Consider the following 72,089-nt stretch of genomic DNA (forward strand, 5'->3'; position numbering starts at 1 on the left):
TGGGCCAAAGACCTGAACAGACACTTCTCAGAGGAGGACATACAATCAATCAACAAGTACATGCTTATTTATAAATTCAGTTCAAATGCATCTTCTGTGCATTTGGAGCATAAAACAACAGAGAAGGGAAGATGTCTGAGAGAGAGAGAGAGAGAATTTCCTGCAGCAGAGGATGAAATGTAGGAAGAAAAAAACAAATAAAAAAGCAGAAGAAATGGGGGGGGGGGGGAAATACTTCAACCAAAGAAAACAAAGTGTATTAATTGAGTGTTATGTTAGCACTTAGAGTCTAGCAGTTTGCTGAACTGGTGGGGGTATCTCCCCTGCAATGTGTCCTTCCTTGTGTTGATACACAGGGGATTCAGGGTGGGACTGGAAGACAGGCCTTCTGCTCAGGGATTCCAGAGGGCATGAGTATATTACAGTGGTTTATATTATCTAATTGGTTGGGTTTTTCCTATGTTATGATGCTTTCACATTAAAACAAAACAAAACAAAACCCTCCTGGGGATAGCCAGTAGAGCTACCCAGCTCAGCTCATTCCTGTCACATGGCAATTGACCAATCCATGATCAAACTCCCTTTTTCTGACCCCAGCTTTGTGCTTTTGGACCATCCTGAGGCTTTCCTATATGACCCTGTGTGGCCTGCAATGCCTCCTGTCGCTAGGTCCTGTGAGCACAATGAACTTTGTTTCCCTGAGCCTGTCCTATGTCCCTTCTGGTGGCCTTACTCTGCTCTGCCTGGCCTGTTATATTAACTTTGAGTTTCATTAAAAAAGGAATCAGAACTGTATTTCACAGTACAGTTTTCATGAGTCACCATGAGGCTCTGACACATATAATGATGTGTTGTTGTCACAGGGCTCCACAGACCATGATCCCCCAGGTAGTGAGGGCGATCTTTGGCTCAGAACAGCAGAATGGCGCGTGCATTTGATGGATTAATGTGCCACTTTTACGACATAGCTGAAGCAGCTGAAACTAATTGAGTACACTGAGAGAGGATATGAAGTTTCCCTGCTGTAAAAGTGGGGACCTAGAATTATTACATATCAATATGGTCTCTTTTGTACCTACTTTTGTGAAGGTTAAGGGTTCAAATATTCCTTATATAATTGTCAATTTCTAAAAGAACTAGAGACGTGCATAAAATACAGTCCTGTCTTTTTTGATTTTGCATCCATGATGTTTTGGATTTCCAAAACTTAGACTTCTGATTTTCCTCTTTAAACTGTCATTTAATCTTCCCTCTTGATGTTTTTTTTTTTTTTTTTTTTGGTGGTGGGGATTGCAAGGCAAGCACTCTACCAACTGAGCCATATCCCCAGACCCTTTCTCTCTTGATTTTAAAATGTCAATTTCAACCTCTAAGTTGCTCAGATAAAACACCTTGTAGTCATTTTTGTCTCTCCTTCCTTTATGATGACTGTAATATATGAAGAGTCTGTTAACCTCCCAGTAGACCAGAGTTATCTAGTAAAAATATACTGCAAGTTATACATACACTATAAAATTTGGGGGACACCACATTAAAAAAAGAGGAAAGAGGCCCAATTAATTTTAATAATGTATTTTATTTAACTCAAAGTACACAAAATAGCATTTAACCTGTACTCAATTTTGAAAATTATGTGCATATATGCATATGCCACAATGAATCCCCACTACTCTAAATAAACATAATGCACTAATAAAATTGGAAATGATTGTTTTCTTCCATTTAAGGTTTTGGATTAGTGCATTTTAATTATACAGAGAAATGGGTTTCACTGTGGCATATCCAAACATGTATATATATATAACATATTTTGATCATATCCACATTTCCACATTAAAAAATTTTGATGAGCTGTTTTATCCTTTCTTTGTACTGTCTTTAAAAACTGGTGTGACTTTTGCACACAGAGTCTGTCTCAGTTTAGACTTGCCATGTTTCATTGGTCAGTAGCAACATGTGGCTAGGAGCTCCCAAACTAGATAGCATAGCTACATACAATAATTTTCTAAGGTCCTGTTTTATCATTGCTTCTTATAGTATTCTTAATAACACTAGGAAGAATCTTGTAAAATTTTTAAATTATGTAAAACAGAGACTTATAAAACCTGGCCGTGTTCTGAGACTCCTCTGCTCAAAACCCAACAATTATCTCTGATCTCACCCAGAGCAGGATAGGAAGTGCTGGCTGATCCTCATTGACTGGCCACCACTGATTCTTTGCTGAGATCTCCTGGTTGCTCCACCCTCCTTGCTCTGCTCCAGGCACATCCTTCTCCTCACTCTTCTTCCAACACACTCACAATGTCCACGGTCAGCTTTTGTACTCTTGCCTTTTCTTCTGCCAGCAAAGCCATTTCCCTGGGTTTCAGGTATCCACATGAGCTCTCATTTCCTCCCAGGCTGTTCTCCAATTTCCTATTTTCTGTGATCCTCAGATTCTTCTGGACCATTATCTATTAATTTTAATCTACCTATATTGCCCCTGTATTCACTACTATTATAACTTCTTTTTTTTTTGGGCGGGGGGTACTGGAGATTGAACCCAGGGGGACTTAACCACTGAGCCACATCCTCAGCGCCTTTTACTTTTTATTTTGAGACAGAGTCTTGCTAAGTTGCTTAGGGCCTTGCTAAATTGCTGAGGCTGGCTCTGAAATTTTGATTCTCCTGCCTTAGGCATCAGAGCCATTGGGATTACAGGCATACACCACTGCACCCAGAAAATGTCCTCAATTCATTAGATATGCCTTGTCTTTCAAGACTTGCAACAATAAATTAAAAAAAAATTGGCAGGCTTTGTATGGAGAATAGAATTATATATTTTAATATAATATATTTTAAAATAATGCAATCAGAATTAATAAAATAATCACAAACATCATTTGTAATATATATATATATATATATATATATATATATATATATATATATAGAATATATACATACATATATATTCAATAGATATATTGAAACACAGATAACAAAAGGTGAGACTCTTTACTGAGCCTAGACCAGTGGGAGAGGCTCCACTGTCTGATGGCTACCAAGCCTCTCCTTGGACAATAACAGGACTTTTCCTTGTTTTCCTGTTTGCAAAGGTATGGCCTTTGGGCTCTGCCTCAGACCTCTGGGCATGTGATGTGGCATAGGAGAAGTTCAGTGGGAGTCTTGGAATCAACATCATCATTTTACATTTTTAGTAACATTTGATGGAACTATTTGTCCATGTACTTGATGTGTTCAGAGCCAAAAGCTTGGGATTCTTTGTTAAGGTCCTTCCTGCCACTCAATCTTTCTCTCTCAAACTTTCCTTATGGTTCTCCTTGCCTCTGCATGGACCCTGTAAATGGCCTTGTCTCCTCTTCATCTTGGGGAGCAGTGGAGGGGCAGTCCTGGCTTCGACAATCTTGCCCTGGCATTGGGGATTGAACACCCCTCATTTTTTTTTTTTTTTTGGCCTAAACCTACATTTTCAGAGTTTTCTTTCTGTCACTCTCATATTTCTTTAATAAACTCCTCAACTTTAAAAATAAATAAATATGTAATTTCTTATTTGTTACAAGTCACTCTTGAGCATTAATACAGTTATATTACCATTTCTCAAAAAAGTTTATTTATGTTTTATTTTCATTGTTAATATATTTCATCACTTTTAAGGGTCAAAACTCCAAACAACACATAAAACAAGGGAAAAAACATTTCATTGCAATAAAATGATTTAAATGAAGAGAAAATTAATTGCCAGTCCTGTTGTATTTCCTGATATTTCTTTCACACTGACCTGTTTCAATGTAGCCACGATTTCTACTCTATAACATTAAATGGAAATATTTTAATCCACAAGAAGGAAAATCTTTCCCAAAGAGATTTTCATGCTCTGTGAGAGATAAGAAATGCAAATAAGTGAGCTAAAATTAGTAAAAATAAAATATAGTAAGTCAAGATAATCTACAAACATGTATCTTTCATTAAAATTTGACTTCAAAATGAACAAGAGGCAGAGGATGACCTTACTTTTCTGATTGCATTATTTTAAAATAAATTATATTAAAAATGTGTAGGAAAAAGGATAAAATATACAGACTCTTCTTACCATCACTTGTTATATTAGAAACTAAAAATGAAATTATATCAGCACTGACAACCAAATTATATCAGCATTTACTCAAGGAAATATAATTTTAAAATTACATTTCTTCAAATTCTGATCTTTCAAAATAACCAAAATTATTGGTGAAACATGTCAAATGACAACTGAGAACAATCTGCTTTGTGGTTAGATACATTAAATGTAAAGCTTATTCTCATCAAAATACATTTTCAAACATTACTAAATTAATATTTTACTTGAATCAGTAACTTTCTTAGAGATTATCTAAAAGAACCATTTTTAATAAAACCACAACACAAACTCAGTTATACTCATCAGGTAGACATTTGGGAGGAGGAACTATTAGTCTTTTTCAGTGAGCGACTGTTGTCTTCCTAAAAGTGTCTTCTTTGATTACTGAAAGTAGAGATGAATCAGAAAGATGGAGTGATTAGAGTGTAATGAGAACTCATTTTTATGTTCTTGATGACCAGGACAAGCATAATAGAGAGAAGTATCCGGCAAAACCAAAACCAGCGGATCTCATTTATGACCATGTGTCCTATCATTACCAAAAAAGAATTGTCCAGATGAAAAATTTTATGAAATGATTTTCTCTGGAATTCACCACTATCACTGAGTAGTGATTTAAGAGGAAAAGAAAATGAGTTGACTTTCATATAAATGGAAACATTAATCAGAATTTTGATTCCTTTCTGCAAAATCATTCATCATTCTAAGCTGTGCTACAATAAATCTTGCATATTTTTTAAAAAGAAATTTAAATAGTTTTAAATGTTCAAGGTGTGTTAACTCCATATTAATCTTATGCTTATAGCAATAATTATAAATTTAAATGTTATCTTTTAATTTCTTTTTGAGAATTTTTTAATGATATCCATAAGTTCTTCATATACCTCAAAATTGTTCATTACGGTTACACAAGTCACCATCAATCTACTCTCAATATTTGAATCTATCTGTATATTTTGTATTTCCTAGGGATCTACCTCCTGAATCTTCTGCTCTAGTCCAGAATATTCTAAATGGGCTAAGGAAATGGATAAACACTTCATAGAAGAAGATACACAATCAATCAATAAATGTATGGAAAAATGTTCAACTTCACTAGTAATTAAAGAAATACAAATCAAAACTATTCTAAGACTCCATCTCATTCCTGTCACAATGGAAATTATCAAGAATATAAGCAACAATAAGTGTTGACAAGGATGTGAGATAAAGGTATACTCGTACATTGCTGGTGGCACTGAAAATTGGTGCAACCACTCTGGAAAGCAGTATGGAGAATCCTTAAAAAACATGGAATGGAACCATCCTTTGACCCAGCTATCCCACTCTTTAATCTATACCCAAAGGACTTAAAATCAGCATACTATAGTGACACATCCACATCAATATTCATAGTAGGTCAATTCACAATAGCTAAACTATGGAACCAACTTAAGTGCCCTTCAACAGATGAATAGATAAAGAAACTGTGGCATATATATACACAATGAAATATCATTGAACTTTAAAAATAATAAAATTATGGCATTTGCAGGTAAATAGATGGAGTGGGAGAATATCATGCTAAGCAAAGTAAGTCAATTCTGAAAAACCAAAGGCTGAGTGTTCTCTCTGATAAGTGGATGCTGATCCATAATCAGGAGAGAAGGGCATGGGAGGAACTTAGGGCAAAGGGGAGGGAGAGGGATGGAGGGAACATGAGGGTAGGAAACATGGTGGAATGGACAGACATCATTACCCTAGGTACATGTATTACTGCACATATGGTGCATCTCTACATGGTACACTACCAGAGAAATAAAAAGCTTTGCTCTATTTGTGTACAATGAACCAAAATGCATTCTGCTGTCATGTATAACTAATTAGAACAACAACAACAACAACAAATACAACAGGGGAAGTTTAAGAGGAAAAATTGGAGAAAATAAAATGCAAAATTATTCTAAACGTTCTATCTCTACACAACATTATTGAGTACAGCATCCCTAAGTCTTATTAAAATAAACTATAGTTATGATGAAACAAACCAGAATAATCTACTCTAACCATGCATATTCTGTTGGACTTTTTTCTTTCCTCTAATCTCCTTGTCTTAATAATTGCTATAAAGCATAGCCTATAATAAAAGGAACTATATTATTGTAGCCCTAGGATATCTGAAAATATTTTTCCTTATATTACACCTAAATGATAAGGTAGGTAGATATGGAATTCTAGATTGAAAAGAGTTTCCCCTAGAGATTTAACACTGATCTATTTCAGTTTCTAGAATTCACTTATGCTGGTGGGATATCTGGTTGTTATTCTGTTTCTCATTCTTTCACATAGGCCTCCAACCCTCCCAGCCCTTGCAAAATGTAGGATTTTAAATTTATCATAAATAATTCAAAAACTTCATAATTTTCTCATAAACTGGTCATTTAAAAATTATTATTATGGAAACTCGGTACCCTTTCAAAGTGAAGAATTTTGATTAGTGGGAAAAGGTAGTTGTGCAATGTTTAATAATATTTACATAAAACTCCTCTTCTTTGTATCAGGCAAAAACAGCATGGCATTGGCAACAAAACAGACTAGTAGACCAATTTTATTGAATAGAGGACACAGAGACTAACCCACAAAACTACAATTATCTTATATTAGACAAAGGTGCCAAGAACATGCATTGGAGAAAATATAGCCTCTTCAAAAAATGGTGCTGGCAAAACTGGAAATTCAAGTGCAACAAAATGAGATTTTCCCCCTCAACATGCACAAAACTCAATTCAAAATGGATCAAGGACTTAGGAATACAACCAGAGTCCCTGCATCTAATAGAAGAAAAAGTAGGCCTGAATCTCCATCATGTGGGATTAGGCCCCAACTTCCTTGATAAGACTCCTGTGGCACAAGAATTAAAATCAAGAACCAATAAGTGGGATGGACTCAAACTGAAAAGCTTCTTTTCAGCAAAAGAAATAATCTGTGAGGTGAATAGAGAGCCTACATCTTGGAAGCAAATCTTTACCCTTCACACATCAGATAGAGCACTAATCACTAGGGTATATAAACAACTCAAAAAGCTAAACACCAAAAAAAAACCAAAACAAAACAAAAAAAAAACTATTCAATAAATGGGCCAAAGGACCTGAAGAAACACTTCTCAGAAGATGATATACAATCAATCAACAAATACATGAAAAAATGTTCATCATCACTAGCAATTAGAGAAATGCAAATCAAAACCACTCTAAGATTTCATTTTACTCCAGTCAGAATGGCAGCTATTATGCATACAAACAACTATAAGTGTTAGTGAAGATGTGGAGAAAAAGGTACATGCATACACTTCTGGTGGGACTGCAAATTGGTGCAGCCAATATGGAAAGCAGTTTGGAGATTTGTTGGAAAATTGGGAATGGGGGAACCACCATTTGACCAAGCTGTCCCTCTCCTTGGTCTACACCCAAAGGACTTAAAAACAGCATAGTACAGGGACACAGCCACAACAATGTTTATAGCATCACAATTCACAATAGCTAAACTGTGGAGCCAACCTAGATGCCCTTCAATAGACGAAGGGATAAAAAAATGTGGCATTTATACACAGTGAAATATTAGTCAGTAATAAAAGAGAATAAAATCATGGCATTTGCAGGTATATGGATGGAATTAGAGAAGATAATGCTAAGTAACGTTAGCCAATCCCAAAAAACCAAATGCTGGAATTTTTTCTTTGATATAAGGAGGCTGATTCATTGTGGAGTAGGGACGGGGAGGATGGGAGGAATAGACAAACTCTACATAGAGCAGAGGAGTTGAAGGGGAAGGGATGCAGCATGGGGTCATTAATGATGGTGGAATGTGATGATCATTATTATCCGAAGTACATGTATGAAGACATAAATTGGTGTGAATATACTATGTATACAATCAGAGATATGAAAAATTGTGTTCTATATATGTAATATGAATTGTAATTCATTCTGCTGTCATATATAAATTTAAAATTTAAATAAAAATAAATAAATAATTTTTAAAATAAAATGAAAATTTAAAAAATCAATCAATCAAAAACAACAACAAAAAGCATATACTGTGCAGTTTCAGGTTTCTAATGATAAACCTTATCTTGATACATTCAATATCATAAACTCAAGGTTCTGCTGAATAAATTGCATGGACCCCATAGAGTTGAGTACTTTGCATTTATTCAGTAGAATTTTTATCATGAAAGAAATTTGGGGTGAAAAAAGATATATACTTATTGTTTTCTCTTCTTATATGAAAATAGAACCTTGCTGTAGAATGGGGAAAAAAAGAATATCTTGGATACTGATTTTTTAAAATACAAGTCACTATATCACTACAATTTCCTTTTAAAACATTTTCCCCCTCTCTCCCATTTTCTGATCTTTCTATTCTTTGTTTTGTGTTTTCTTTATCGTCCCTCTAGTTTCATTTGTCTGTCTTTGTATTTACTAATTTGCACTGTCCCAGTTGCCTGTAAATAAGCATCCAAGAAGTTCTGCAGAGTGACCCAGGTTTATCTCTTCTTAGTATATATATATCCAAAGGAGTGTAAATCAGCGTACTTCAGTAATGCAACCACATCAATATTTATTGCAGATCAATTCACAATAGCTAAACTATGGAACTCTTCAACAGATGAATAGATTAAAAATTTGATATGTATACCAAATATTAGTGATAAAAAAGAATGATTTTATGACATTTGCTAGTAAATGGATGGCTCTGGAGACTATCATGCTAAGTGAAATAAGCTAATTCCAAATACCAAAGGTTGAATGTCCTCTCTGATATGTGGATGCTATCACACAACAAGGGGGAAGGGAGGGGAAGAATTTATGTTCACTTGATTAGACAAAGGGAAATTAAGGGTGGGGGATGGGAATAGGCAAGACAATGGAATGAATCTGATATAACTTTCCTATGTACATCTATGAATACACCACAGTCAATCTCCACATCATATTTATCTACAAGAGTGGAATATTAATTAGAATAAGATATATTCCATGTTTGTGTAAATATGTCAAAATTTGATCTACTTTCATGTATAACTGAAAAGAATAAATTTAAAAATGAAAAAAGTAAAAAAAAAAATCCTCTCAAGGCACATTATAATTAAAATGCCTAGTATATATAACAAAGCTAGAATTTTAAAGACAGTTATAAAAATGGGAGTTCACACAGATAAGCTAATTTTACTTTCTACTGATTCCTCAATCCAGCCAGACCCCAAAAGCAAAGATTACTTGGAAATGTATATATAAATAATTAATAATACCTGATCTCTAATTATACCATAGGGGTCAAGTTAAAAAAATACAACAACAACAACAAAAACAGCCTGATATCACCATAAAAACAGACACGAAGATCAATAGAATAGACTAGAGAGCACAGAGACAATCCCACACAAATAAAGTCATCTCATACTTGACAAAAGTGACAAAACCATGTTGGAAAAATAGCCTTTTTAGTAAATGGTGTTTTGAAAACTGGATATCAACATGTAAAAGCAGAAAAGTAGGTCCCTGTCTTTCACTCTAAAATCCCATCATCATTCCTTATAGAAAAAAGAAAAAGCAATCAGGAAATTCATTTGAAAAAATAAGAGACCCAAAATAGCCAAAGCAATCCTTAGCAAGAAGAGTGAAGCAGGTGGCATCACAGTTCCTGACTTTATACTACTATAGTAACAAAAATGGCAATGTATTGGCATCAAAATAGACATGTAGACCAATGGTACAGAATAGAAGACACAGAGACAAACCCACATAAGGTGCCAAAAACATACATTGGAGAAAAGATAGCCTCTTCAACAAATGGTGCTGGGAGAACTGGAAATACATATGCAGTAAAATGAAAATAAGCCCTTCTATCTCTCACCATGCACAGAACTCAACTTAAAATGGACCAAGAACCTAGGAATCAGTCCAGAGACCCTGTGCCTAATAGAGGAAAAAGTAGGCCCAAATCTTCATCACATTGGATTAGGCCCTGACTTCCTTAACAAGACCCTAAAGCCCAAGAAATAAAATCAAGAATTAATAAATGAGATGGACTCAAATTAACAAACTTCTTCTCAGTAAAAGAAACAATCAATGAGGTGAAGAGAGTCTACATTTTGGAAGCAAATTTTTGCCACCTGCACATCAGATAAAGCACTAATCTCCAGGATATAAAAGAACTCAAAAAACTTAACACCAAAAAACCAAACAACCCAATTAATAAATGGGCTAAGGAGCTGAACAGACATTTCTCAGAAGAGGATGTACAGTCAATCACCAAATATATGAAAAAATGTTCTACATCTCTAGTAATTAGAGAAATACAAATCAAAACTATTCTAAGATTTCATCTCATGCCTTCACAAAGTCAACTCAAGGTGGATCAAAGACCTAGACATTATACCAGAAACTTTGTAAATGTTAGAAGAAAAGATGGAATCAACACTCCAACATATTGGCACAGATACTGGCTTCCTTAACAAGACCCCTAAAGCTCAAGAAATAAAACTAAGAATCAATAAGAAGGACAGCATTGAATTAAAAACTTCTTCAACATACAGAGGCAACATAACACATTTGTTAAATTTGACTATATCTACAAAATTCCAAAAATATTATTGTCATGATTACGATTGAGTCCTAATAATTTTTTAGGCAAGTATAGACATCATCACCCAGGATGTTATATCTTTAAGAAGTTTCTTGGGACTCAGGTGCCCTCTAGCTCAGCACTCTGTTTTCTCTAGATATCTTTCATGGTCATGCGTCAAGCTCCAGCAGTTAAATTCAGATTACTTAGATATGTGAATGGTGCACACCAGCTCTATTTCTTAGAAGATTTCCACAAACAAATGGTCCTGATACAAATATTTGGTAGTTAAAGTTTTGTTTACTTTCTTTATGCCTTTTGAAAAGCTACTCATTTCTCCAGATCTTGGCACCAGAAAAGGATTGAATAGACAACAGCATGAATAAATGTTGAAAGTTGGGCAATGTCCTCTATGAGACAACAGTGAATTTTGAAAGTGAGATCAAATTTTTATCTGTTTGCTTTGCTATTTTACACGTGAGATGAGATATAGATATGTGAATAAACTTTAAAGAAATCAAAGCTTTGTAAAATATTAGCTAATATGAAATTATTTTTGTTGAAGTTCATAAACTTCACAGAGTGAGACAAATATCCTTAAACCATTTATTTTAACAAGCATCCGGTGTAGCAATTCTGTACCCTAACATGATATTCCAAATTAAACTTTTGCATCTCAAGTGACCTTTATAGCAGTTTTACAGTTCATAAATTTTGTACAATGTTGCTCAGTGGAGTAGTTTTAATAAATCTTGATTGTGCTGTAAACGTTAGTGCACACACTTGAAATGGCATTTCTAGTACTAACACCACCAATGCAGACGAGATTCTCCTCTGCCATATGGAGTATTTGCCATAGAGTTCATGAAATATTAGGCATAATGTCGGTAATTAGGGAAAAAAAGCACAACAAATTATTACCTTTGCTGTAGGGAAAACAACTGTGATGCTTATTATTCACATATATTTGAAACAGGTTTAAGAGTCACAAAGAAGATTTGCCTCCCATGGACAAATACTAATTTGTTAATGCTGTGAGAGTGTAAGATTACATGATGGGGAAAAAAATTTTTTTGGTTAAGATGTGAAAATCTTCACTCCTTATGGCATGCAAGCTTCCCACATTCAGCACGTTTCAGCAAAGCTCAACACTTTGTTTACTTTGGGTAATGGGATCTCAGTCATTCTGTTGTTTCCATGGATGGCTTAATCCACCTAGAATTTCACATTTTTGATGACATTTGAAGAAAATTTATGAAAACTTCTATGTTGGCTGAATAACAAATTCTTCCTCCTTAACTTTAGTTGTACCATGTTCATAGAAAGCAAATGAAAATGCTGAAGTTTATTTAAATGTTAGCTCTACCATCGTGTTCATCAGGCACATGACTATTAAAAAGTCAGGAAAACGAAGAAATATTATATGAACATTTCAAATTATGCTAAAATTGTTAATACCGAATGTGAGAAAAGGGAAAAATAAAGACTTGGGCTGTGTTTCCTTCTATTCTTTCTTTTATTCTTGTCTTCCTCCTTCTTTTCTATTTTCCTTTCCAAAACTTCAGTTTGAGATTGACAGACATTTAGATACAGTTTTTATATCTCTAAACATTGCTTACATGTGATGTCTCTTTCACTATTTGCCTGATATTCTGAGAAAATTTCTATATTTAATCATTTTAGTTGACTAAATTTCTCTCTAGATTGTCCATTCTGCTATTCACTCTTCTACTGAGAGTTTTTTTTTTTTTAAGAGAGAGAGAGAAGACAGAGAGAGAGAGAGAGAATTTTTTAATATTTGTTTTTCAGTTTTTGGCAGACACAACATCTTTGTTTGTATGTGGTGCTGAGGATGGAAACCGGGCCACACACATGCCAGGCGAGCGCGCTACTGCTTGAGCCACATCCGCAGCCCTACTGACAGTTTTTTTAAAATGAAAATTTTAATTTCCAAAGCAGTTTTTATTAAATCTTTATTAGGAAGTAAATTATACATTTATATATCTCTAAAGATTTGTGACATCTTTTATTTCACATCTCTTTTGGCTTTACTTCATTGGGGATTAGTTCTTCTGTTCCAATTAATAATTCTGTTCTTGGTATTGATTTTCTTCCAATGCTAAGGTCTTGGGGTTGTCTTATTATATTTATATGTGATAATTTATCTCCCTATTATGTTTACTTAAGTCTAAATGGGTAACTGAAAGATAGGCAGTGGCTTCCCATGTGTGAGAGTCGTCTCCCCTAAGGGACCAGCAATCAATCGTCTGGGGATTCCTGGATTTCTGGTCAGCTCCTGAACTTGCATTATAACCTGAGGGTGATCACACCACTATTTACTGTATGAATGCTCCTATAAGGGATGACTTGTATAATTTACACACTGACAAATTTTCCAGGGTTCTTCCCACTTACTGCTTCCATACTTCAAAGTAGAGAAGGAGTTTTAAGTTTCTCATTTGATTTAAAAATCCAAATTAAGGAGAGAGAAATTACTGTTGGAATAAGAATATACTTATGGCCATAAACTAAAGTAGAATCAAGGTTATTAAAGGGCAGTGCCAGTTACTATTTGGTTACATGAGCTGTCCCTCAAAAGCTCCTCTTATTGCAGCAATATTCAGAGTTCGAAGTATTAGATTACCTGAGATGAGACGTACTCAATCCGTACTAGTTTGAATGGACTAACGAGGTGGTAACTGCAGGCAGGTGGGGCATGGCTGGTAGATGTGAGTCCCTGGGGCTGTGCCCTGGAAGGACATCTTCCCTGCATCCCTTTTCCCTCTTTCTTTTTCCTGGCTACCATGAGCAGAGCAGCTTTCCTCCACCTCGCCCTCTCACCATGATGTTCTGCCTCTTTGTGGGCGTAGAGCAGTGAAATCAGTGACTATGGACTGAAACTTTCAAAGCCATGAGCCAAAATAAACTTTTCCTCCTCTAAATTTTTTTTTTTTTTTTGTCAGGTATTTTGGTCACAGTGAGGAAAAACTAACATAGCACCTTAGACAACTAAGGAGACTTCATCTGAAAGTCCATGGAGGGTCAAAAAATGTCATGGTCACTGAATATTATTTAAAAGTATATTTCTAAACACAGCTGGAAAAAATAATCAAACTTAAACCAATAGGTTTTAAATTATAAAATGATTACTTAACTGCTGCGAGCTGCTGCCCCAAGGAAAGGTAGCAAAGCTATCTGTGAGTACAGTTTCAAACTGCAACAGAAAAAGCAGTAGACTTGGAGCCCAAATGATTGTAGTGTAGATACTGCTTAAAGTAGAGGTTCCCAAACTTGGTTTAGGAGTCTGAAATAATCTGAGACTCTTTAAATTTGCTAACTCCTGGAACATGTTCCTCAAATTCTGATTACTTTGGCATACGACATGATCTCAGCTTTAATATTTTGAGAAGCTCTTTGGATTATTATAATGTACACCAAATGCTGGAGACTACTGGCCTAAGCCACTATATAACATGTGGATTTTCAGTTTTCTACTTTCTTATTGGTAAAAGAATTACTGACAAATGCATGCCTTGAAGAGATGGTAAGGATGATTAAACGGAGTATGAATGCATTTCGAAAGGAGTGAAGTGATATTGGAAGATAAAGAATTGATTATTATTTTTTTAAGAAATGAAAAATATTATTATAATTTTGTAGGTTTGCAACTATGACTAGATGTTGATAAATTTGAATTCTTAAAAAAATGCCTCCAAATCTGTATTTTGTTCTCATATTCTGATATCAAGTTATATCTTTATGACTTATGCAGCAGGATATTTTAGGACACATACTAGTTGATTGTCAGAATTTGGCTGGATCTTTTTTAATGACTTTGACAATTTAGGCAAATCAGTGAACATTTTTATGCTAAATTCATCTATAAAATACAGAGAGTAATAAATGCACTAACTATCTCCTAATATCTGGAGGGAATCGAATGTGCTAATAGATGAAACTTCAACATTAAACTTTTACAAAAACAAGAATCAGCAATAATTCCAAACTGTAAGACAAGTAATAAGTATGGAGAAAGAATATTGATCTAGAAAATCAGTATTCCTTTTCTCTCTCTTTTCTTCTTAAGGACAGATGTGAAACAAACGTAAAAAATTCTTATAAATTTGTTAAAACCTTAGTAATTTGTATATATCTGGTTTTAATATTATTTTCTGTATTATTAAATACAAAGGATATTAAAATTTCAAAAGTTAAATTAAAAATTATAACATTATAATTGTTTGGACTTTGACAAGTCACAAAGTCTTTCAGGTCTTTTGATTGTCTTCTATACATTGTAGTCATTTCTAAATTTTTATGCAGACTCAGTGACTAACTGATAATCTGATATTGAATAAAAATGATTAAACATTTATGTTGATTATAATAACAATATTTGTGTTTTGAAAAAAAAATAGAATTCCTATCATGCAAGACAATTGATAAACAAATTCAAAGATTCAGTTATCTCAGAAGAAATAGCCACATATCAGTGGTGACACCATCTGAGTAAAGAAATAAGAGTAATGACAAGAGGCATTGCATTTGGACAAAATTTATATATATATATATATATATATATATATATATATATATATATATATATGATTAAAGTTAATGTTCCTGGAAAAGCCAATGATTTTGTTGGCAATCTTAGAATCTTAGTTTATACAACCCTCCCAAAACACTGGAGAGCATGAGTTACAAAACAGGTCAGTGAACTTCTAGTTCTCTGTGAGTGGGTGTGTACATATAAAGGCAAAATGTATCTTTTGAAGTCTATATGAATATGTGTATAGGGTGTAATATGAATATAAAAATCATTAAAATAGTCAGTCTCACTGAATTCAGTAACAATACACATTTAGACCAGTCTAAAGCCATATCATCTCACAGGATGTCTATTTGTTAACTTTTATGAATATTTTCTTAAATTCCTTCTCTAGGTTTACTTATCTAGGTTCAACCTTTTCAATGTTTTGCTGTCTTCTATTGTGTTTTTAATGTACTGAACATCAAATCCTTCAACTAAGGATTTCTGATTTTCAGCAATATTAAAATTATTTTCCAAAAACCAACACACATGTTCATGTTCCAGTCCTTACCGTAATATTGAAATATTCATAGAGTTATGTTTAAACAGTTTGTTGTTAATGAAAAAACTGTGTTGTTACCTCATGCTAAAACAGATGTCCACTATTTTTCATATTTTAGTGGCTTAAAACAACAAGCATTTCATTGTCGCAATTTTGTGAGCAAGAATTTGGGGACAGCTAAGCAAAACTATTCTTGTCACATGATGTTGATAGTGATCACCTGGGAATATTTATCTGGAGCATGGACTCTTCTGAAGGGTCCATAATAACACTGTTCATCGGTCAGAAGCCGTGGCAGGGAAGATAGGAGGCTGGGCCCAGGTGGGGCTATTAGCTAAAACACCTTCATGTGGCCCATCAAATGACATTCTAGTAGTTAAACTTTTTTACATCGTATATCAGGGTTACTAGGAAGAATATTTTGAGAGTTTTTGTTTTGAGTTTTTATTTTTGTGTTTTAACCAAAAATTTTTATACTTTATTACTTTCATGATATATTATTTTGCATTTTAATTTTCTTTAGCAACTGGTCTTAAGCTTTAGAATCAAATCTTCCAGATCCCTAAAATTATATTTTTTTCCTTGACTTTCTACTTCTTTAACTTCAAACCTATACTAAAGAGAAATGTTTTTGAAATAAGTTTGGATTGTTCCTGAAATTTCCAATTAAGTATGTGTTTCTTGAAATGGGTTCATAAGCATCTATGTCCTTTTATGATTGTCTTATTTGCATTCAATGCTGAAAGGAGGCCACATTCAGCAGACATTTTTAGGGCTCACCATAATTGCTTGCATAATTGGTTGTGCAGTAAGGGGAATTCAAAAGTGATTACACAAATGGTCCCTATAATTTTGCAGTTTTTAATCTATTGCACAAAGTCAGATGAATATGCAAAAAAAAAGTAATAGAAGACATTTCCAGTGATAAAGGAAAAATATATAATCTATGCATCAGTGCTATAAAACACAAAACCAAATGATTAACTTGAATAGTAGGAGGGCAGGCAGGAATTATTCTTGGGGTGGAGGACCCTGAGCTAGTTATTGAAGTAATGATAGCTGTGAGTTAACAGAGAAGAGGTTGTGGACATCCAGCAAGATGGTGACAGGGAAAGAGGGTGTCTGGTTTATGGCCAGAAATAGAACAAATAATAGTGATAAGAATAATGTATTTTTTTTAGGTATAGTTGGACACAATGTCTTTATTTTATTTATTTATTTTTATGTGGTGCTGAGGATCGAACCCAGGGCCTCCCATGTGCTCTACTGCTGAGCTACATCCCCAGCCTTAATGTTAGATTTTAAAAAGTAATTTGATGGAATGTAGGAGTAAAATTTAGGAGAGCGCAATATTTTACTAATATGACAAAAACACAGGATGGTTATTTTTTACCCATCTTTATAATTGTCTTTTCTAATATTTACTGTAGAAACAGATATCTCTGACACCTATGTTGTTTTCTACCTAAAAGCTATATTGAAGTATTTGAAAAATGGAATGTGTTTCATGAGATTGTTTTTATGATTCTATAACTATACTTTCTGTTTTTATGAACATGCTTATTTCTGCTTTCTTTGGCACTTTTTTGTTTACTTCCTTACAGAGTACCCAATCTTACCACCTTTTAAATTTAGGAAATAGAATTTGATTTTTAGCAAAGGTGACATATTTATGACTTGTTTATTTGTTTTCTACCCAAGTTGCATTTTTCAAAGTTCTAAAATAATCACTTAGACTTTAAGAGCTAAATGGAAGCACTCTTTTAAGCACTTCTTAGAATTAAACCTCTCTTGTAAATGGCTATTAAATGAGCTGTTTGCCTAAAATTCTTATCATCTTTGCATCTCACAGCAACTTTTATCTGCAAACCTTCTAGGGGTTTAGAAATCATTATTTCATTACCGCCTGTCCCCAGATCTCTTCTGAAGTGTTAGGCAAGTGTTTCTCTCCTAAATCTTTCTTCATTTCTCTAGTGAAAAAGTTAAGACACAAAAATAAGAAGTGACTTGCCTGGACCAATTCTTGTTTTCTGCGGAGCAGATTATTACAAAAGGATGGCGGCCCAGTTTATTTATTCATGGGAGAAAGCAAAATGCGTATATAGTGATTGTGTGTTTTCTAACCAGCAACAACAATCATGAGAAATTTGGAGGTTAAGAACACTTTCAGTAAGTAGCCAAGCGTGTGGTGCACCCTGTAATCCTGGTGATTCAGGAGGCAGAAGCAGGAGGATCATGAGTTCAATGCCAGTCTCAATAATTTAGTGAGGCCCTAAGCAACTGAGTGTGACTCTGTCTCAAAATAAAATATAAAAAGGACTGAGGATGTGACTCAGTCCTTAAGTGCCCCTGGCTTCAATCCCTTATACGCTGCCCAAAAGAATACTTTCAGTAGGTGATCAGAGTTACCTGTATACACAGGAATAATGAATACCTTTTATATAAACAGCACTATTGGATATGAGAATCTTCATGAATTTATTTAATGAATAATTATATGAGCTTTGGGTATTGATTCTACCCATTGTAGTTCCTAAAAAAATATTTTATTGTAATGTTTATTTAGTGTAAGTGATACTAATGAGAGTTCATGCATTCTTTAACCAACACTTATAAAGCTGGTACAATATGACAGATGCTGTGTATCAGGAATACAAGGTAAAATGTGAGTTTTGGCTGGGTGTGGTAGTATATAACTGTAGTCCTAGGGACTTGGGAGTCAGATTGATTGCAAGTTCAAAGGCAGCCTCAACAACTTAGTGAGTCCCTAAGCAACTTAAATGAGACTCTGTCTCAAAGTAAAAACAAATTAAAAAGAGGTGGGAAGTGGAGCTCAGTGGTAAAGTGCCCCTGGGTTCAAGCCCCACTCCAAAAAAGAAAAAAGAATGCGGGGTTTTGAGAGTCTAATTTCTTGTGTTTGAATTTCACTTCTCACTGTGAGGCTTTGGTTACTTTTTGGTTTTTGATTCTGTGCCCCATCTGTAAAAGGGACACAATGATAAGGGTAACATCTACATATGTAATTTATGAGGATTAAATACAGTGCTATACATTTTAACTAGTATTATTTAGACATAACCTCACTCTTTGGAAGATAGCAATAGATGCAGAGACAGGGAAACTTGGTGCTGTGATAGTGGCATGCACAGGATATGATGCAAGATGAGTTAAATGAACAGGTACTTACTGAAGAATAGGGAGGGAGGTCCTTGAGTGGATCTCACACTAGAGCTGAATTTGAAGAAAGACACGAGTGGACTATGTGAAATCACTGGAGATTTTTCATCACTAGACAAGTGGATACCAGGATTAGTATTTGTGAACACAGAGAGGCATGAAGTCATACTGAGATGTGAGATTTGCAGATAACTTCACACTACTGAAGAAAGCACATATCTAAAGAGTTTAAAAACAGATAAGATTAGCAAAGCCTGACCTCATTTAGGTTGGCTTCAGGAGGTTTCAAAGCAAAACATTGAATGACATAGGTTTTTTGTTTTAAAAAAGTCAGTCTGTCAGCAACTGGGAGAATGGAGAGGAAGTATTACACCAGATGCAAGAAAACACAATGGAGGGAATTAGCAATTATTTGAATGGATGGTTAAGGTAATGGTAATATGGAAAGAGAACTTTCTGAAAATTGTTAATACTGACGGAATAGGTAGATGTGACCATGAGGGGATGGAGTCAAGAACAGACTTGAAGTAGTGAATCTGAAAACCTTGCAGGATATGCAAATGAACATGACCTGAGATCAGTTAGCTGTGGGGATATGAATTTCAGCAGAATAGGCTAGAAGTCTAGATTTTGGAATGGAATATGAAGCAATTAATTGGTCAGCAATTAATTGATCATTGTAGCCAAGTAAAAATATCAGAAAATTAAAAATACAGCTAAAGACAGAGCTTTAATGATAAAGATACCCAGGCATGGTGGTGCAGACCTGTAATCCCAGAATGTCAGGAGGCTAAGGCAGGAAGATCACAAGTTTAAAGCTTCAGCAAATTAGTGAGGCCATAAGCAACTTTTGTCTCAAAATAAAAAATAAAAATAAAGGGCTGGGGATGCTGGGGATGTGATAGTTAAGCACGATTGAATAAAATCCCCGGTACCAAAATAATAATAATAATAATGGTAAATTCCCATGTCTGAAAAAGAGATTTAAGTAGTCCAGTGTAAGAAAGGTCTGGAAAATACCGCTATCAAAGAAGTTTGAAACACACAGTGCTAATCATAAGTGTTAAATGAGGCCAATATGGTAAGTGTTCATTAGATTTGCCAACTTGGATATGACTGAATACTATATTATGAGCTGTTCCTTAATGTAAGAAGCTAACTAGAACTCACATGCATTGGTTGTAAAGTTAAATGCTTGTTTTAGATTTTTAAACACGTTTACCTTTTTTCCCAAGTATGTTTTCTAAAAGAAGTATTCAACTTATCCTCAATCCCTCGTGTAAAATAAAAACTTTTATGTGGTCTGAACTTTAGTTTATCATTGGCCACCAGTGATTATAAACACAGCAGAATCTCTTAGAGAAAAATATTATTGGAGCAAATTATAAAATCTATGTGGAAAAGTCTGATAATAAACCAGCATTTGAATAAGCTACCTGTTTTTATTTTACAGAATCTGTACCACAATTTCAGGCTTGCAAACAAGTTCTTACTTGTGTGTGTGTGTTTTTTTTTTTCTTTCTTATGGATTTGATGACTATACTAGATTCTGAAGTCTACATATCAGATCTATTCAAACTTGAACAATATTATTTTCATGAGTATAGAATTACCATTTCTTCTCCAAAATATACCTCAGACAGAGTACCTTCCAGTGTGCTTTTTTAAATTCAAATATATACATAAACAAGCCAGGCACAGTGGCATACCCCTGTAATCCCAATGGCTTGGGAGGCTGAAGCAGAAGGATCACGAATTCAAAGCCAGCCTTAGCAACAGAGAGATGCTAAGCAACTTAGTGAGACCCTGTCTCTAAATAAAATACAAAAAAGGGCTGGGGATGTGGCTCAGAAGTTGAGTGACCCTGAGTTCAATCCTGGTACTGAAAAAAATAAAAAATAAGAAGGTACACACAAACAAACTGTTCTCCCATATAGGGTAGGCATGATGTTTAACTAATGTAACAATAATATTTTCACAGAGTATACATTATTATTTAAAATCTAGGTATTTTATGCTATAGATAGTAGAATGTAAATTTAACTACTAAACCAATTATTTTCAAAGGAAGACATTTAAATGCAGTTTTAGATGTGCAAACATTAAGACTTTTTAAAAATAAAATATTAGAGAATTATTTCTCTCAATAGCTTGAGAAAATAAAAAAAAAGAAAAGAAAAGATGCATTTTGAGGGAAGCCAAAACATGTTTTAACTATAAGGGAGACAAAAGGTTCCAGGTCCCTGGTTGTTTCAAGGGTAAAAACAAGAAATTAATGAAACAATTTTCAAGCAATAGTTAGTGTATTTTAAGATTGGAGTGAGGAACATAAATAGGTTTTCTTTTCATGAGATCCTTTTGAGATTTCAGGAATACATTGAACAATTTAGGGATCTTTTTGGCAGCCCCAAGATTACAAGTTCAGGGACAGTATTTAGCATTTTAGAAAGAACATCCTCAAGAGATTCCCACTAGGAGCTTCAAGGACAGGTAATTGCTGCATCATAGAAATGACTGAAAGTAAGATTCAGGTTGCTCCAAATGAGACAATGTTAGAGGAAATGGGATGAGATTCAAGTTTCTTGGTCTTTTATGCTACTGAAAGAATTCCTTTTGCTGGACACAATTCTACCTCTGAGTGCAGAGCCTTCATTTTTGTGGCATGGAACACTGTCCTGATTTTGAGACACTCATTCCTTCCCTGATCCCAAACCCCAATCACTCATCCCCTACCTCCACAGAGGATCCCCTCCCACCCCAATACAATGCCTCATCTCAGAATTGGTCTATTGATCTTGTATATTCCAACTCATTATAGGGTTGAGTGTAATCTCTCTCTTGTTTTTCTTCAGACACGGGGCAGGACCACCTCAGTGGATTCTCAGTAAGAATGTAACATTTCTACTTGAAGCAAACAAGAAGACTGAGACTTACCTGGAAGTTTTCTGAGTCTCTTAGACCAGCGAGACTATCTCTACCCAAGAATTCTGCACCCCTTTAGTTGGCTTTCTCTATTCCTATGGAAAGATGCTCCTAACACTTCTTTTAGAGTTCTTTGTTCTATTTTGTATAACTGTGAAGATCATTGCATTGTAGACACAATTTCAAAAGCAATGAAACACACACACACACACAAACATAATATTGCGTTCTGCTTTTCTTCAATTGATATTGGAGTACACAGAAACCAAGTGAATGAAATTAAATTAATCAAATTTCATGTGTTCTGTATAAAGACTAGTGAATTACTCTTGGAGACACATATATGGTAGCCATATTATATAAGTGAACATAATTCAATCAAGTAAGTATTTCAAAGTATTTTTTTAATTAAAGGAGTGTTATTTCATATATTTTTCCTTTTTCCTTTGGGTGACTGGGCATTGTAAAGGCAATAAATATCTGTACTATATTTGAGCAGTCCTCAGCTGTCCAAAAAATGTGCTGAAGATATTTGGAGAGGGAGAGAGAAAAGTACACTACAGAAAGTATCATGAACATTTTGCATTACAAAGGCTCCTTTCTCTAAGGAGTGGCCAGTGAGACCTCAGGGTGATCAAAATTCTCTTAAGAAATTATTCTATTATCAGCAATTCCCTAGTGTAAAAATTCGTACTTTTTAAATTATTAACAATCTAAAGAAAATGTGAAGGAAGAAGAAAATAATATAAAATGCTATAGTATTTTCCTTCTCAAATTGTTCATTAAGACTACTTAATAGAAATGTACCAGCTCATTTTGAAGTTATTTAAGATGCTGCATTAGCAATGATTTGTAGCAAATGTTTCATCCAACAAATTCTAAGTAATTGTGAAAAGATTTAATGAAGTGCCAATTGAATATTAGAGTGTTCTGTGGGTTGTTTCAGTTTGCTACTTGAGCTATTCTTACTTCAAAATAGTATTCCGTTCTCCCTACAGGTAAAATGTAATGCATGAATAATTGTCTATATATAATCCCAATTAATAGCTTTAAGCAAAGCAGAATTAACTAAAAATGCTCTGAAACTCAGCATGCATATTAAACCAGAACTCAGAAACTGAAATTGAAATAAAATATATTTTAGGAGAAATCCTTTGCTCTGGGAATTTTACATTATCAATTCTCAAACCAGAATTATACCAATATATTTTTCCAAAAATGTAATAAAAAGAAATTATTTCTAGAAAAGATTAGGAAACCACTGATAAGTATGATAATTTATTTTAAAAAGTAAAATTTTGGTGAAGGTTAAACACACACACACACACACACACACACACACACACATGCTGCTCTTCATTCCTTGCCCCAAAGGAATTACCTAGAAACTCTACTGGATAGAAATGAATGATACACTATTTTATTCTCCCACATAACAGCAATGTTTGCCGAAGCACAGAATATCAGATTAGTGAACTTATTCTGCACTTTAAAAAATCAGATTATAACCTGGAGGAAATGCTGGTCTCCATTTAAGAAGAGTGAATAAATGAATACAAACGAGTTATTCAAGTTTCTAACATGTTTTGCTGCTCATCTGGAACTAAACCTCTGGAACTAAAATGACCTCCACATTTCATAAGTGTTTTCTAATGTCAACCCCTGAGGAGCCAGGACCTTTTCTTCTTGAAAATGTATCATTTTTTCATTTGAATATGATGATTTTTTGATACAGCATTGGTCCTTCACTGAGCCTCTTAAAAGACCCGAAGTCTTCTATAAAATGAGGGAAAAAAATCTGCTTTTCCATATTTGTACAAAAATACACCTAGATGAGAAATTGTATAGCAGTCTCACTCCTAATTGCATCAGTGATAGATTTGGGAGAAATAAGTTATTGAATCACAGCAGGTTAAGAAAGAGTCAATGCAAATAAAAACAATTATACTATTTTGTTTCTATTAAAGTAGCAATTTTTTTTTTTAATAATAGTAAATACCTGGTGTTAGTAAAGGTCAGAATGTGAGTGCTCTTTTATATTGCTGGAAGAGGGTAAATTAGCACAGCTTTTTGAGGGACATATATCAAAATAGCACATCCTTGGAAATGTGCACACCTAAAATTCCATTTCTCATAATGCCAAGGACATATTTATACATGTGGATCCAAGTGGGGATGTTGGTGCAGGCCTTGTAATCCCAGATACTTGGGAGGTCAGGGGAGAAGGATGGCAAGTTTAAGGACAGCTTGGACAATCTAGAGAGACTGTCTCAAATTAAAATAATAAAGGATCAGGTTGTCACTCAGTGGTAGTGTCCTTGCCTAGCAGGTGTGAGGCCTTGAGATCTATCCTTAGTACTGCCAAAAACAAATAAAAAATTTTAAATATTCTGCCTTTTCAGTTTGATTTGGAAAAAAGAAAATAAACAGTGGAAAAAAAACAGAAAGAGTTGATGTATAAAGTTTTAAATGATACTTTTAAATAAGGACTTATTGTTGGGGATATAGCTCAGTTGGTAGAGTGCTTGCCTCATATGCACAAGGCCCTGGTTTAATACCCAGCACCACAAAATAATAACAACAACAACAACAAAACAACAACAAAAACAACAACAAAACAACAACAAAAACACAACTAAATAAGGATTTAAATGATACATATTTGTCTCCAAGAGGCCCTTCCTTCTAGGGATTCTTTTGTTCATTTAAAGTATGTTAGAAAGGGATTTTTAAAGTATAATAGGAAGGAACACAATTGTTGAACTGGTGAAGAAGTTTGGCACATTAGACCTAAAGGCTAGAATCATCAATCTCATATGGCTTAATAAGTAATTTATGTTACCTGAACGACTTGAATTATTATTCTATTATCACACATCATATCCGAGAAGAAGATCGAGAAAAAACAGGAGCCTAAGGTCCAAGATTGCAATGCACATATTTATAGCCCTGTCCTCATTCCAGCTACCCAGTGTCCCTCATGCTGCCCTGTGGCTTGAGGTTGAGCCTGTCTGTGAGCTAAAATGCCACCACCTACTAAGCAATCCAGCCAGCAAGCCATTCTTTTTCCTTTGTCTTCAAGCCCACTTTGTACCAACTGCAACAAACACAAAATGTGTAGTGATTTTGCATCAGCTACAACATGACTTGTTCTATTTTAAAATAGAAGTTGTTTTAAGACTGAAAGAGATTCTATGTTCATTATTTAATAATATGGAATTATCATTCTACTTCAACTCCGATTCAGGGTGGATATCATCTATCATAAAACACTGCAATTTCAACGTTTAACACAATCTTGTGATGAGTAATAGCTTCTCAGTTGGGAAGAATATGTAATCCTGAATCTACAGTATCATGTTAATCTGAGTGAGCTCAAAGAACTGGTTTGATTCCTTAAGGGAAAGTGAGAGGGAGAGGAACAAGAAAACCTCAGACTAAGTGTAAACATAGTCCAGCGTGACCAAGATGACTGATCTGAACTCAGAAAAGGAGGCCACAAGAGTGTCCTTTGGCTTTTGGGAAATGGAACAAAATTTTATCTTTTAGATAAAACATGAAGTTTAAAATTTATCCAGTATCCTAAGCATTCAAAAAGAGATACATAATGTTTATTTCTAAAACTCTTTTAGATTATACAGTCTATTCTCAGGATACTTTTAGGAATTAGGGCAGAATAGAAAAATAAGGGTATATTAACAACTTTCAAAAGAAAGAATCCACAGAAATATAAAATGTTTGTTCCACTCTTTTCCCCTGGAGACAGTGCCTAAAAGACTTTCCCATTCATGTCAATATTGAATTTTTTTCCCACATGTTGGCATCTGTGTGTTTCTGATGTTAAGTCATGGTAGATAAATCGTAAGGAGTAAAAAAGCATTAATATCTGCCAATTTGTACTGCAGAGGGATGAAAGCCTTAATCATGTTTGAATTTGATTCCTGTTCTTCAATATCCTTTTAGTAAGGCAAACAAATTTGCAGATAAAGAGCAGTCAAAAATAAACTCATACAACTAGTATTTGAATGGCTCCTGTGTACCTGCTAGATGTTCAAGAATTTGACAGAGACATATATCATCAAATTGGGGGTATAAGGTATCACACTACTCTAATAAATTCCAGCCATTAACAAAAATGAGACAGCTACTATAATCCCATAGGAAGCAATCCCTGTATGGTACAGTAACTACTGTCATGTTCTCATGTGTCTTGTAAGTGCCAAGATATAGATTGATTATTTATATTTATTATGATGTTGAAATATATTGTTCACATATAGGCAGTATATAAATGCTGTTCGGTATTTAAGGTGCTTTTTAAAGATTTCTGAACAGGTCTTTTCAAAATCAGTTTAATAATTTGCTAATTTTTGCTCTGACAATCTTTTTTTAAAAAAGAGGGCACTGAGAACACTCTATTGTGGTAGGAAGAATGACAATTTCCCAAAGATATCCATATCCTGATCTCTGGAATCCTTGAATACATTACCTTACATGACAAATGACTTTGCAGATATGACAGAGAAGGAAATTTATCTTGGATTCAGGGCACACCCAGTCTAATCATGGTGGTCCTTGTAAGGGAAAGAGGAGACAGAGGAGTCAGTGAAGGAGATATGATGTTAGAAAGTTGGCATAATATGAGGCCACTAGCCAAGGAATGCAGTAGCCTTCCAGAGGTGTGAAAAGCCAAGGAAACAATCCTCTCCTAAAACCTCCAGAGGAGGGCAGCCCCAAGAACAATCCATTGTGGATGACAGACTTCCAGCGTGATAAGATGATAAGTTTTGCCGCAGACTGGCTGGGCACAAAATAACCAAGCTGCCACGAGGCACTTGTAGGTTCAAACAGGAACTACTTTATTGTCAGAACCCCATGGGAACACTCCAGAACTCCTCGAAAACCCCTCGAGAACTCAACGGGAATTCCAAAGTAGCGGGCGCCAAGGCAACAAGAGCAAAGGTCTAATATACAACTGAATACACACCTTAACTAACCATCATCATCTCAATGGCTCGCTGGCAATCACCTTTCAACCATTCCCTCTGGCAAAATGCCAGTCGTCATTCCAACTAGGCTGTGGCCCTCAACAAAGTTTGTGTTGTTTTACTAAATGTATGGTAATTTGTCATAGTAAGCAATAATATAACACTGTAAAAATGCTTTATGATTGAAGATTTTCATATTTAAGATTTCTATCCATCTACAGGAAGGGAGTATGCATAGGAATTTAGATGGAATTTGTAGGTGTTTTAGAGATTAGATAATATGATATTTTAAAATGTTTTAAAAAAATGCTAATTTAATCTCTTTATTGTATTGACATATTCAGTTACAGAAATATCATGAGCTTTTTAAAAAAAATCTTTCCTTATTTTGGAGGTAAAAGTTCTAAACCATACATAGTTCAAATGAACTGCTATATGGAGAGTTATAACTAAAGGGAAATAGAAATTGAGATTCCTTTCAGCATGATTTTTTGATAATTTTATAGTGTAAGGGTCCGGCGAACGTCGGAGGAAGAGACCACCAAGAGACCGCAGCTCATGCAACAGCAAAAGGGGTTTATTGAGGATCCAATCCAGCGCGCTGGGGCTCCGTGCTCACTCAAGAAGGGAGAGCAGCCCAGAGCCCAGAGCAGGGCTTGAGCAGTGCTTAAGTACACTTTTTGGGGAGGGCAGGGGCTTTGCATACATCACAGTCTCCTTTAACAAATCATCATACACCACGGGAAAATCAAACAACAATCCTTAGACATGATTCGTTCATTCATTGGCGGGAACAGGTTGGGCGGGAGTGATAGGTGAGTTCTAAGGGGGGATGTACATTCAAACTGATTGGTTTAGGCCCTGCGATGCCTATGTGCAAAGTCACACAGGGTCCTAGGTGATCAAACAACCAGGCGGTCAGGGGAATATTTACTGGGCGGTTCCAAGTATCGTCTTAACAGCTACAGGAATTTCAGGTTTTACGTGTAGCATAGGAACTTAACAATACCTGGTCCTTTACATTTTAACTCAGGCCTTGCAGCTTAGAAACTTTACAATGCCCGGTCTTTTACACTTTAACTTCAATTTCTTTTACCCTTACATTAGCATTTATAGATTTTAGTAAAAATCAAATGTTAGTACACTCATAAGAAAATTATATTTCTTACAAACACTTTGTCACAGGTAAATGAAACATTAGATGACATTGATCAGTGTGGCATCATATAAATTATGTTATTATGCCACTTTAAAAGTGTAAAATCATTTTAATGAAATGGATTTAACAACAAAACAAATAACTTAAAAATCCACAAAATATTGCCAAATAAATTATTTTTAAAGAAGTTGTAGTATAAATTATTTTCTTCTAATTATGTATTAATTTCTGCTCAGCCTTTTCTCTGAAGGTTTTTTTTCCTCCTTATATCTATAGTATATGTTTTTCCTTCTCACAATTTTATTTCAGGGAACAATGGATGAAAAATCCTTCCTTCATTTCTACAAGTATGAGGACATATTATTGCATTTTCAAAGTATCATGAATATATGTTCATTTGCTTTTTGTGGGAAGACAGTTAAAGTGCTTCTTTAAGATACAGTTAGTAATTAATTTCTTTAGAAAAACAAGAGACACAGAGCTAAGGGTTATATTTAAGAATCCTTGAGAATATCATAAAAATTTAAATCATCCTATCTTATGTTAAAAAATAAGAACACATCTTAAATAAAAATATATGCCTATGAATAGTTTATTTGTAAATTACTAAGAATTATCAAATTTCTCATTGTTTTCTTTGTTCCCTCTTTTATCTCACTCTTAAAGTATATCAGCATCTGGAAATTCTGGGGTCCTAAGCAAAAACCACATAAAGGATCTTTTTTTTTTTATTTTTAGCAAAAATGTAAAAGAAAAAAATAACAAAAAAGAGGAAAGTTTGTGTCACTGAAACCAGGATGTCCAGGAAGTGTGAGAAGAGTCCTCTGGCTTGAGCTAGAGGCAAACTTATGAGGAAGAAAAGGAAAAAATCCCAAAATGGGTGAACACAGGTGGCAGGAGCTATGTGATCCTCAGAGGTTTACTCTCTATTTTGCGAGAAATATTCTGTAAGTTTTCCCATCCTAATTTTTTTTTTGGAAGATATTGTGAGAAACCTCTGATTCGAAATCTTACCCTAATTTGCTTCCATCTGCTTACATGTAAACTACAGATTTTTTTCCCCCAGTGGAGGTAAGTCATCTGTATCTGCTACTCTCCAAAAATGTCCTCTTCCCTGACAGAAAATAACAAAGTAAGTGATCTTAAGGTGGAAGAAAGGCTGTGGTTCCACATTCTGTGAGAAGAAACACAAAAACATGGGTAAGAAGTACTTAAATACTGTTCTGATCAATGGCTGCTTTGGTCATTGAATTTCCAACATCTTGGTTACTAGCAACAAGGTTAAGGTAGACATAGATACTTATCACTGTGTAAGAATTAAAGTTTTAATCATAGTGGATTAATTAATTGGTCTTAGTTCTCACTATTAATCATGGGTCTACTTTGGTTTCCTTAATTAGAAAGAATTAGTCTATCTGGGCTGCTCATGTTTTGCACTAGAAGGGACAGGATACAGAGAATCACCTTTATGTCTGTTGTTTCTTACTGTAGTCTACATATTTTTACAGCCATTGCTGGAATAATCACTTAAGCTGATATTAACGTCTAATGTGTCTACATCTGTATATTTGTATCTCTATCTATATACACATGTACCTATAAAGCACATCTTCAAATATGAGGAAGAGAATGAATTCTTATTCACAGTGATAATATGCTATTACCTTTTGCAAAGGGACAACTTGAATGAAAAGAGAGTCAAATTTGCCTTAATTGCCTGTTGTAACAGCACACTGTCTGACACATAATACTTACCTCTACATTTATTATAGACGAGATTGTCTTATTGCTGTTTAACAGGTGCTAATATTAATGTTTTTTTTCAAAACATTTTTTCTAATGCTTGAAATTCCTCCAAAAAGGATTTTTTTCTAAATCTGTCAATTGGTAGAATTTTATGTTTTTATATCATCCAAAGTCAACAAGTAGCAATTTTCTTTGCTTATGCTTAATTTCAATACATATAGTTTTAAATGTCCTACTGCAGAACAGGTATGACTTTAGAAAGCCATAATAAGCAATTTGGGCTGTTATTTTAAAGCATCTTTCATTCAACAGGAAGTTATTTAATCCAGTTCCATACATACAAAATACTAACTTAGAAAAATAGTCCTCACAAAAACAGAGTTCTTTTACTACAAAAAGAATATATTTGTAAAGGTATTAATTTTGGTTCTGAATAACCCACTTTTATAATTAATTTTTTGTTCAATGCTATTGTAGATAAATTACAGATTGGAGGAAATTAATAGCATGTATAATACTGGACATCCTGAAGTCTGTTCCTAATTACAAGTCAGTGTTACTTGTACAATTAGACGTTAAATAGTAGAGATTTTGCTCAAATTGGAACCATCCAAAATGGCTCTTACCTGAGTGTAGTATGACTGATGCATCCATATGGAAGCACCTCATGCAGCCACACCACCCTAGAGAGTGGGTTTAGGAACAGCAGGACTCTGGCAAGGAGCTATAACAGAAATTACAAGCATAGACGTATGTAAGGGAATTGAAACTCGGTGTTCATGAGGCAGAGGTTAGGCAAACACTCATTGGCAAAGTTACAGTAATAGTTAAACACAAAAACAAAGTCTAGAAAGCTTGGTAATCAAAACCAGATCAGAATCTGTGCCATTTATTTGACCTCAACTTCACCACACCTATAATTGAGCCCATGCAAATTAGACATACGAAAACAGCTCAGTTAGCCAAAGAATTTGACCTAAATGATATTAACATTGTTGACAGATCTGTGTGGTTTCTAACCAAATTGAAAAATGTATTTGTGGTGGTATTTCTGTGACTTTACGTTGAAAAATTTTATTTCACTCTTTTTTATAGAAAGATATGAAAAAAATGACCACGTCTGAATTCTCATTCCTGGGATTTAAAACAGAGAAGTTGATGGTCATTTGCAAGAGGTTGAATCTTTGTGGGTTAGGATGAGCTGTTTGCCTGTTTTCATCCCAGGTTAATCTTTCTAAAATATGAACTGAAAGACAGGCATCTGTGGATACTGTAAGATGTGACTTCAGGTTCTGAGGAGACTCCTCAGAGAGCTGCACTTCCCAGACATCCTTGCCCTTGGACAATGCCAGAAAGCTTCAGTTCCACATGGTTCTCAGAGAACTTCTTGGAACCCATACGTAGAATTAACTAAGTCTAAGTAGAGGAAGAGGAGGATTCGATATCCCAGCCTTGAAGACACAAGTTCATGAAACCAAAGCTCAACCTAAACAAAGTAATTCAGCCTTGAATCCTGATATCCTGAATTTAAGTTAGAAAGATGTTACAAATTTTAAAAATATGGTATTTAGTTTGCATAATCACTTTCTTTCCAAAGAGTTCAACATAAAATTATAGAAGAGATGTAAAAGTTCTACCATGCAGAGTCTTAATATATGTCTCATGCTCAGGTATAGTTTCAGGTAAAATCATATGATCCTCAATTTCACAAAAGCTATTTTGAGCACAAAAGGAAATCAATACTGAAGTTGCTATAATTCATTTTGACCTGGCCTGTGAATAGAAAAATCCACTACATTTTCCATCAAGGCAGTGCTTTAAAAGAAAAAGTATTAGTATTTGTCATTAACCAATTATTTTTAACAGAGAAAAAGTGGAGCCATTTTGTTTGAGTCAGTCTCTACCTGTCTTCAGAACAAAGAGTTTCAAGACTTTAGAAAATCTTGTTCATTTTCCAAAAGCAGAAGCAGAAACCTATTTTGAAATTCATAAACCTAATAAGGTCTGTATTTCTCTCTCTCTCTCTCTCTCTTTCTCTCTCCCTCCTTCCATCCCTCCATCCCTCCCTCCCTCACAGGAAATGGGGAATTTTCCACAACTACAATGAGATGAAATAACTAAAAACATGTTTGTGTCTAGGCACCATCCAGGATAGATGCGTAGCAGCCAAGAGTGAGTGAGATGGAAGATTCTGCATGTTCTTAGATTTCCTCTCCTGAAGAAGACACACTCACAAAATTTCCTCAGCTCCAGAGAGAGGACAGCTCAGGAGCCAGATTGGGATGGAGTGGGCTACCAATGCATAGTGTTTGGAAGTGATGAGCAGATATTGTGTTTTCAGCATCTTGCTTTCCTGGACTATTAGGGTGGGAAATGAAAAGATCTATAATACATTTGATAAAAGACCAACATGCCTTAATAAAAAATTATACCTCATAAAGTATATTTAATTAAGGCAATACATTTAAAATATATATCTTTTTCTTCTAAGGAATCAAAAATTCAACAAAGAGCAGCTACTTCAGTTCTCTTAGATTATATGCTGTCATTGAGAACAATAATAGACATGTAAAAACATGTTTGTGTTAGATAAGAAAAATTGGACTTTTTTTTTCTTTTTTCTCTTTAATGTCACTTATTCCTTTATCAGTCGTGGTATGTTAAAACCGTATGGAGATATTTCAGTTAAAATGATTAGCAAAGCATGCAGCACTTGGTAGATATACAGGGCATTTTGATTTTCTTCCATTATTAGGAGAAGATTAAGGAATGGTCAGGGAAAGGGAAATAGGAAGAAGAGAACAATGGGTAAAAGAAGTCAACATTCTGCATTACCACAAATTATTTCCTCATCTGGTCCTTTCCTTGAATTGAGACTGGACCAAGGTTCTTCTATATCAACACTAGCAGCCACATTTCTTACCAATTTGATGCCTTCTCTTGAGAGGCAGTTCTAAACCAAAAATCCAAAACATGGACTTAGGACAAATAACTGCAGGTACAATTTTCTATTAGAAAATAAATGTAAAATTTGCAATTTTTAATCATTGGCTTTTCCAACAAAAGAAATGTAGTATCTCTTCTGCTTTTAATGTAAATATTTTCATCACTAGGATCTGGATTTCTTGAGATAAGGAGTCTAATTTTTCCACAGTTCTTTCGGTAGACAGAATTTTTCAAACTCATTTATTTAAATATGCATAAGGAACAGAGTGAATTTTCATTTACATAATACAGTATGAATGTATAATTCAATGGTCTATCTATTGAAATTAGTATTTTTAATTCTCCTTAAAATTCTTTTCTTACTGATACCTTAATAATATAAACTTATGGAGAGAAATGTTTTAATCTTGTTATTTAGAATATAAGCAACAAACTTGAAAAAGTGAATAAAATGTAAAGTTCTCTTTGCTAATGCACAGAAGCATTCAGGAGACATTGTCCTTAGCCACACTGAATCATCATAATAATCTCTCATGGATAGTCAAATATAGATGTTAGTAGAATAAGCACAGTCATTCTTGGAATTTCTTTTTTGTTGTTGCTTTTCTTTACTCTCTCTCTCTTCCCTCCCTCCCTCCCTCCCTCCCTCCCCCTTTCTTTCTTTCTTTCTTTCTTTCTGGTGCTGAAGTTTAAATCTAGAACCTCATACATGCTAGGAAAATGCTATAATACTGAGCTTCATACTTTATCTAATAAATTTATTCTGAATAATATTAATTTTTAGAAACCTGTAATTCAGACTGAAATATTGTTTAAATTTCTTTTAGAATGTACATGTGTGGCCAGGAGCAGTGGCACACACCTATAATCCCAGAGGCTGGGGAGGCTGAGACAGGAGGATCATGAGTTCAAAGCCAACCTCAGCAACAGTGAGGTACTAAATAACTCAGTGAGATACTGTCTCTAAATAAAATACAAAAATAGGGCTGGGGATGTGACTCAGTGATCCAAGTGCCCCTGAGTTCAATCCCCAGTCCGGAAAAATAAAAAGAATGTGCTTATGTAATTGAACATGTGTGTTTTCACAAGTTACACACACATACACACAAAAAAATTAGAATTTATTTTTTCACTATTGTAGTGATAAAATTATCCTACATTTGAGTGGAGATAGTCTTCCCTTTGTCCTAAAAAAGTAAAACCTTTGAAATAAAAATATGCAACCAGCAGACCTCGAATGTAAAATTGGCTTTTAATAATATATGCAATTTCTCTACTATTAAAGTTTGATAAGTTAAGCTAATATGCTCACTCCTATAGGACTATTTTCTCAAAACCATTTATATACAAGCAACCACAGTGTTTCTCGTAATTTCATGCCATCACCTAATTAGCAGATGGATCAGACAGTTTCTGAGGCAAATGTTCATTTTCCTTAAATGGGACATGTATTATATTTTAAAAATCCTCTGTTCATCAGATATTAGAAGATGTGATTTGCTTCAAGCTGTGAAGAAAATCTGGCAATCCAGTTAAAATCAACATGAAAGTTTATAAAGCAATTTGTGATCTGCAGTGTAAAAGTGCTGGGCTGATCTCTAAATAAGTAAAATTGTTGCTCCTCAGGGCAAGAAAATACAGGACCATGCACAGATAATGTTCTGTTTTTCTGTACATCTCTCAGTGAGTGCAAGTTTTTATAAATTAATCTAGCACTAATATAAATGTTATGGATGTTGCAGAACTTATATTTCTAATTTTCATTCATTAAATACTCTCTCAGTGTTGTTTTCCCAACACATGTAAGATGCTATTATGCTTCAGTTTTAGTTTTCCCAAATGCAAATGCTTTTTGTTCATTCTCTCAAGAGAGATAAATGCTCCCTCTCAGTTATTCCCCTGTTTAGCAGCACACTCCCCTAGCTCATGCCAGCTAGCACCTGTAAGCTTATAAGAATATAGAGGAGGCCACTGTTATTCATTATCAGGTTGTCAAATGAATCGCTTCTTTAAAATTGTTCCTGTCTTTCTGAATAATATTTCTTCGAATCAGCCATTTACTTTTCATAGGGCTGGCTTGTGCTACTCTATATTTTAGCTTTCATTATTTAAACATTTAGTGGCGATGTTACCTATAACCTAACTTCCATAATCATCTTCATTGATGAGTGAAGCATCCTGTGTATGGACATTGGCAAACTGGCATCAGAGGGATGAAAAGGTCACTCTAATTCTAAAAATTTCCTTTAGCTAAGTTACATATGTGACAGCTTTATGTTGAAAATAAGATAACACATTGACATGATACTTCAAGTCTGTTTCTGCATATGGATTGCTCATGCCATGACAAATAAGATACTACTTGTCTTTTATTCATTTAAGGGGATCAGAGGAAGAAGAGGAGCAGGGAAAGCAGAAGTACTGAGGATTGATAATGCACAAACTTTGCTATATGCATTTATGATTATGTCAAAATGAACCCAACTAGTATGTGTAACAGTAATGCACTAATAAAAACGTAAAGATGCTATTGGCCACGAGGCAGTAGATCATGGTGAGAATATATGGCATGGTGGAGCCTATTTAAAGAAAATAGGTGTTAACAATAACAAGTTCGTTATATTTGTGTAGCTTTACTCAATACCTAAAAATTAATGCTAAGACTTCATTCTCATAAGGGATAGGGGCATGGCTTGGGGATGCCAAACTTCACTGTACCCTGATAAACATCACTAATAGCATTTGAGGAGTCAAGGAAAGGTATATTTTAACCATAATTCTCTGCTGAATGAAATCTAGTTGAGAGATTTCTCCTTATCCAAGATTTGCTTCAACAAAGAAATATAAATGGTCAACAAATACATTAAAAAAATGTGTAAGGGGCTGGGTTTGTAGCTCAGTGGTAGAGTGCTCCTGTCCTACTTGCGAGACCCAGGGTTCGATCCTCAATACCACATATAAAAATAAACAAGTGAAATAAAGGTGTTGTGTCCAACTACAACTATAAAATAAATATTTTTTTAAAAAAATGTTTAACATCTCTATCAATTAGGGAAATGCAAAATAAAACTACACTGAGATTCTATCTCACTCTAGTAGGAATGGCAATTATCAAGAATAAAAGTAATAATAAATGTTGGCAAGGAACTGAGGGAAAAGGGTACACTCAACATTGTTGGTAGAACTGTAAATTGATGCAACCACTGTGAAAAGCAATAGGGAGATTCCTCAAAAAAACTGGGAATGGAACCACCATTCATCCAGCTTTCCAACTCCTCGGTTTATACCCAAAGGAGTAAAAATCAGCATACTACAGTGATGTGGCCACATCAGTGTTTATAGAATCATAATTTATAATACCTAAGCTATGGAGCCCTTCAGCAGACAAATGGATAAAGAAAATGTGGTACATATACACAATGGAGTATTACTCAGCCATAAAGAAAAATGACTTGATGGCATTTGCTGGTAAATTGATGGACTTGCATAGTACCAGAATAGGTGAAATAAGCCAATCCCCCCAAACCCAAGGTCAAATGTTTTCTCTGATATGTGAAAGTTAACTCACAATGGGGGGGGGGCATGGATGTAGAAGTTCAGTGGGTTAGACAAAGGGGAATAAAGGGAATGAAGGGAAGGATAGAAAAAGAAAAGACAGTAGAATGAATCTGACCTAATTTTCCCATGTACATATGTGAACACACTCCAGTGAATCTCACCATTGTGTACATCCATAAGAATGAGGTCATAATTTGAATAAGACATATTCTATGCTTATATAATTATACCCAAATGAAATCTACTGTCATGTATAACTAAAAGGAACAAAAGAAAAAAAAAGAGAAATTTGTAAGGAACTCATAAAAAATATATCATTTGGCAAATAGCCCACTCCTGTAGATATACCAATTGGAATGGAAAAGTAGAGCACTTGTTTTTAGAAATGGCAATGTAATTAGTTTCCCTTTGAGAATATCACACAAAGAAAGAAAGATAAACATAATTCCCAAAGAACAGATAAGAAGTCATAGATCTTTTATCAAGAATTTTGTGGTGAGAAAAAAGGAAACATTCTCTACTTCAAACTACACCAAAAATCCCAAACATGTCTTTAGCCTTTTCTCTCATTTACAAAAGTCCCTCACCCTTAAGAGGTGCCACACAACTTTCTATTCTGACTTCCATTAAAAATGGGTTTTCCTCTATGATCCTGACTCTAATTCACCATATTACTTCCTGACCTCACATTTTTACTCTAAGCTTTCTCTAACCCTTTTCATTTCTTTTTCTTTTTTTTTTTAGAGTGGAAAATTCAACCACATTTTGTTACTGTGATTTTATCTGCACCATCACCTCAGAATTCATCTTCATTGAATAGAAAGAGAAGAAAAAGTCATTACAAATGGACATTAAAATAATTTTAATACTTTTGTCATCACTTGAAAAACCACATACATTATAGAAAATGTGCTAAATGGAATAGTCAGCAAACTTACCTTGAAATTTGTCTATGCTGAGGTTCTGAAATAGGAGAGTTGAGCACAAAGGACTCCTTGCATGAGGACCTCTAAATTTTCTCAGATAATTTTATAAGGAGTGCCTTTAGGATAGTGGATGTATACCTAAGGTACAAGGGTAAGATTTTAAAAGTAAAAAGAGGAGTTAAAAACTCTTTGGGGAAAAAATAGTTCAGTTATGACTTAGTTGCTAAAGGGAGGAAGAGTTTGAATTGTAACACTGAATATGGTCAAATAAAATAAAAAGGAAGTGGACACCTCTTCTTGAGAAAACATTTTTCTTCTAGAATGACCATGGTACTTACTAGTCAATGTGGAGGAGATTGCATTCTCTTGCATTAATGAAAATATGGAAAACAGTTAAAGTAACTGGGAAACTGGCTCACTGAGAACACCAATATTAGTTTCAAATTACTATAATAAATATCTGAGATAATAAACACTAAAAGAAAAGGCCACTTTGGTTCATGTTTTTAGAGGCTCTAGTTCAAGATCAGGAAACCCTATTGCATTGGGCCTTTGATGAGTCATGGAGGAAGCGATTATGAGAAGCACTGCAGAGCAAACCACTTACATCTTGAACTAGGGAGCAGGCTGAGTGAGGACATACCAGGATCCACAGTATGCTTCCGGGTCATGCACCCAACAAACTAAGGACCTCTCAGGATGCCCCATCTTCTAAAGATCCACCACACTTCCCAATAACATTACCTTGGGGACCATGTCTTTAACACCTGGACCTCTGTGGGGCACTACCCATATTCAAGTGGTATCAATACCACAAAAAGTCAAAGGGCAAAATCAACACCTGTCCTAACCAGATATGCTTGACAGGTGTAAAGTCTAGAGTTGATTTCATAATCCTTATGGTTGTTCTTTATATTGATTACTCTTTTGAGGTCAACCTAACTTCTCCCTCAATGAGAGATCTTTGCTTTTTAAAACATTAGTAATATATCACTATGGATATTTAAAAAGAGGCAATTTAATGAAATGCACTGGGTATACTGGTGAAGAAACAGCTGAGAAAACAACAGACGCTGAAACAACCCAGAACATAGAGTTCTTGGGAGCGACTGTGTGGACAAGCAGGTTGTGATTCCCCAGGGCTAAGCATGGATGGAGGATGCAACCATGGAGGAGATGGAGCCCCAGTACAGGGAGAGGAGAAGAGGAGTGAATTCTCTCTTCTTTTCACCCTCTAAAATCCTACTAGTACCTGCTGAAATCCAGTTCTTGCAAAAGCCTAGGAATCTCAGCTCGTAGTATCAGGATACCAGTGATTCAGGGCATTACAGAGGAGTGGAGGAAAGCTTCTGAGGTTATACAAATTCTAGCCTGGCACAATCCACCCTTTTAAGCACTCCACATCTATTTTCCCTCTTCTCCCATCCAGTTCCCAGGCAGATGCCTGGAATAAAGAAAAACAATGATATAAATATTTTAACTGAATTATATTAAGGATACATCATAACAAACTTTTGATACACAATTAAACGATACTCAGAAGTTCATTTGTAGCATCAAATGTATCTATTATACAAGAAGAAAGCCATATCTCTAAGAGAAAAGAAGAGCAAATTCATGCCAAAAATAAAGTAAAATTATAAAGATTATTTCAGAAAATGCCAAATTAAAAAAAAATAGTATACAACAGATAAAGTTAACAAAGCCAAAAGTTGGCTCTTTGAACAGATTTAATTGATAACCCATAGGAAGACTTATCTAAAAAAATGGTTGAGGAATTCTAATCAAGAATATAAGATCAGAAATAAAAAGGCAAACATACAGACTTTAATAAGATGGTAAGAGGATTTTGTAAACAATTGTATGTCTATGCTCTTGAAAGTATACATGAAACAAGAAATTCCTTGAAAAATATATTTGGCAAAATAAAAAATAAATAATTGTCATAGGATGATTTATGCTAAAAGAATTAAGGCCATTATTTCAAAACAAAATGTTTTATCACAAAGACAATGCCTGCCATCTCTTTTGGTGAAATTTTTCCAAACTAGAAATAATATGAATGTAGACAAACTCTTCCAGGAAAAAAGAAACAAAATATTTTCTGTTCTAATCAACTTTGTTGCTGCTGTGACCAAAAGACCTGACAAGAACAAATTTAGAAAAGGCAAATTTTATTTCAGGTTCACGGTTTCAGAGGTCTCAGTCCATAGATGACCAGACTCATTGCTCTGGGCCCTAGATGAGGCAGAACATCATGGTGGAAGAGGAAAGAAGCTCAGAACATGATAAGCAGGAACCAGAGAGAGAGTTCCCCTCACCACGAACAAAATATAAACCCCAAAGGCATACCCCAAATACCCACCTCCTCCAGCCACACCCTACCTGCCTAGTTACTACCCAGTTAATCCATAAGAGCAGATATGTGCCCATTAGGTTAAAGCTCTCATAACCCAATCATTTCACCTCTAAACTTCCTTGAATTGTCTCACATATGAGCATTTTAGGGACATCTAAACCATAATACTTCCCAATTCATAGCTTTTATATATAAATCTGACAAGGGTATTACAAGAAAATTATAGTACTGATTCTCACAAAAAAATAAATGTGAGAATTCTAAATAATTTACTAACTCATCAAATATAATTAAAGATGTAAGCTATTATGTTCAAATTTAATTTATTCCAGAGAGGGGGAAAATAATTGAACATTTAAAATAGAATAAGTGCAAATCGTATTGTCAGGAAAAATCACTCCTGTAGAGGAAAAAAGCACTTGATACAATTAATTGTCTATTCATGATTTTTATAATTACTATTAATAAACAAAACTGAAAAGTTGCAATAGGATGTTTAAAGAGAATTTGAAACCTTTCAAGAATAGAAGTGTTGTGAGGAGTTTTGTCATCACCTGTATTCAGTACTTTCACAGATTGTCCCAAATTACATGTAAGCATTAATTTTTACTTGGCTATACTTAAGTCATGAATCAGTTTATTTTAATTACTTGCATTTTCCCCAGAAGACTTATACAAAATGTTATTCTACTGTATTTTAATACTTTGAAATTTTTAATAACCATTCAGATTGACTTTCATTTGGCTTTTATCAAATGATCATCAAGTGAGATGAGAGTACTCCGCACACATACCCATAGAAAATACAATCCTCCCAGGGATCATTCAATAAAAATAACATTTTTGTCTATGTGATTTAAAAAGCAATTCAGTTAAAGGACCAGAAGTTGTATAAAGCTTAGAGAATTTGTCAATACGTTGTGTTTTTACGAACTTAAACTATAATTTAGTACACATTTACTTCAGAATTTTTACATTCAGTAAATATTAATATTGATTGATGTATTTCACTTTAACTCAATGCAAACTCTAGAAAAAGTGTCCATTTTTATGCCTCAGACATCACATTATGTATTATTAATTGATGTCAGTATGTTTACTGTCTATCATTATACTTTTGGTAAATGAATAAACCAGAAATAATAAAGGTTAAAGCTATATGGTTTGAAGTTATCTGAAATAGCATCTGTGTTCTTAGAAATAAATTATATGTACTCTCATTAGCTCATTTACTTGGACTTTTACCAGTACTCTGGAGAGAAATAAATAGCTCTTAATGAAATTAACTTTGTCCTGTGCAATTTCAGGAATTTAGCAGTTAATGGACTTTAGAAAGAATGTAGAGCCTGAGGGAAAACAGAAAGAATTTTTAAGTTAACTATATTAATAAAATGTTTATACAAGATACTGTTTTCTAAAATAATTATTTCTTCAGTCATCTTTATAGATGATTTTGTTTATTGAACCATAGTCTTAGCATATGATAATTTCAGGCTCTCTATTAATTACATATATACATATAAAATCATCTGTACATAGATATTTAAATCTTATTTTTCAACTATAATAATCCATTGGCTATATTTAAAGATCAAGAAAATTACTTCTATAAATAATTCACTTTTTAATATTTCTTAAGCTAAAATTTATTTAGAGTAGTTCATATATCTTAAATATTTATCCATCAAGGAAAAACAAGCATCTCAAATTTTCTTATTATAATAATGAATGTTTGAGTAAGTAAAAATATTTTTTCTGGATGTTACTGTCATTCTTATACCAGTCTCAATGATATTAAAGTTAATGTTCCCCATGGGATTAATCAGTACTGATTTCTTCTCACTAGCCCTTTATTTTAAAAAATTATATATATATATATATATATATATATACACACACACACACACATATATATATATATATATATATATATATATATATATATATATATACACATATATGTATATATATGATATATTTTAAAAAATATTTAGTTTTTAGTTGTATTTGGACACAATACCTTTATTTCACTTGTTTATTTTTGTATGTGGTGCTGAAGATCGAACCCAGGGTCTAGCATATGCTAGGTGAGCACTCTACTCAACCCCAGCCTGAAAAAATATATATTTTATATTGGTGTTTTCCAAATTTTATTGTCTCATATTTTAAAATTTAACATCAGTGTTTTCATAATTATAGGTGTATATCTAGGCAACTGAATATCTACTACCCCAAATTACCTCATTCTTAAAAGAATAAACTTATAAAGTTGCATGAAATCTTTGATTACATTTAATTTAAGTGATAAATTTGCAACTTGGTATTTTCCAAACAATCTATCTTTCCTTCATAATTCAGTTGGTATAATATGTGGGTAAGCCGACAGGGTATTTCAACTGCTGGGCATATTCTCATGGTTTTAATTGTACACCCTGAACTGTGGCCCTACTCAATCAAACTGATTAAATTGATTCCACACAGAGTTGCCATTAAAAAAAGATCAAGCTAATTCTGCTGAGCACTGAAGTTGTAGTAATTTAGATGTATAGAGGAGTATGAATATTTTTCACATAAATAACATAGTTCCAAGGAATGATGTAGCAACATTAGGTGACATTATATAGCAAATACGTTCCCCTATTTTACATACATGAATTTATTTAAAAAATGAAACACTTTCCCTAGTAGCAAAATTCATTTCTCACACTCTTAGAACATAGTTATGTGATTCCTCTTCCTTTGTTTTTTTCTAAGATAACTCTCTGAATCTCATTTACAATTTCATATTGTAGGTCTACCTGATACATAATGGACCAGGATACTCAGATAACATGACAAGATAAAAGTATAGCATCTGAACACAAAGTACTGATTCCTAATATCTGGAGACACTAAGGTAACCATGATGGCTTTCGCACTGCCTCGTTCACGAAGTCTTTATTCTGATGAATGACTCCATATACTTTCAAAAGCCAAGAGGGACATCATTGCCAAGACAGGGTTCTTGCTTCACTGATCGCAGCCTCCCATTTCATTTGAGCTTCTTGTGCATCCTGGACATAGAAGCAATTTATTTTGTTAGAAGTAATTTACATTAAAAGGTAAAATTTTAAGTTGCAGTTAATTGGTGTATTACATGACCATATTTGTATGAAAATAGGCATACTGAATTAAAAGACTTAAATGTCAGAGTTGGTTAGTCATTCATTAATAATATTTTATTAACCGGTAGTTCTCTAGATTCAACTGCTGAAACCAGCTATTGAGCTTTGTTCTGACTTCAGGAGGGGTTCTTGGAGCTGTCTCTTTCCATAGGACTCCCTAGTGAACTAATTGGCCTATAGTTTAGCTCGTTGCTCTCATAGAGTTGCCACCTCTCTCTTAACTGCTTGTTAAAACTTCCTTAGGATTCAATTTATTTATAATGTGTTTGAATAAAATCATTTTCTTGAAGGAGAGCTCCAGAGTTCTTAAGAATGACTTACTCTCTGGGCAAAATCTGTGAACTACTGATCTGAGACTAAGAACAGAGATCTACCTGCCTTAGAGTGACATTTCTGCTTCAAAATAAGAGCCTGGGTGGGAGTAGTAGCTTCTGGTCTCCTACACTTTTCTTTGTCCACCTTGAAATTCTACCCAATAAGTAATCTTGGGTAAGAGAAATTAGGAACCTTAAATTTTTGACCCACTGTGCTTGAAATATACTCTCAAACTTAGGTTGGGGATAAGAGGACAAGAGTCACCAAAAATTTGCTGTACTCACTTGGAGTTTGCCCTCTGCAGCAAGAAGTTAGAAGTGACCACTTTAAAATGCTGGTGGCCTGTGTTTCCTGGGGAGATATCAAAACTGAAGTCTTTGAGCTAAGGGAAAAGGGATCTCCAAATTCTTGGCTACATCAACAGGACTGAATCTTGAATCATACCAATTTGGAAATGGAAATTAGTGGGTAGGTAGAGAGATCATGGCTCAAGTTTAACAAACACTGGCTATTCTTACTGAGATTTATTATGTTGAATGAATTCTTGAATAAATATTGAAGAATATTGAATCAATATTCTTGAATGAATATTGTTTCTTCACTTATTGTATACTTTAGGACAACATTCAAAGACTTTAAATATCTGAGTTTTTTCTTACAATTTTCATAGAAGTTATAGTTGTTTTGCTGAGGAGTGACTGAATGGAGCTCAGCATGCTGCCTGCCATTCTAGAAGTCCAAAGGTTTATTCTTTAAAAAAAATGAAGAAGAAAGGAAGGAAGAAAGAAAAGAAACTTCACAATTTGTGAAAAATGAAAGAGAAAAATTTTGCACAATGGCTTTGGCAAGCAACAAGAATTTTGCTCACTGTCCAAAACATATGATGGAAAAAAAATCAAAAGATCAAGAAGTGACCCAACATGAATCAAGATCTCACCTTTGTAGAGCCCCCTCATGGTTTTAAGAAAAGCAAAATCATAAATGTGTGTAGCTGACACAAAACATCGGGATCACAATTCAAAGAAGAAAACTCTCCATAGTATACCCATTGTTGGAAAAAAGAATGGAGGTTCTTCAAAAAAAAAAAAAAAATTAAAGCTGCTACTGTCTGTATATCCTAGGAAAATGCAATCAGTAACTCCAAAAGACATCTGCCTTCCTGTGTTTACTGCAGCATTATTCATAATAGCCAAGATATCAGGTCAAACTAAATGCCCTTCAACAAATGAATAGATGAAGAAAATGTGTTAGATATACACAATGGAATACTATTTAGACACAAAAAGAAAAACATCCTGCCATTTGAGAAATATGTTAAGTAAAATATGGCAGGAGTAAAAAGATGAACTCTACCTGATCTCAATTACATATGGAATCTAAAAAAGTTAAACTCAGAGAACCCAAGAGAAGAATGGTGACCATCAGAGGGAGGAGGATGGAATTGGGCAGATGATGATCAAAGGTTATAACATTTCATGTGAAAGAATATGTTTGATTTATTTATTTATTAATTTTGGTTCTGGGGATTGAACTCAGGGGCACTCTACCACTGAGCCACATCCCCAGCACTATTTTGTATTTTATTTAGAGACACGGTCTCACTGAGTTGCTTAGCGCCTTGCTTTTGCTGAAGAATATGTTTAAGATATCTATCATACATCATGGTGACTATAGATACACAGTGTATACTTGAAAATGGTTAAGGGTTCTCAAAACACAAATCATAACTATTAAAGATAATACATATGCAAATTACCTTGATTTAGCTATTCCACAATGTATATATGTATCAGAACATCATGTTGTCCACTGTAAGTATATACAATATACTTGTTAATTTAAAAAATAAAAATAGTAAAAGATAATGAAATAAAAAAGTAAAAGTCCCCAGAGGTGCTATATATAAAACTATTTCTAAAGCAATTTTACAAAGACTTTTGAAAATATAAGAAAGGGAGGGAATGTGATCAGAGAGAAATGAAAAGGAGATTTGAAATATACCTGAGTTTTTATTAAAATAATTGAAGCAAATATGTCAATGGTCATGTTTGTTAAAATTCCTTAGTACATGTCTCCTACTTATCTCTTTATTTTTATTCTAAAATATTTTATCAAAAGACTCTAACCATAAAAATTTCATTTGAAAGCATTTTATGTACAGTATCAAATTATGATCATAGGGTCATAGTGAAAGTATTTTTCTGCATGAAGAAAATAATTAACAATTTTAATATTAGCCTCTGAGTTGTACATGTACACTATTCACTTTCTTTTTTTGAAAACACATTTACTTTAACCTCTTCTCAACATATTTTAGACCATCTGAAAGCAGCCTGTCTGTTCCTAGAAGAAGCCTTGGTATTCCATGATTTGGAATGATAAATGTCTTAAAACCAAATACCTGGCAAAGTTATGAAGATAATACCATCCCAAATAAAACTCTCTTTCAGGCAGCCAAAGACTTAATAACAAAATACTCACACTGAGTTTAAAAAACACAAACATAATCATGATTGTGATTATAATAAATCTAAGTAGGGGAGTCTGTGTGTAGTTATCAAAGATTTTAGTTTTTGCCAGTATATTCATTTTTGAAGAGGAATTCTATTGAAAACTAGAGAAAATAGTTTATTCAAATGTGTAGCTGTAAAAGGACTTTTCTGAATAGTTAAAATTCTGGGTTCTTTTCTCAATGATTTTGTTCCTTCAAGGATATCTGATCTCTTATAACATAATTTCTGTAGCTCATTGGGGGTTATAACATTTTTAACTCTGTCGTAAAAGATATACTTAATCTCTATGATTTGACTCAATAGTCCCTGGAAAGTTTCTTTGAAAAGTTAAAATGAGATCTATTTTTTCGAAAATAGATGTTCTCATTCAAGAATTCTTTCAAAAGACAAAAAAGAAAAAAAAAAGAGAATTTTCTCAGTATTCACTTTATACTTCCTATTATCAATTATTTAATAATAAGAAATTTGATTATAGGTTATAGATATAGATCCTATGATTTTTAAAACTTCTTTTAATCTGTGTGATAGTATTACTACAAAAATCCAAGTTGATCAGGATTTTAACAGATAGAATCTTAAGTGATACATCATACCTAAAATAACTATTGTCTAGCTGCACATTTCAAAAACAAAATACTATTTGAAACAAATACTATTTGTTGGGAGAGCAATTAATCATTATATACTATATTGGATAAACCAAGCCAGGAAAAAAAAAGAATCTTTTTGGTCCTATTAACATTTTTTTTACTGTTTATAAAGGGGTGAAGAATGAAGAAATCTCTGAAACATTGGATTAATTACTGTCAAAAATAAAATGTGCTATCAATTACACAAAAACAAAATATCACATTTTGTAAGTGTACTCACTTTCATGATAATATGAAAATATACTGAGAAATTTTTTTAAAAATCTTTCCTACTCAACAAATTGATGCTGTATTGCAATTTGAAAAGCACATCTGTGCTCCACATCTGTATAGCCATGAACTACATATCTTTAACCAAGCTACCTCCCTTGCTAAGCCTCACTAGTGGAATCTATAAAGTGTAAGTGGCGGGCCAATATCCTGTGACTGATGGTGGAGTAAGATGACCTACAGGAGAATTTTAGATATGGCAGGTATTCAGTAATTGCTACTTTTATTTAATTCATAGCTGACACCTAAAATATAGGAATTATATGGTCCTTCTATAACTAAATGAAAAAATATTTTGGACTCAATCTTCAATTGTATATTAAGTGATAATCCACTTCAGAATTCCAAGCAAAATTTGTCTCCTCTGCTTGACCATGTTTTTATATTTCCTTCCAGGATAAATGTTTATCTGTTTCTTGGCCATATCTAGAACAAAGTGGATGGACCTGGCAATTCTACAAGTTTATATCTTAAATTTTCACAGCATAATGAGAGATTTTGTTAGAGGCCATTGGAAACATGATATTTGAGAATCTGTTAAATAAATATTATAATTAACCTTTTATTCAGACTCCGTGAAATCTATAGTTTGTTCTTGTATTAAGCCATCATGAACTAAAATTCTTCCACCATATTTTCCCACATGCTAAAAATGAAAGTCTTCTTTGAGGTAAGGGTCAAGATTTAGAGTAATACCTAACACACAGGTATTTGTTAGAATGACTCCAAGAAATGTTCAATTAGACCATTTATTTTCAGTCCATGACTTGTGAATATTATTTTTAAGCACTTTAAATGTAAGTCTCTATAAACTCTTTGAACTTAATGGCAATTCTAAAGGTTTGTTTATGAAAATTTACTTACATATTCCTTATCTTCCTCCTCCCCTTTCTCATCCTTATCCTGCTTCTTCTCTTCCTTCTTCTATGTCGATTTGATTTTCTTTGTATTGTGGGTTTTAGAAAAATGAGAGTTGATGCCTTGAAATAATTAACACAGGGTTTCTGGTAATATTGATTTCTTTCCCTCTTTTTTCCCTAATTATTCTGTTTTTAGTTTATTTGTGTGTATAAATTGACACAAGATTTTTAAAGAAATATATTGCATATTGTTATGTATTGAATGTCTGTGCTATAGAATGTGTGGGTTGAAGCTCTACCCCTTTATGTGATGATATTTAAAGATTGGATCTTTGGAGGCAATTACTGTTACGGGATGTCACAAGAGTGAGGCACCAAATAGGTAAGATTGTTACTTTATTAAAAAGAGACACCAGAGAGATTGTTCTCTCTCTTCCTCTATAAGAGGACAGAGAAAATGCCTTGTGAGAATCCAGTGAGAAGGTAACATTTTGCAAGTAACAAAACAAGCCTTCATGAGAAACCAAATCAATCTGCACCTTGATCTTGGACCACCTAACCTCCAGAACTTGAGAAATAAACTTCGGTTGGTTAAAGTACCCAGGGTGTGGTATTGTGTTATGATAACCCAAGCCCTGTAATGTAGGTGCCACCCCCTCAAGTTAATTACAGAATGAACAAGTTCTTTCTTTTAAAAAAAAATATTAGTTAATTTTTTAATTCATATATGACAGTGAAATGCATTACAAATCTTATTACACATATGGAGCACAAGTTTTCATCTCTCTGGTTGTATACAAAGTATACTCACACCAATTCTTTTAAATGGCACATTTCTAGAAAGCTTTGTCTCAGTTCCTTTTCTTCGGTAACTTCTACCATGGAAGCCCAAGGCAAATTTCTCTGCAAGGTAGTTACAAATTTGCCTCACTGCAGTTCTAAATAGAGTTATCTCTGCTATGCCACTGTTACATAATTTCACCTCATCATTTAAAAATACATTCTCTCCACTGATTTAAATTTTTCTTATTCCATGCCTTTCCATTCTAAAATAGCAAGTCTCTGATTTCTAAAGCTTTACATATAATTTCTCTGAAAGGATGACTTTGGCATACACTTCCCCAGGAAATGGTAGTGATCAGAGAAATATTCCTTTATGCTTCTTTTCCAAAATCATAGACATAGCTACATTTGGGACTATATCTCCCGCCTTCCTTTTTATTTCATAAAAGAGTGGTAGTATCAAAAGGCAGTTTCCTCATTCTTCTTTCTGCCTCTTCATCTTCTACAAGACATGATGGCAATGGATATCACCTGTGTGTCTAATCAATGCTTTCTTTATTGTATCATTTTTATTCCCAGCCATTCATTCATTCAACAAATATGTTATCACCACCTACTATTTTTTAGGCACTCTTCAGTGGAATAAAGTAGAAATTTTTCTTCTTAAAAAGCCAAATATTTAGGTGATGGATTCAGATAACAAATAAATAAATGATAAATGAACAAGCAATGTGTATGTATATATATATGTACATATGTGTGTATGTATATGTATATATGTACATGTGTGTGTGTATCCTGTTATGTGATAATACACATTAACAATTCAAATAAAGTAGAAAAGAGGGACAGTGAATTTTAGAGGAGTGAGAAAACTTAAATAGTGCCATCAGGAAAAGTCCTTTCCTGACAAGGTATTACTTGTCCAAAGACCTGAAGACAAGAGGAAGTCACATGCCAAGTAGAGGACACTATAGGTGCCAAGTAGTGATGTCTGTTGAAAAAATGGGGAGGGGAGTCTTGTTCTGCTGGTAGGAAGTTAATTAAAAAGACAGTGAGGCCAGAGTGAGGAAGCCATGAAATCCAACATAATGACTTCCCCTACTCTGAGTCAGATGAGATATCTCAGAAGACTTGAACAAAGCATTGTGATTCAAATTTCCTTTTAAGAGGATCCTTGTAGTCTCTCTGAGCACAAGCTAAAGTGAATGAAAGGTAGGAATAGAAATCTTCTCCTGGGAGGGTTGTTACCATAACTCCAGTGAGAGAGAGAGTGGTGGCTTTGGTTGTGGTATCACCAATTCAAGAGGAAAGATGTCAGATACTAGATTTGCTAATGTAATGGACAGGGACTTGAGACAATGGACAGGTGTAGGAGTTTGGATTGAGGACTTAAAATGTCCATCAGTTGAGACACAGAAGTTGGTGGGAAAGGAGGTTTTGGAAGGAAGTGGATGTCAGCAGTGCATGTTATGATTTCAATGTCTGCAAGGCATTCTAGAAGCTGGAGGAAGAGGTCTAGTTGGGTCTTGGAACTGCAAGACTGGAGGTTGGAGAAAGGAGGAAGTGTAAGCTGGAGGCTTAAATACAGGAATAACTAGTACACAGGTGGTTATTTTAAAAGAGATGAGATAAGATCACCAAGAGAATGAGTACACACAGAAAAAAAAATACCCTGAGACCAATTAGAGAATTGGTTGCTAGGAGAGAGTGATTAACTTAGTTAAATGCTGTTTCTGAGAGTCCAGCTAGGTTGGGCTGATAGTCATTGAATTTTGCTATGTACAGGCCATGAATGACCATGCCAAAGAAATTTCCTTAAAGTAGAAGAGAGAAATCTGTATGGAACACATTCCAGAAATAATAGAGAAATTGTAGTGGGTGGATCTCCCTGCTTTAAAAGTTACATGATTACAATCTGCACTTCAAACAACATTAAGAGTAATCTTTTTAGAAAAAAATGATCCCATTGAGTAATATCCCCAGTTCTTTTTATTTATTTATTTATTTATTAAATTTTGAGATAAGGTCTTGGCTAATTGCTGAGGCTGGTCTTGAACTTGCAATCCTCCTGCCTCAGGTCTCTGGAATTATAGGAATGTGCCACCACGCCCAGCTTTCATCAAAACTATAAAAAATGACTTTCCACTGTATTCAAAATAAAAGCTGAATTCTTACTATGTCTTATAAGGCCTGAAATGAGCTACTCCCATCAGCTACCTATCATTATTGTATACCAATGTCCCTTTGCTGTATCCCTGTTGACTACAGTGACATTTCTCATTCTTGAATATACTTGTCTTCCTTCTGATCCTTGGACTGCTCACCATTCTTTCTATTTTCTTCTAGCTATGTACACAGAAGGAACATCATTCAATATCAGATTAAACGATTATTATTGTTATTGTTTTATGCTTATTTTCAGACCACTTGGCTAATTTATAAATTTCATGAAGACAGGAGTCTCCTTTGTTTTTCACTGTATTCCTGTTACCTAGATTAGTGTCCAAAAATATAATCATTAAATAAATACTTGTGAATATATGGAAATCGAATAGATAAATCTCTTGCAAGACACTCTAACAGGAAAACTATTGCCATCAATGAATAAGTAATACAATACATTTAGACAACATCAAGATTTATGTTTCATCCTATAAGCCATGATTGTCAACAATAATCAGCATTTTAAATTTGTTGTTAAATCTTTTCAAAATAATAGCTATATCCAATCTTACATTAATTTGCAATGTTACTTTTTTTTGTGGGGTGGTGTACCAGGGATTGAACGCAGGGGCACTCAACCACTGAGTCACATGTCCAGCTCTACTTTGTATTTTATTTAGAGACAGGGTCTCACTGGGTTGCATACTACCTCACTGTTGCTGAGGCTGGCTTTGAACCTGTGATCCTTCTGCCTCAGCCTCCAGAGCCACTGAGATTACAGACATGCACCAGGGTGTCCAGCCCAATGTTACCTTATTATTCCCAACATAAATTTTCCCACCATACATTCCAAGTTTGAAGTTATTAAGCAGCCAAACTGGCAGAGATTGGGTAGAGTAAATAAGATTGGAAAGTTTAGGAACCCAAATATACTCAAATCATGAATGAAAATTCATAAATATAAGAAAACATTAAAGAATCAACTGTTATGGTTTGGATGTGAGGTGTCCCTCAAAATTCATGTGTGAGAGAGAAAATGCAAGAAGGTTCAGAGGAGAAATGGTTGGGTTGTAAGGGTCTTAACTCAATCAGTGATTTAATCCCCTGATAAGGATTAACTGAGTGGTAACTGAAGTGGTGGGGTGTGGCTGGAGGAGGTGGAAACTGGGGCGTGTCTTTGGGTATATAATGAAAGGTGAGTGACTCACCTGAGATGGAGATTCAACCAAGAGATTTTGGGGAGGAGCTGCCTGGGAAGAAAAGGAGAGGCAGAGAGCAGAGAGAGGAGAGGAGGAGGGCAGAGAGAAAGAGAGCAGAGAGAGGGGAGAAAGAAGAGGAAGAGGACAGAGAGCAGAGGGCAGAGAGCTGTGAGCTTGCAAGCTTGGGCTTAAGAAGAATTGCGTAGGTGACATGGCAGGTGCTGATTGACAGGGTGACTCAGGAACTGCGAGTTGACACTGTGTCCTGCAGGGATTGGTGGAGAAAACCTTTGAATTTGGCGCCCTTCTGCTTGGCCCGGGAGGGGTAAGGGGTTCCATGATGTTCTCCCAAGATGGAAAGTTAACTTCAGCAGGGAGTCTCCCCCACACCCAACAAGTGGAGTCTCTCTCTCTCTGCTTCTTAATCACCATGATGTGAGCTGCTTCCTTCTCCCACACTCTCCACCAAGATGTTCTGCCTCACCTCGAGCCCTGAGGAAAGGAGCCAGCCTTCTATGTACTAAGACCTCTGAAACTGTGAGCCCTCAGATAAACTCTGCTTCCCCTACAGGGAAACTCTGCTTCCCCTACAGTTGTTCTATTTAGATCCTTTTAGTCACAGCAGCAAAAAAGCTGACCAAAACAACATCATAATCCATTATTTGTGATATTTCCTTATATGAAAATGCTGCTATTTATTTATCCATTGTTTTATGCTGTTTGATTTATTTATGACTTGTAACTATTTATGAATAATTCTACAACTAACATTTTTTTGTACAGATCTTTTGATGCACATTTGTACATTTTTTTTTTTTTTTGCATATACACATGGGAAAATCTTTTGGGATCAAAGATTTTGTATTGGTTGGTTTGGGTCCATATTGTCAGTTTCTAATGAGCCAAACTGGCTTTATTAATTTAAGGTCCTCCCAGTAATGAATGAGAGTCCTTGTTGGCCCCAATACTTGCCAGTGCTTTTTTGTAAGTATTACCAGAATAAATTTCACCCAATCTAATGGTAGCTAGTCATATTTCAATTTTAAATTTAATTTTTTATATCCCTAATTTCTGATATTTTGCAGATTTACACTTTTATTGGCTTTTAGAGAATATTCTTTTTTGAGGTGCCCATTTGTTTTTTTCCTCAAAGTTTTATTGCATTGTCTTGTTTTTAAATCAATTTTATGAGTTTCTTATATATCATGTATGTGAGTTTTTTTGTCAGAAATATGGACTTCAAGGATCTTTTCCCACTCTGTTCCAAGAATGTGTTCTCTAGCAAAAGGAAATCCAACATCATGTATTGTAATGTCTCTATAATTTTTTTATCTGAAACAATTCTTTATCTTTTTGTATATTTAACAAAAATGACATTTTGAAGAGTGCAAACCAGGTATTTTTTAGAATTTTCCCTGATATTTCATTTTGATTAGATTAGCATCATGTATTTTTTGGTTATATTAACACAGTGACACTGTGTTCTCTCAGTGCATCATATCAAGAGACTCATGGTATTGATTTGTCTCCTTACTCATAATGTTAACTGTGATCACTGCATTAAAGTGGTAAAGACACATTTTTCCCCCTTTGTTATTAGTAAGCATCATGTAAAGTGATGCTTTACATTTTATATGTACTGTGTAAATGTCTTTTTATTCCTTCAACTTTCATCTGATAATTTCAGTTTATCTTTTGGTGATTCTTGCTTGAACCAAATTTTATTGTGATGATTGTCAAGTGGTGATTTTCTAATACAATCAATCCAAAATATGAAATGCTTCATGAATTGCTTTATATTTTTTGGTACTAGAGACTTAGCTCAGGGGAATTTCACCACTGAGCTGTATCCCCAGAACTTTTTATTTTTATTTTGAGACACAATCTCAATGTGTTGATGAGACTAACCTTGAATTTGCAATCCTCCTGCCATCCTCCTGCCTCAGCCTCCCAAGTCTCTGGGATTATAGGTGTGCACCACTGTGCCCAAAGTTCTGGGGCATTCTTGAGCATGGTCATGCCAATCTTTTTTATATCATTCCTGTTTTAGTATACATTACTGCAAATCAAGCTCACTGGGCAATGTATTTGAAAATGGTGGGTAGAGTTCATAATTTTATATTTATACAACTTTTTATTTCTTACATGCTCTTTCAGTCTTTCTGTGCATACATATATGCATAGCTTATATAGTCTATGAACATAAAGTATATATCATTTGTCACTTAGGTTCTATTAAATTTTTACATCATTTTAAGTCTGATTTCTCCATAAAGTAATATCTTTAAGATGTATTAGCACTTTGTGTTCACTATGTGTTTTGCAATCTGTTTTTTTTTTAGATTCTTCAAAGACATGCTCTCTCTTATCTCTCTCATGATATTGTCCTTGAACATGGAATAAACCTTAACCCTACCTCTTTAATATATATTTCAATGCCAATGATACATCTTTAATAAAGCTTAGACTATGTTATGTTCTTTTGTTATGATTTTCTTTTTTTTATTAAAATTTATTTTATTTATTTTAAATTTTTAATTGTTGGTTGTTCAAAACATTACATAGTTCTTGATATATAACATGATTTTCTATACTTTAAGTAATTAGCACAATTTGTAAGTACACATTTCTTTGAATTATCAAAGAAAATGTCTATCTCCTTAAAGAGACTGCAAATTCCCTAAGGCCAAAAGCCCTGGCATCTAGGACAGAGTCCGGCATGATCCTAAACCCTAAAGAGAACAAATGGAATGAATGGGGACTTTGTTGCTAAGCATCTCAATTTCTTCTATTAATATTTCATGTACTGGTAAACACATTTGTACTTACAACCTTTTTCAGTGATAATGAAATTTCAAACTTTAATTGAATGAAACTTAATGAACCAAAGGTACATTCATTTTATTTTACCTTACTTTATTTTTCGTTCAGTCTTGAGTTTGTGACTTACTTTAATAGCTGCCCAGGATTGGGTTCTGAGCAACATTGATTTTGAGAAACCTTATTTTTGTCTTGCATGTAAACTCTTCTTATAGGCAGATAGGAATAAACTCTCCTTAAGTGTACTAGTTGAAGATTCTATGAATTCAGTTCAGTCTAATCTTAATTGTGTTTTTATCAGAAACAATCATTCAGTTATTCATCTCTCCTCAACACTCATTTTATTCTAGATTCCAGAACCTAGTTATAATTACATAGATTAGATTGAAGGGGACCTCAATATATCTGCTCAGAAAATCTCTATTTAGTTGAATATCTTTTTGGCTATGTATATTTTACACATGTGGCAATTATGACCTAGAGAAGAGAAGATAAACAGACCTGGAAATTTTAATGAGGAAATCTCCCTTTTACTTTCTGTTTCTCTTTGGAAGCTTTGTAACTTATCTTTTAACACCATTTGTCATTGAAATTGACCTTTAGTTCTTGGTGGATGGGATTTTTGCTTCATAATATATTTTTTCTTTACAAAGCTTTTCAATGAATAACATTTCTCTCATTAGATACTCTTGTATCTGGATACAATAAACTCGTATTTTTAAAGCTCCAAACCCAAAAGGATAAAGTACCTAGTTTTACATTTATATCCAAATTTCATAACTGAGAGTTTGTCTAAACAATATTCTCTGTTATTATTTTTGACTCAAATTTATTTGTACTTAGATTGTATATAGTGCTTATTTCTCCTGTGATTTCTTATGCATAAACAATAAGGAATTTATTCAGTTTCTAGCATAACCTTTTCAAGTATTTTTCTCCTAGTGCTATACAGGGGAGTCAAAATATAGACTTAATTTTTTTAAAAAAAGAAGGACCACAACTTATTTCCTTGACTTACCATGAGAGCTGCCACCATCTGAGATAATGGCTGCTACCTGCAAGAGGTCTATTTACTTGTCTTCGTGTGGTTAAATTAGTCAATGGGAGAAGTACAGATGTAATCTTTTTTTTTTTTTTTACCTAATATACATTTATTCATCATAATTAAATGATTTAAACATATTTTAAACCTTTTTGCAAACATTTCACTATGTCTATGTTATGGCTTCTGAAATCCTTGAATAAATGATACTCATTGATTATGAACAAACACTGAAGGTCTTATGTTAATTTGATTGTGTCATTTAGTCCCATTGATTAGGTTTTCCTCAATTAATGTTTCTTTAAATCAGTATCACTGAAACGTAAAATCTGATTTCAACAATATTCATCCACAAGCCCTACATCATTTTTATTATATCCCAGAGTTCACTTTTTACTTATAGTTATCATGGAAGTTTAATTGATCTTAATTTGTATGATTGCTGCAACTAGAAATATTTACAGAATTACCTTATGTGATTAAATTTGCATTTTTGCATCTCTTTCAAGCTAAGAAGATGATCTGACTGTTTTTTCCACAATAATTAAATCATTTTAAAATTACTTTAAATATCCTATTGTGGGCTAAGAATTGATGCCAAATGTAGAAATAAGTGAATCTGAACACAATTGATTACATATCTCTTGGAGTATTCCACAAGTATACTGAAGGTTTCTCCATGTTCACTTTCCATGTTGAATCCAAATCTATCTAAGTTTTATTTAAAAATTCATATGAGTTCAGTTCATTTAAAAATTTTAAGGTCAAACTTTGAAGTGTCTAAGACACAAACAGCTCAGAATTGAGGCATATAGTGTTCTCATACAGAGACCATTTGATTAATTAGAAATTCTAAGTCATTTGAAGCATTTCAGTTTCTGATATTTACATCATCTTTCTTAATTAGTGGTGTAATTTCTTTCATTAAACATAAAACTGGCAACATTACATAAGAAACAGTATTTTGTTGTTTTGATTTTTAGGATTTGACTCCCCTTAATAATACAAAACAAATACAAAACAAAACCTAAAACACCAGTTAATATTACTTCATTAATAGCAAAAAATTATTGCTATATATTACAAATAATTGCAATTAATTAGTCCTCATAGGACAAGGAATTATACGATGTCATAAAAATCAAGTCTAGACTCCTAAGGTCAGAGTCCAACATTTTTGTGTGTGGATTTTCTTATCAGAGCAAAATTGGTTCAGTTTGGGAATTTAAGGAATAAGAGAATTACATAATTCAATGTCTTTCTTTTTTTAAAAGGGAATATTAATTTAAATTTAAAGAAAAGTCTTTGAATATAAAACATAAGCATAAAACACATCACTTATGTATGATTTCACTTCAAATTTTCCTGCTTTTTTTTTCAAGTTTTAAAGAAAGCTCATAAAGCATAAAAGTCCAAAAAGCTTTTATTGGAGGAATTTAAAATCTTTTCAGTAATGTCTATATGGATTTTTATCAATACCCACAAATTGCTTGAGGGTCTTCGGTTACTGGGGATTATGTTATTAAAGTGCTCTGCTGATCTCTGTGGGCTTCTCAATGTCTGTTGTTTTGAAGGTCCTTGAAAACAAGCCCAAAGCAAAATGAGGTTGGGGGTGGCATTGGTGGCAAGGAAATAGAAGAAATCACCCTGAGAAATTCTGACTGCTGTGTAAGCATCAGGGCAGAATAAAGTGTGTATTGAGTTAAGTTGGGCCAAGATATACAAAGTTATCTGTAATGAGTGAAATGCAGCAACTGAGAGGCAGATCTGTTGATGTCTGAGAGACCACACACAGAGGGGTGATGAACTTTTCACAGGGTCCTGTTATTCCAGCTGGGCACCAAGAACAGTGCCTCAGCCCCTACATGTATCAGTTTACCTCACTGAGCCTGAACTTTCTGGAGTGCAAAATAAGTTGATCCTTGGTAATCCAGCAACTGAGAGGTCATTGTTGAGAATCACCTGGATTGTCCAGAGTACCTTAAAGGTATTAGTACAGACAAGAGTTTAGACAGTCAACCTTAATTGTCTGAGTCACAAAAGCCAGACTAAGACAAGCTAGGAGAAGTTTAAATCCTTGAAGGCATTAAAACCAGCCCAATTGTATAAAATAGAAATTCTGAATATGTGGGCCTTTATTTATGGTCTAAAAGTAAAATTTATTTTAAATGCATTATATCAGCGAGTCCCATGTTAAAGAAAGAGATCTACAGTCTTCTTATAGAAACAAAAAGTTGCAAATCTGAAGTTCTGTAGACTTTAATTGACTTAATTAAGGTTAGGCAAGTTCACAATTTCTAATCCAATACGCTTGAGGCCAGTGTCTTTTAGATTTAAGAGGTTTGCACATTTTAGAAAGGTAATACTGTGTAAATATCATGTGCTAGGTAATACTCCAGGGTTTGGGACAGCACCCCATTTTCAAATACATTAACATTTATGCAGTGAATTGTATGAATATTCACGGTAGGTAGGATAAATAAAGACCAAGAATAGCTTAATGTCAAATCACAATGTTTTATTGCCATGATTTACTATAAATATATTAAGATATTAAAAACTTAGAAAGCTTTTAGGTATTGAAGTTGCAGACCTATGGTGGCTCAAGTCCGTCCAAACAGGGTTCAGTGTTTTTTTTTTTTTTTTTTTTTTTTTCATTTCAAAAGCAACAAGAATAGAACATAATGTGATTTCATGAACATTATAACTACTCCTGAAAAAAAATCCTAATGTTGGTGCCAGTAGAGATGGCTTAAAGGCAACCATCTTTGTATATTTGTGAAAGATAAAAAAAAAAATTAACTTAAATTTGTTCCATACTACAATGAATTAATGAGATTATTTCATAAGAATTTTTTGATAATGTGGTCCGATGTTATAAGGATTTTAAAACAATAAGTAAAACTAATTTTCTTTAAAATTTAGAATATACTGATCATCTTCTGTCTAAATCTATTCTATTATCCCTCCCAATTTGTACTTTGTAAGTTCACATGAAAGAATTTGAATTTTTATCCAATTTATAATGGAAACTCATTGAAAGGCTAAATAGAACAGAGACTGATCTACAGTACATACACACACACACACACACACACACGTGTACCTTAGCATCATTGTAAAGAAAGAAGGAAGACAAAGATTGACAATATTAAATTAAAATTAAATTAAAAGTCGCTACAAAAATCTCAGGTAGGATTTGATAGTCTAGAGCTGTAAAACAGAAAAATTCAAAGTTTTTTCTTTTTCTATAAGAGACTTAATATGACTTAATATTGGATAATATGACTTAATATTGGATAGAGAATGACACAGGAGGAAAGGTTTCCAAGAATTCTAATGTAATAGCAATACCTTTCACGAAAATGAATGAAATAAAAAGTGAAACAGTTGTGGTGTGTGTGTGGTGTGAGCAGCATCAAGGGCCCAGTTGAGATAATGAGCTTAGTATTGAGCACATGAAATCTGAGAGATTTCTATGTGATTCTAAATGGAAAAATCCACCAGACTATTATCTATAAGACATGAAAATGCAAAGAAGACTCACAGACTAGAGTTTTAAATGTTTTTTCAATAGCAAAAAGAGAAAATAAAGTAAGGAGTGTGCTATGGTTCAGATGTGGTGTCCCCCAAAAGATCACGTGTGAGCCAGTGCAAGAACGTTTGGAGGAGAAATGATTGGGCTCTAATCTTAAAGTAATATGGAATTAATCTCTGATAGGGATTAACTGAGTGGTAATTAAAGTCCTAAAGTGTGGCTGGAGGAGCTGGAATTGGGGTGTGGCTTTGGGTATATATTTTGTATTTGGAGAATGGAGAGTCTCTCTCTGCTTTCTGATCACCTTGTGAGCTGCTTCCCTCTGCCTCACTTTCCCACCATAATATTCATCCTCACCAGGAGCCTGGAGGAATGGAGCCAGCCCTCTAAAGACTAAGACCTCTGAAACCTAAAATGAACTTTTACTCCTTTACAGTTGTGTTGGTCCTGTCCTTTAGTCATAGCAGCAAAAAAGTTGACTAAAACAGAGTGAAACCTAAGGTCACTATTAATGATTGTTTCAGGAAGAGATCCTGCAATGAGGCAGGGGAAAAGGGCATGAATTTTTAGTAGGAAAATAAAAAAGTGCAGAGTGAGTAAGTAGCAAGTATGCTAGCACCTGAAAATGTCTTAAGAAGGTGAGATTGTTGGATGAAGGTGTTAGTTAGTACTAGAAAAGAGAATGAAACTTTTCAACTGAAGGCAATGGCAGGGAGGTCATTAATGGCCGTAGTGGGGCAGCTTCATGGAGTCCCAGGTCAGAATGTGGATTGCACAAGGTTACAGAAGAGAGTAAAGGAAAATTTGGTGTGTTGATGAGAAGACAGGTAGAATAGAATTATTCCCCAAACTGAAAACAATATGAAGAATTTTGGCATATATAAGAAAAAATTTAATATACAAAGGAAGATTGAAATATAGAAGTAACATTAGGTAAATAGAGCTATGTCTTCTAGATAGGGAAGAAAGAATCCAGGAGTTATTGAGAAAATTGGTATAAAATGGGTGGGGATGTTCCTCTTCCATTTTAACCAGATTGAATTAAGAGGAAGAGTGGAGATAGCTTTGGATTCAGAAAAGTTTATAGAATTGGCTGCAAAGACATCTCAGCTTACGTCTTCTATTTTATTCAAGAAATAGCTGAGAGAGAGAAGTAAAGCAGTGATCATATGAGGTTTGAGGGGAGGAGAGAATGTTTGAAACAGCAGCCATACAGAAAAACAGCAAATCAACTTAGGAAACATACTGAAATTAAATGGAAGTCACAGAGTGTATTTATGGTGGCACAGCAGTATCAATCTGCTCAATTTTAAAAAAGTTCTGTTTAACATTACCATAAAGGAAGAACAATGTTAATTGGTATATACAGGAGATTACAAGAGATGCCCAAATAAGCAAACCAAGTATATAAACAGGTAAAATATATACTGATTTATATAATTTTTAAAAATTCAGAAAATATTATAAAACAGAATTCTGATGAAATGAGCATGAACTGACATTCAATAAAAATATGTAGTATTAAATGGATCTCTGGTAGACAAGAATGTTACAGACACAATATATGCTGTGTGCTCTAGTTGATAAGGACATTTATTTGCTAACTTTACTCAAATATAAAATCTATAAAGGATTAGTCTAGTATTTTCCATTGTCATATAACACAACTATAAATGTTTTTGGCAGAGAATAAATCCAAAATAAATATTTATTGAATGAACTAATGGATAACCTTGTGATCAAAGTTGTGAGTTAGACAGTTGCATGGGTTAATTAATACTAAGAGTGATAACTGAGGAATTAATGTCAATTTGGAGCAAAATCTCCAATTTTCTATCCTTTTTGATCTTGTCTGGCAAAACCTAAATGAGGAAAATACAGCAGGGTTATAAAATTTTAATGTGATATACAAATAAAATGAACTTGAATTAGGACAAATAGAAAATATTCTGGTTCCATTTAAATTTAACTACACAAGCATAGAATGGGGGTGTTAGCCACTCATTGTGATGCCAAAGGTATATGTGTTAATCATAAACCAATGAATATTCTATACATCCCCCCCTCCCCCAAGGCTGTTATTTGGTGCTTGCACTGGTTGTGAGCTCATTTAGAATATTATGTTCAGTTTTACATGCCATTTTGGGAAATTAGGTAGAGATTATCTAGAAAATGGTTTCTAAGATTTCTAGACCTACCAAGAAAATGATGATGATGAGAATGTAGAGTGAAGGCTCCAAATTGGAAATATTACGTTGTTGAAAATAACAAAGAAAACAAATCATTTTCTGGTACATAGTAGGACTTTATACTTCCTGTAGGAAGTTGGATTCACTGACCTTTATGATACTGTCATACCATGACATTCTCTCCATATTTTCCCAAAGGAAACCCCTCAAGAAAATTCAACTCTTAAAATGTTTTTGTTCTTTTTCACCAGTAGGTGTAAAAAACAAAACAATGAAAAAACCCAAGTAGTTCTTCAATCGAATCTCTGCAATGAGACAATTTCATTTCATAATCTTGTTGGACCAAACATATTTTTTTTCTTCATAAAAGTTTGTCCACCTTGCAACTGAAGGAGAATCACAGTCAGAAATCCAAATTCACTACAGGTAAATTTATCTTGAAAGGTTTTGCTTTAAGTTAAAATGTTTGCTGAATCACTAGACTCCCTATTTTCCAGATTTGGTTTTCTGTTATTCTATAGGAAATAGTGAGATAATTTTATTTGAATCCATTTGAAACAGTGATGAGTGAATGAGCTAACCATATCAGTTCAATTTGTTTAGAGATATTTGGTTATAATCAATGCTGCCAAAACTTTAAAACATAATTCCTCGGTTCCATCTAAGTACTCTTTAATGGCTTTCTGTCAAGTAAGTATATAACATGAAAGTGGAATTATACAAGAGTTCATGTTTATATCTGGCAAATATCTTTTTGATGCCTAGAATTTCACTGATAGTATTTATATTAAGTGAAATACTTATATTTGGTTTTACACTTTCCAAGTTAGTTATATAGTGTACATCTTGAAAAAGATGATTCATCTAACTAGAATTAATGTGCGAACAAAGGAAAATTTTAGAATTATTTACATGTGCAATAGCATTTAAAAAGTTTATGATTTTTTAATAATTCATAGATTCTGTTAATCAGATTCTAGATATTTTTGTACCTCAACTACTTAATCTATTTGCACTGGCTTAAGCCTAGCTGTAAATGCAACGTGCATCTAACCACCGTCCTCTACATACTTAAACTTTGATGTCTTGGAAATAACACAAAACAAAATCCAGACTTAAGTCGACTTGCACATAAACTGACTTCAGAAATGCCTTACTGTCTACATAGCACTATAAATAATGTGTGCGCTGGCCATTAAAATTAAATTTGAATTTAAAAATATTTCAAGCTAAATTTCTTATTTATATAGAAGCACACAGTTTCTGGATTGATTTTTTTTTAACTGTCTGGTTTTGACCAGATAAAACTTTTCACCTTTTTTTTCCAGGAAGGGAAAGCAAGAAAGGACTAGACAGAAAACTTTACACATTCGTAATGACTTAATTAGAGAAAAAAAGTTACCTTGATTTTGCAAAGAGATTTTTAGTAGTCTTCTCTGAAAAAATTAAAACTGAAATGAAAATGATTTGAATGAACTTAAAACATGTTTTCGAAGGCAAAATACAAGTCATCACTTGGGAAGCTTGTTTTTTTAATGGTACTAGGGCTTGAACTCAGAGGTTCTCTGCCATTGAGCTCAATCCTCAGAACTTTGGTTTGTTTGTTTGTTTTTTAAGACAGGGTCTTGATATATTTTGCTATATTTTTGACACTGGCATGAAACTTGTGATTCTCCTGCCTCAGGTTGCTGAGTAGCTAGTGTTATAAGCATGTGCCACCACGCTCTTGGCTTATATTTGTCAACTCTCATGTCACCAAATTTCTCTTTTATTTAAAATTTGTAATTTTTAACTTCTCCCAAATATATAATCATTATAAAAATACATCAACAAGTGGAATAAAATTCACAAAAAGAACTCTGTCTAGTAGTTTTTTTCCCCCCTAAATTTAGCTAGAAAAAAAATTTTTTGACAAAATATACTTACCTGGGTGAGTGTTAGCTATCAGGAGGAAAATACTACAATGAGTCTAGTATTACCTTAAGCCAAAATAGTTCAGTCCTATCCCTAGATCTCCCACCTTCTATCTATAGTACCCTGAGTTAGTCACTTGCTTTAGGATTTGGCTACTTTCACTTATACAAGGGATTACAGTATTTTCTTAGTTTATTTTCATGGTTGCTATGATAAAGTAAAATTATGAGCCAACTATAGTGCAAATAAAACACATTCAACATATAAATGCTATTATGATGAAAAGTCATTTCACTGCACAAGCAACCTGTATTCTCATGGAAAGTGTATCTAAAAATCTTTTGTGCTAGATTCTCTTTCTATGTTGAAAGCCCTTCCTATCATGTGTGTATAATACATTTCTTTTTAAATATTATTTGTTCTTTTTTGATATATATGACAGTAAAGTAAATTTTGACATACTTATACAAACATGGAGTCTTTCTTATTCTAATTAGGATCCTAGGCTTGAGGTTGTACATGAGGTGGAGATACATTGTGGTGTATTCATATAAGTACATAGCAAAGTTGTGTCAGATTCATTCCAATGTCTTTCCTATAACTATCCTTGGTCCCTTTCCTTCATTCCATTTTGTCTGCTTCACTGAACTTCTATATCCTCACCCCCCTTGTTGTGTTAAAATCCACATACTAGAGAGGCCATTCAACCTTTGTGTTTTTTTTTTTTTTTTTAATTGGCTTCTTCCAATTTGCATGATAGTCTCCAGATCCACCCATTTACCAGCAAATGTCATAAAGTCATTCTTATTATGGCTGAGTTATATTCCATTGAGTATATATACCACATTTTCTTTATTCATTCATCTGTTGAAGGACACCTAGATTGATTCCGTAGTTTAGCTATTATGAATTGAGCTGCTATAAACATTGATGTGGCTATGTCACTGTAGTAAGCTGATTTTAACTCCTTTGGGTATATACTGAGGAGTGGGATAACTGGGTCAAATTGTGGTTCCATTCCTAGATTTTTAAGTTAAGAATCAATAAATGGGATGGTATCAAACTCAAAAGCTTCTTCACAGCAAAGGAAACTTTCCAGAGCATAAAGAGAGAGCCTAGAAAATGGGAGAAAATGTTTGCCATCTATACCTCAGATAGAGCATTAATCTCCAGGAAATGTAAATAACTAAAACAACTCACACACAAAATAACCCAGTCAACATATGGGCAAAGGAACTGAACAGGCACTTCAAAGGAGAATAAATAAGAATTTTTCATATATGAAAAAATGTTCAACATCTCTAGCAATTAGAGAAATACAAATTAAAACAACACTGAGATTTCATCACACTCCAATCAGAATGGCAACAATTAAGAATACAAGTAACGGTAAATGTTGGCGAAGATGTGGTGAAAATGGTATATTCATACATTGCTGATGGGACTGCAATTAGTGCAATTACTCTGTATAATATATTTCTAAAGTAGTTGAAAAAATAAAATGAAATTAAAGTCCTAGTAGACAATATTTCTCTCACAGCAATTAAACTAGTAATTCTGTTTTTAAAAAGATATTAAATTTAAGTTTTGGGAAAGACATTTTGCCTTTTCCCTACTTTGGTTATTATTCATAAGTGACTGTTACTATCTGTGGAGCTATTTATGGTCAGGCCAGCTTTGTTTTGATGTAGCTGTTCCCTAGCAACTTTGGGAAGTGCTACAGGCCTGAGCCCTAGAGTATGAGGAAGAAATGTCGGTAATCCTCCTGGTGTGTGGTCTCCTAATGAGCTGCTCCAGTCTTGGGTGCTGGATTCCAAGGCTCTTGCTACTCATAGCTATTTTTAACTTCTTAACAAAATTCATATCCCCTTCAGCTCTGTGGGATTACACACAGAACGTCTGAATAAGTCTTGAAGAACTTTGTACTCAATAAAAGTTGTAGTAGACAATGTGGATACTTATTTCACTGAACTCATTGGAATCTACATTTGCTGTCTAATGTGCAGAACTACACAGTGGAAAAAAACACAGGATTTTGAGTTAAAAACTGAAGTTAAATCTTGAGTAAGCATTTTAGCTGGGCCATTTCAGAAATGTCGCATGTGATCTACACCTCAATCCTCTCATCTTAATGAAGTTGTAGAACTATATACTTTACAAGTTCCTTCTAAAACTGATCAACTCATATTCTGCATAAGTTTCTTCTTTGGAATAGAAGCGTTTGTTAAGGTAAATTTCAGCCATTTTTAATTCAATTTCTCTGTATATGTCAAAGGTTGTGAACTGGCACTTATGACTCATAATAAGAGGATGTGGAGAACGCACCACAGTATAAAAATATAACTCAATCATCTCTTTCAAATAAGGTTCATAGAGCAAGACAAAGGGTGTTAGAAAGAAGGCATATTTGAATGCAAAAACATTTCACCTAGTGAATTAATTAAGTCCAGTTCTGACAATTCATGTTTAGGGTCCTTTTATTATTGTTAATAATCATTAATGAGGCACTAGAACATGCTGGATACACTTCTAGGAGCTAAAGGTAAAAGTCACTGCTCTTATAGAGATTTGGTTCAGTCAGACATTAAAAAGATAATTTAATATTTAGGTAGTCTCCGAAGTTCAAATATAATTCTTTAATTATAATGTTCTATGCAAGATAAAGAGAGAGAGAGAGAGAGAGAGAGAGAGAGAGAGAGAGAGAGAGAGAGAGGGTTCATAAGGCTCTATGCTATATAACAACTGTTGTATAAGCATTTTACAGGAAGAAAAAGAGAATATATGTTTTGTAACTTAGAAAACAGTAATTTACAATTTGGCTTACATACTTAATCACCATGCTCAGCATGCAGCTGGAAAATTTACTATCCACATCAATAAATATTGTTAAGCTGTGTAAAGAGAATTTAATACACTGCATACACACACACACACACACACACACACATATATATATATATAACTCCAAAATACACGAGTGTGTATAAATGTTCAAGAAAACCATTGCACAGAATATGTATATTTCAAATTTTTCTTCTTACATTAAATAAAAACAACAAGGATAACATTATTTGATTGCTGCTTTGGTAATGGTGCTATTCTTGACACCTATTATACAATCCAAAGTTCTTTTCAAGGTACTCAATTATCTGGACCTATTTAATCTACCCAGACTTTTCTTTAATGCTGCAGTCTTTTACATCAGTGGGGAAAGTAGACTGAATGCTATTGGAATAAAGAGAATCAGACAAGAAAATATCAAAGAAACTGAGCCACTGGAGACCAAATTAATCCACATTTGAAGCTTACAATAACCTCTGGACTTGTCAGTTTTCTGAACCAATAAATTCTCCATAGTATTTAAACTATGATGTGTTAGGTCTTTCTGTTATTTGAAAATTATTCCATCTTATTTGATACCACCACTCAGTAAGAAGTTTGTATCTCATTTTGCATTAGAGATTTTTTAGGAAATATAATACAGAAAGTCACATTATATTTTTGTATCTGCTTAAGAATAAATTTTAAGTATTGTACTAAGAAAGAAGTTTCCATATAACCTATTCTAGTGTTTCATTCTTGTATTTATTGGTCAGTCTCTCAGTGTGTGTGTGTGTGTGTGTGTGTGTGTGTGTGTGTGTGTTTGTGTTAGAGAGAGAGAGAGAGAGAGAGAGAGAGATTAATACTATCCATTGCAATTTATTTTTACAGGGTCATGTTCTCTATGAAGCTATTAACTTAATTGTAAGAAATAAAATTTTCAATGTTAGTTACTCAAATGGTGCTCTTAAAATTTCTTTTTGAAATTTCATACATTTAGGTGACTGAGCATTTAAAATGAACTCTTCAAACTATAATACCTGTTTACTATTTTGCAAATGCTTTGGTTGAAGATTATTTTCCTACTTTAAAATTTCTTTTTTCAATATATGATCTCACTTATGTATATTTGTGTAAATTTTTTTATTTATATATGACAGTGGAATGGATTACAATTCTTTTTACACATAAAGAACACAATTTTTCATATCTCTTGTTGTGTACAAAGTATATTCACACCAATTTGTGTCTTCATACAGGTACTTTGGATAATAATGATCATCACCTTCCACCATCATAATGTGCAAAAGAATAATAATCTTTAAACAATAGGAGTGACCCATAGGTAGTCTTGTTCTTCAACTTCTTTTTCTCCTGCTATGTGGGCTTTCAATGCCAGGCCAAACATTTTAGGTATATATGAATACTTAACATTTTAGAATTGAAAGTAGTCCCTTGAATAACTAACCTTAAATGTTTGATTTCCTAGATATATGCTACTAGCTTCTTAGAGAACAAAATCTTGTAAGAATAAATTGCAACTGGTAGCGTGGTTTCTTCTCAACCTGTCTTTCTCTCTCCTTCTTTCTCTGTGTCACACATGCACAGTCACAAATACAATGACGAGAGATTAGAATAAGTTTGTGGAGGATGACATAGTTGGCTTGAGAAAAAATAAAATGAGACACAATTTCAAATGCATTTAACTGCTGCTATAGTTTCCAAGTAAACCATACATAATGAATACTTTCAGTGTCTTACAATATAAAATGTTATTATTACAAATTTAGGACATATTCTTAGTTATTTTAATAGTGTCTACAAGGCCTGGCCCTTGATACTTTGGAGGAGAAAATACTTCCAGTGCTCCTCAAACAGTTTTAAGGATAGGAAGAGGCGACCATAATTCGGGAATTTTGCTGCTTGGAATTACTATGAAAGCATCCCTAGTAAGAGCATAATTCCTTTCAAAGTAAGATTCATAGAGCAAAAGGAAGAAATGTTAGAACAAAAAGCATATTTGAATGTAAAACATTCCAATGAGTGAGTTAATTATTTCCAGTTTTTACTATTCATGTTTAGGGTCCTTGTATTATTATTGATCCACTCCTTAATAATTATTTAATGAATATCTACTGTGTGTCAGATTCACTTCTAGGTACTAAGGATGAAAATTGCTACCCTCGTAGACACTGTGGTTCCATCAGACAATAAAAAAAATGTTTAAAAAGAAAATATTAAGTCTACTAGACAGTGGTAAGAACTAAGGCAAAAAGAAAAAAAAATTAAAATGGCATGTATGTGGGATGCCTGTGATTTCTAGAGATTGTTAAGAAATACCGAAGAAAAAAATCTGAGTGAAAACTGGTAAGAATGGTGAAATCAGAGTGGGATTATCAGGCAAGAGGGTATTTGAGGCAGAATGAACAGCATGTAAATGCACTGAGGCAAGAGCATAGTTAACAAATCAGGAAAAAAAAAAAAAAGAAAATGCTAGACTCATAGAAGTTAAGGTCAGACAGGTAACAGAAACTAAATCTCATAGTTTAGGACATAGTTCACTCTTTTGGCTCTTCTCTGGGTTTATTGATAAACCACTAGATTTTTGCATGATCAGTTCTCTTGATTTTATGTATAATAGCCCTCTTATTACCTTTAAACTTTTTTCTTTTCCTCCTTTGATTTTCCTATAATTCCTATTATTTTTATTTTTTAAAATATTTATTTTTTTACTTACCTTTATTTCACTTATTTATTTTTATGTGATGCTGAGGATAGAACCCCGGGCGAGCACTCTACCGCTGAGCCACAATCCCTGCCCCAAAAAGTCATGCTTTTTTTTTTTTTTTTTCTTTTTGGTGGTACTGGGGATGGATCCCAGGGCCTCGTGCATGCAAGGCAAGCACTTTACCAACTGAGCTATAACCCCAGACCACCTGTTATTTTTAATAGGCAATTCAGACTCTCAATATATCTCAGACCATTCTTTCATTCTTCTTGATAGCGGTAAGAAGGGTTTCTTTTGAAGCTTGTGTAAATTCATATGATTTCTGAACAATAACTTCTTCTCCTTCTCATTCCTCTCCTTTTTCTTGTAGAAAATATATTTTAGATATATTCGCTTCTCTAAGTATTGAAGATACTCCTACTTTTTTTCTACAATAGATGGCAAAGGCTGAGAGGCTGATTTATTCTCTTCTATACTCATTTGGGGCAAAGGGGGGAAGTGAGTTATTCACAACACGTTTTAGTCAACTGTTAATATCCTGTGTCGTGCTCACAGTTCACTTAGCTTTTGCAATATTTAGCATCTTAGGCCAGACCTCAAGTTCAGAATGTCAGGCCCACTTCTGTTTCATTTATCTCGTCCACCAGCATCCATCTAGAGTAGTTCTGCTGGACTTAGGAAATTCTTCATATATGAATGCTGAATTTTCTGATCTTGGTTTATATTTTTATTTTATTTATTTATAACTTTTTATTAGTGAATTATACATAACATAAATGTTCATTTTGATGAACATGCTTAGAATATAATTTGCTTCACTGTAGTTCCTGGTACTTCCTTTTTCTCACTGCTCCTCTCACCCCATTTTTCCCTTCCTCTGGTCTTTCTTCTATTTCTTTACTTTTTTTTTCTAAATTGGTGCTTTACAGATATACATAAAGGTGGAATTCACTGTGGTTTATTCATTTAGGTACATAGCATAATTCTGTCAATTTTATTCTGCAGTTCCTTCCTTTTCCCATCTGATCTTTGGCTTATATTTCATGTTGTTTCAGAAATGTTTGATTCATGCTTATTCCTCAATTCTGGTCTATCAAGACCACAATTTATGGAAATGTCCTCAACGTCAGGGTACAATTGTTTCTATTTCATTTAATTTCCTTGTTGTTTTTTGTCCTTAAATATTTTCCTAAAATTTATTTGCATAAATTTTTAAATTCTTTGAATTTAAAATCTTCATAAAGTATTCATAATATAAAGTCTAGCTATCACTTTAAACTTTTAAACCAATATGATATGATAAAATTTCATAAGATATTTCCAGCTTATCACAATAGCAACCTAAAGTGGGTTGTTCTAAAAATGTCCAAACCAAGAATTAATCTGTAAATACATCATATTACACTCACTAGTATAACTAAAGACTAATGTCTAAAAACCCCCAAAGCTTGTGTGAATACAAAGCAGCAGGTACTCTCACACTTTCCTGGTGAGAAAATAATATGGTAAAATCACTGTAGAAAGCAGGCAGTCTCTTATGGTTAAATATATACCTAGTTTGTGATCCTACAATTCTATTCCTAGGTGGTGATCCAAAAGGAATTAATATACAGATACTCAAAAAAATAAAAACTCGTTCAAGACTGTTTATAGTAGTTTTATTCATGTTTTTTAAAAGTGGTTGCAAAATTGATAAATAGAAGACTATCTAGAAATAGTTGTACTTCATACAGGGGAATATTTCTCAGTAATATGGACAAATGGAACTACAAAACTTATTTTCAAAGCAATTGCCTTATATTTTTGGTGCTGATTGAATGAAGGTAAGAATCAGCAAAACAAATCTGTGGTGAGAAAATCAAAGCTATGGCTGCTTTGATGGAAATTGACAAGTAGGGGCATTAAGGAACTTTCTCTGGTGATAAAACTGCTCTGCTTCTTGATTGGAGTGCTGATTGCATGATTTTATATATTTATCTAAACTTAGCCAAATGAACATTAAGGTCTTTGCATATGAGGTATTTAAATTTCATTGCAATAAAAATTTTAAGAATTTAGATTATTATAGCCTTTTTCTCTTGCTTATCTGTATATTTCTTCTATAGCAGTTGAAAACTTTTTTGTTATAATTAGTTATACATGATAGCAGAGTGCATTTTGATTCATTAAAGATGCTATCTTTTAAGTTTATGAAACAAATTACTATTAAGTAGAAAGGAAAAATGATATTATTTTACTGCTACATGTTTTTTTTTTTTTTTAACATTCTGAAATTTCCCACAGATATAAAGTCTGGTTAATAGAGACACTTATTGTAGAGTACTGATTAGCCTTTAAGAAACAAGGTCTGATCCATTAAGTAGGCATAATCCCAATACTGATGGATTTACATGTGTGAGACAGACTCTTCTTTAGAGAAATTTTGAAAACTAATGATAATGAAACTGTGATACTTACTTTTATTAAAATTATATATTATTATTTTATTTGCCCAGATAATTTAAAAATGAACCTTTCTAAGTTCTAAGAAAAAAAAAAAGGAAGCCATTCAAAAACGAATTGGATGAACGTGAACACAAATATGAAGTTAAGTAGAATTAATCAAAACTTGATAGAATCAATAAGCATATTTTTTTTCAAATGCAGATAATTTTAAAACATTTAAGTCTAGAAGATAAATAAATTGTTATGCATGGTAACTAAGTGAAAGAGAATAGCCCTTAAAAGCAGACCATTCTCTAAAATGGCAGTTTTATTTTCCGAAGATTCAATATGTGTCCTTAGTGTTATCAGAAATCTTTCTTGTAATTTCAAATAAATTAATTGCCATACCCACAAAGCAAGACTTTCAACTTCAAGCAATTTTTGTCACCTTTAAAGAAACCCTCATTAGCATTAATACTGATATTATTACCATTTTCCTTTGCTAAACCGTATTCAGAATTAATAGATTGTGAAAAGCCTAAAATCAAATGCTTGGATGATACCTTCACCATTACCGTATCTAGCATATTTTCTTTAAAGCAAGTGACAGATTTTCACAAAGTCAGTATCCCTGGACAGGTCCCAAGTGTGTGCCCTATTTACATTTAAATTGCATATATACATCGATTTTCTACAGCTCTAGCAATCATTATCATCTTTTAATCCAGAATATTTTCATTGCATTAATAATAACTGATATTTGCAGTGAATGGTTTTATCTGAGAATTTTGTGTAGTTTCTTGTATTTTTTTCATAAAATAGTCCCGAGACATGAAATAACATTTTGAGTTTTCATTATGCAGTGTTTACTTATTTTTTGGAAATATCTTTGCACTTTAATTTCACATCCAAGAACATAGCAAGAAAGAAAACTGCATAATGTCCAAGGTATTGGGCATGTAAATTGCATCTCTTGGTAGATTTATTATTTAGAGTGTTAACTTAATGTGAGCTAAAGGATATGTCTCTCATGGCAGATATTATATTATCATCCATACACATAGTTTTTTAGGTAAATGTATGAAAAT

The sequence above is a fragment of the Marmota flaviventris genome, chromosome 3 (assembly GCF_047511675.1).
Source record: "Marmota flaviventris isolate mMarFla1 chromosome 3, mMarFla1.hap1, whole genome shotgun sequence".
Classification (NCBI taxonomy): domain Eukaryota; kingdom Metazoa; phylum Chordata; class Mammalia; order Rodentia; family Sciuridae; genus Marmota; species Marmota flaviventris.